Source organism: Telmatherina bonti, assembly GCF_933228915.1.
Source record: "Telmatherina bonti genome assembly, chromosome: 14".
In the NCBI taxonomy this organism is placed as follows: Eukaryota; Metazoa; Chordata; class Actinopteri; order Atheriniformes; family Telmatherinidae; genus Telmatherina; species Telmatherina bonti.
The window spans coordinates 27,813,389-27,874,336 of NC_136612.1; the positions used below are offsets into that span (position 1 = coordinate 27,813,389).

General features: G+C 38.6%; 4 protein-coding genes across 4 annotated transcripts; 2 read left to right on the forward strand and 2 right to left on the reverse strand.

Annotated features, from left to right (window-relative positions):
- Positions 1-6,572: 6,572 nt before the first annotated feature.
- mylk5 (myosin, light chain kinase 5) lies at positions 6,573-18,118 on the forward strand (the record flags this gene model as incomplete). Its single annotated transcript, XM_079253110.1, has 16 exons — positions 6,573-6,708; positions 10,124-10,261; positions 10,844-10,996; positions 11,246-11,416; positions 12,763-12,890; positions 12,978-13,131; positions 13,215-13,526; positions 13,624-13,726; positions 15,095-15,298; positions 15,378-15,595; positions 15,674-15,797; positions 16,658-16,810; positions 16,894-17,023; positions 17,097-17,184; positions 17,272-17,412; positions 17,916-18,118. 16 exons carry the CDS (start codon positions 6,573-6,575, stop codon positions 18,116-18,118), a joined length of 2,556 nt encoding a protein of 851 aa, XP_079109236.1.
- Positions 18,119-23,519: 5,401 nt separating this feature from the next.
- On the reverse strand, positions 23,520-26,345 carry LOC306765109 (coenzyme Q-binding protein COQ10 homolog, mitochondrial). The gene is made up of 5 exons (XM_079252467.1): positions 26,189-26,345; positions 25,454-25,606; positions 24,964-25,156; positions 24,540-24,641; positions 23,520-23,884 (listed from the first exon to the last, which is right to left on the reverse strand). The coding sequence occupies exons 1-5, from the start codon at positions 26,290-26,292 to the stop codon at positions 23,717-23,719; spliced, it is 720 nt and encodes a 239-aa protein (XP_079108593.1). The 5' UTR covers positions 26,293-26,345; the 3' UTR covers positions 23,520-23,716.
- Positions 26,346-28,587: 2,242 nt separating this feature from the next.
- On the reverse strand, positions 28,588-30,454 carry hsd17b1 (hydroxysteroid (17-beta) dehydrogenase 1; the record flags this gene model as incomplete). The annotated part of the gene is made up of 6 exons (XM_079253329.1): positions 28,588-28,743; positions 29,182-29,365; positions 29,468-29,561; positions 29,632-29,811; positions 29,893-30,054; positions 30,358-30,454. The coding sequence occupies 6 exons, from the start codon at positions 30,452-30,454 to the stop codon at positions 28,588-28,590; spliced, it is 873 nt and encodes a 290-aa protein (XP_079109455.1).
- Positions 30,455-48,291: 17,837 nt separating this feature from the next.
- Positions 48,292-59,233, forward strand: stk17al (serine/threonine kinase 17a like). The gene is made up of 7 exons (XM_079252503.1): positions 48,292-48,546; positions 51,771-51,983; positions 55,301-55,445; positions 56,279-56,405; positions 56,508-56,556; positions 56,835-57,014; positions 57,748-59,233. Exons 1-7 carry the CDS (start codon positions 48,434-48,436, stop codon positions 58,031-58,033), a joined length of 1,113 nt encoding a protein of 370 aa, XP_079108629.1. The 5' UTR covers positions 48,292-48,433; the 3' UTR covers positions 58,034-59,233.
- Positions 59,234-60,948: the final 1,715 nt, after the last annotated feature.

Here is a 60,948-nt window from a genome sequence, read left to right on the forward strand (position 1 = left end):
TGATTTGTGCATTTTTTGTATTTTGAGAGGACATGATCTGCTTCTATAGATAATTGGAGCGCTTTTTGGGGAAAGCCTGGTCTTATTAGGAGAGATGGCATCCATCCCACGTTGGATGGAGCCACTCTCTTATCTAGCAATATGGACTCTTTTATTAGTCCGCTAAATTGACAACTCAGGGTTGGGACCAGGAGGCAGAATTGTAGTCCTACACACTTTTCTGCAGCTTCCCACCTGCCGCTGCCCACCCAAAACCCCATTCCGACCTTATACAACTTCCCAGCAGTAAGAATTAAACAACACAAAAACACTTCTGGGGTTAATCGTGAAAACCTCATAAAAATAAAAACAATGGATCTAATAAAATCTGAAAATAAGACAATAAAGTGTGGCCTACTGAATATTAGATCCCTCCCAAATAAGTCTTTATTAGTCAATGACTTGATAGGTGATCACCACATTGATTTATTCTGTCTTACGGAAACCTGGTTACAGCAAGAGGATTATGTTAGTATTAATGAAGCTACACCAGCTAACTATTTAAACTTTCACATTCCTAGAACTACAGGCAGAGGAGGAGGTGTTGCAGCTATCTTTAAGTCAGAATTTTTAATTAATCCTAAGCACAAAACTAACTATAAATCCTTTGAATTCCTGACATTAAATTTATCTCATCCAAAATGGAATTCAGAGATACCGCTCCTTTTAGCATTAGTGTATCGCCCACCTGGACCTTACTCCGAGTTTCTGACCGAATTCTCTGATCTCTTGTCTGAGTTAGTGCTGACTACTGATAAGGTCATTGTACTAGGTGATTTTAATATTCATGTTGACGATGAAAATGATAGTTTTCACAAAATGTCAATGGAGCCACTCACTCTCATGGCCATACTCTTGATCTTGTTCTAACATATGGTATTGAGACTGATAAGCTCAAAGTATTTCCTCAAAACCCTGTCTTGTCCGATCACTTCTTATTAACCTTTGAATTCACTTTATTTGATTACTCACTGACCAAAAATAAATCCTACTATAGTAGATGTTTATCAGACAATAATATTACAAAATTTAAACAATCAATTGAATCAATTTTTTCCACATCTACCATGTGTTAGCATGACTGAGAGTCCCCCTTTAAGCCTTACTCCTGCTCAGATTGATCAACATGCTGATACTATAACAGCTTCAATGCGTACAACCTTGGATAATGTTGCTCCCCTAAAGAAGAAGAAATTAGGGAAGATTATGAAGGCTCCCTGGTTTAATTCCCAGCTTCGAGCTCTAAAACAGGCATCAAGGCGTTTGGAAAACAGATGGCGTTCATCAGGACTAGAGGAGTCTCACTTAACCTGGAAAGAAAGTTTAAGCGTATACAAAAAAGCCTTACGTACGGCAAGAACAGCTTATTATTCATCATTGATAGAGGAAAACAAAAACAACCCTCGGTTTCTTTTCAGCACTGTAGCTAGGCTTACTAGGAGCCGGAGCGCTGTGGAGCCATGTATTCCTTTCTCACTTAGCTGTGATGATTTCATGTATTTTTTCAGGAATAAAACTGACACTATTAGAGATCAAATTCACAATACTCTTCCTTCTACCTATAATGTTGAGCCTGTTGTGGTCTCCGAAGCATCCTTAGAACCAGGATCTGACTTGTGTCTAAATAGTTTCTGTCCTGTCCAACCCTCTGAATTAACTAAAATAATAGCTTCATCTAAACCATCCACCTGTATCTTAGACCCTCTCCCAACGAGCCTCTTTAAGGACATTTTCCCTTTAATTAATACATCACTACTAAGTCTTATCAATATGTCTTTAGTGACAGGATATGTACCACAATCATTTAAAACTGCTGTAATCAAGCCTTTACTTAAAAAGCAATCTCTGGATCCAGAGGTGATAGCAAATTATAGACCTATATCTAACCTCCCGTTTATGTCCAAAATTCTGGAGAAAATAGTTTCCGCTCAGCTACATGCCCACCTGAGCAGAAATAATTTATGCGAGGAGTTTCAGTCAGGATTTAGAGCTCATCATAGCACTTAGACAGCATTGGTGAAAGTTACTAATGACCTTCTTATGGCCTCAGACAAAGGACTTGTGTCCGTACTTATCTTGCTTGATCTTAGTGCTGCATTTGATACAGTCGATCATAACATTCTGTTACAAAGACTAGAACAGGTGATTGGAATTACAGGTACAGCGTTAAGCTGATTTAAATCATATTTATCTGATAGACTTCAGTTTGTTCATGTAAATGACAAGTCCTCCTCCCAAACTACAGTAAGTCATGGAGTTCCTCAAGGTTCTGTACTTGGACCAATACTCTTCACGCTATATATGCTCCCTTTAGGCAAAATTATTAGACAGCATGGAATAAACTTTCATTGTTATGCAGATGATACTCAACTATACTTATCCTTTAAACCAGATGAAACAAATCAGCCCAATAGGCTACAAAATTGTCTCATAGACATAAAGACTTGGATGTCTAGAAATTTTCTCCTCTTAAACTCAGATAAGACTGAAGTAATTCTCGTTGGATCTGAAAAACTCAGAGCTAAATTTTCCGGTTTTGTAATGAACCTGGATGGCATTACTTTAGCTTCCAGTGCTACAGTGAGAAACCTTGGAGTAATATTTGACCCTGACCTGTCCTTTGGCCCACATATTAAGCAGGTTACTAAAACAGCCTTCTTTCATTTACGTAATATAGCCAAAATTAGGGACATTCTGTCTCGGAGTGATGCAGAAAAACTGGTTCACGCTTTTGTTACTTTGAGACTAGATTACTGTAACTCTCTATTACTGGGCTGTCCTAAATATGCCCTGAAAAGCCTTCAGCTGATCCAGAATTCTGCAGCCAGAGTCCTGACCAGAACCAGCATGAGAGATCATATTTCTCCTCCAGTTTTAGCCTCTCTTCATTGGCTGCCTGTTGAATCTAGAATAGAATTTAAAATCCTTCTCCTTACATATAAAGCCCTCCACAACCAGGCACCACTATATATCAAAGACCTCATTGTTCCTTATATACCAAGCAGAGTACTTCGTTCGCAGACTGCAGGCTTACTTGTGGTTCCTAGAGTCTCAAAGAGCCGAGCAGGAGGCAGAGCCTTTGGTTATCAGGCCCCTCTCTTATGGAATAAGCTCCCAGTTAGTGTTAGGGAAGCAGACACCCTCCCCACCTTTAAGACTAGGCTGAAGACTTATCTTTTTGATAAGTCCTATAGCTAGGGATGGTTAGCATCCCTTAGTTATGCTGCTATAGGTTTAGACTGCTGAGGGACATTTCCTGATACACTGAGCTTCTTTCTTTTTCTCTTTATCTCTTTCTTTTACCCCCCCATAACAGTGTTGCATCATTAACATGTATGTCTCCTGTCTCAGCAGGCCTCCCTGGCCGGGAGTAGCAGTTCCTGTTGTCTGTTGTCTTTCTGTCCTCTTCCCCCCACACAGCAGAGGCAGATGGCTGCCTGTCCTGAGCCGGGTTCTGCCGGAGGTTTCCTTCCTGTTAAAAGGGAGTTTTTTTCCTTCCCACTGTTGCCAGTGTGCTTGCTCAGGATGGGAGATTGAGTTGGACTCAACTCAATCTGTTGGTTTCCTTATATAGGCTATTATGAATTGGCCTTCATTATGTCTTCCCCTCTGTCTGTAAAGCGTCTTGAGATGGCATTGCCGTGATTTGACGCTATATAAATAAAGTTGAATTGAAATTGAATTGAATTGAATTGAATTCTATCTGCCTCTGACTGAATGGTGGGGCTTTAATCTGAATGGTAAGCCATCATTTAGAGTTTGTACAAGGCAGTCAAATACAGAGAAAGGCAGCCTGCGTCCTGGTTGAGTCCTCTACCTGTAAAAATATCACCATAAATCAGTGTTTCTCAGTTCTGGTCCTCAGACCCTCCTGTCCTGCATGTTTTATGGCAACCCTACTTTAACACACCAGAATGAAATAAAGAGCTAGTTAGCATGCTGCAAAGAGCTTGATGAGGAAGTTCAATAATCTGACTCAGTTTGGAGGAGGAACATGTCTAAAACATGCAAGGCAGGGGGGCCTGAGGACCGGAATTGAGAAACACTGCCATAAATGAATTAATAATTGGATGAATGAATGAAGGATGGAAAATAGTTTTCATCCTGCTGGGTGAGTGGACAGCAAAAGAAACAGGAATTACATCACTAAAATTATGATCATGATCATGCTGACATTAAGCAGCAGAAATTTAATGATAAACCAAATTCATGTTGTGAGGGTAAAGTATAACAGAGCAGTCTGACAGTTTATTCTCTGCCAGACAGGGTGCCACGACAATGTTGGGGTCATCCACAATGTTCAGCCCTGACCTGTTGTCGCATGTATACAGAACGTCTGTGGGTGTCCTATGATGGTGAGCATTCCTATTTAAATTGTAGGTCAGTGTATCAGTGGATCTGGCTTGTTGCAGCACATCGTCCAGATTGGCATCTGAAGAATCGCTGCTTTGAGATCTCTGTGAATTCCCTCAAAACAGCCCCAAGCAGTGTGGTGGAGCCAACCTGCTGAGAGAATAACTTAGCCATGAAGGGGTGTATTTTATCTTTAATATTGATTGTGTGGTTGACTTATACATATAATATAAACTGAATTGCAATAAAATAATAAATGTTTTTTTTCACTTTCTGCAAACATAATTTTCCTCTTCATTTTCTCTTTTCACTTAATCTTCATTGACCTCTGTCTTGTCATGAAAAGCCATAACTGTCTCCCCCTTGTATCTGTCTCATCATATTTGGGTGGTGGGACTAGCCAACCTTATCACAGAATTCTTTCTCGGAAAGAAGGTGGACCATCTATCTACCTGGAGGCATGCAAAAGCCCATGGAAGTGGGGGAGGTATATGCAGTGAGGCATGAATACCTCAGTTAGTTAGGCCTCCCTCTTCTCTGGACTCTAATTTGCAGCCCTGAGCTCAAACAACATTAATTATCGGGCTGCAGGGCAAAAGCCGAGTGGAAAATACACAACATTATCATAGTTTTTTCATTATTAAAAAAAAAAAAAAAAAAAAAAAAAAAAAAAAAAGCAGCTCTGCAGCTTTAGAGTTTTAACCAACTTCCTCTAAATTTGTCTTTTACCCAGCAAGCTGTTGTGGTTTATTTAAAGCTGTGAGTCAAGCCCTATTAGAAACTGTGTCCATTATAATGTATAACACTGTACAACAGTGGTTACTTGTTTTTGTGCTGTGACATTCCCCCTAATGTTACAACAATCAGCTTCACAAAAAGAGTCCACCAAGGCCTGTCACAGAATGTTAGCATCATTCAGTCTTATGTGCACTTTTCTTTCTGGTTTGTACATGACTATCTTTCATTTTCAAAGCAAGGAGCTATTTTTAAGCAATATTTCATGAAGCAAAGAGGAAGTTGCGCACAGGCCTCACTCTCAAACTCATCTTTACTAAGCTAGAACAAGGTTGTCTGTGTGTGCAGCCTTTGGGTAAATGTTTGATTTGGGAATTCTGCTCACACAAAAACTAAAACAAGCCCCTCGTGGTGCTATTCTGTGTGATCACTGATGTGGAATCTAGGAAGCTGGGATGGGAGTGGAGTGGAAAGAGTTGTTGTAATCACTTCAGCGAGCTTTGACGTTCAGCGCTTGAAATGCAAATAACTTTCCTCATTAATACATAACAATAGACATGTTGAAGGCAGTCAGGCTGAACATTTATTATTTAATAATTGCAACTCATAACTCATGATGCAGATGTGTGATTTTATTTCACCCACTGGAGCTCTGCTGCACTCTCTTGAGTTGACTGTCTAACAAAAGCAAGGCCCTCAAGAGACATCTCCTGGTTACTGTAGCGGTGGTTGCCTTGGAATTGGCCACTTTGTGTGTGTAAGAATATACTGTACCAGTACAGATTGTCATACTAACAAGCAACAGGTGCTTCACAGGCTCCTTGAGCACAAAGCTTTACAATCCACAGATATGTAATGAGCCTGTGCAAAGCTGATGTTGATGGCATTACAAAGTTCAATTCAAGCATTGATAAGTACCAAAGCAAACAGAGAAATCACTGAGCAGCAGTGCATTCAACAAACACCACACAGTATGACCTTTGGCTGGGTGGGTAGATAAGTCCCTCCTCTCCCTCCCTTTTCCCACCTTTCCTTGTTTATGCATCGAGTGTGTGTTATTCATGACAATAAAGACCAGAGGTTTGGGTTTAGGGGGCAGGTTCAGGCATCAGAGTGAAGAGATAAGCAGCTGCCCGGTATGCTTGAAATGAAATAAGTAAAACAGAAAGCTTTGTCACGTAGGTGGAGTTAGTGTAGATTAAGGGGAGGGTTAGAAGAGAGGGCTTGAACATGTGCAGAAAAGAGGAGTGACAGCAGAGCCTCACAGGCTTAGTGGGGGGAAAGTGACACAGAAGCTTGTTGGTTTTACAGAAGAGAGGCAACACTGCCGGGGCCCACATCACAGGGACAGAGGAAGGAAGTGTGACAACCAGGCCGGGAAATGACTTTGTGAATTATCGGTTGTTTTTCTTTTGTAAACACCGGCGCGTTCTTTTAAAAACACCATGACTAGTGACAGCAGCAGCCCGCGTTACGTTTCAACCTTGAAGATGCACATCAAACCATCCTGTGCATCATCTGCGCAAAGGAATGGGATGGGAGTGATAAACACCAGAACCTTAGTCAAATGTTCTGATACAGGTAAGACCTGCATGATACAGATAGCCTGGTCCATGTATATTTAGATGCTGACACAAGTTTAGTTACTTTAGCTGTTTACCAGAACATGTTCAAGATACAGTTTTTATAAACAATACAAACTTATAGTGTAGACTCCATTTTAATTTTGGGGTATTCACATGCAAATTTGAGGAAAGATTTAGGAATTACAACTCTTTAATATGTAGCTGCTTCTTTTTCAAGAGAGTACATGTAATTGGACAGTTAACTCTAAAGCTATTTCATGAGCTTCATGGATTATTTCATCATTGATCCAGCATCTGGGAGGTAAAAAGTCTGGAGTTGATTCCAGGCATGGCATTTGTATTTGTTCAATCTGTTGCTGTGAACCCACAACAAGCGGTCAAAAGAGCTTCCAATGGATGTGAAACAGTCCATCTTTTGATTGAAAAAAAAAAAACAATAACAGCTTTTGAACAGAAAAGACATATATGTCCATGGAAGAGAACAGAGGTGAATGTTCGCAGGGTCCTTTCCATAGAAATAAAAAACCTCTTCTAAACACCCAAGTGAAGAACACTCTCCAGAAAGTAGGTGTATCAGTATGTAAGTCGACTATAAAGAGAAGGCTTAATGAGGGCAAATACAGAGGGTTCACCACAAGGTACAAACCATTAATCAGCCTTAAAAATAAAAAGTCCAAACTAGACTTTGTTGTTTGGACAGATGAAACTAACTAGTCCCAGAATGATGAGAAGAAAGTGTGGAAATGCATGGAATAGTTCATGATCCAAAGTACAGCATATCTTCTGTAAAACATGGTGGATGCAGTTGGAAGGCGAAAAAAATGTATGGCTTTCTATGACTCTGGGTCCTTGGTGTTTATTGATGACAGCAAACAGAACCGGCCACGTAAAACTTTTGCCATGGCTGAGTCAGTTGTCAGATCTCAATCAACGAATGTCAGAGAGGGAGGGGGCAGAAAGACCCACAAAAAACCAGTGCTTAGTAATCTTTATGGGTTCCATACTTCACTGGTTGTATCCAAACATCAATACTATTCCCCACAAAGTGCCCTTTATAGTGGTCATGGAAAATTTTAGGGGTGTCAGAATGTCCAGAGAGAAAAGAAGTAGCCCACCCAAAACTCCCCACAAAGTAGCCTGAAAAGTAGTGCATATCAATGGTCACTAAAGGGTCACTATAAACCAAGATGCATTGCAGGCAGGAGCTCAAAATGGGTTAAAAAAAAGAACAAACTACAGACCATTCCGTTTTTAATCATTTTGTCATCGAATTGATATGCAAATAAAAAAGAATAAAATACAACATTAGGAAATATAATATTTTTTTTACAGAAAAGTTTGGATTGGATTTGATATGACATCTTCACACACGTGGTTGCCATGGTGCCAGATGATAGTCACATGATCTGCAGCAAGGAGAGAATAACCAGCTTGGTCTGAATTGCCAACAGAAGTAATGTAGTCTGCTACATATTGCAGTCCCATGTAATAAATGGGAGGTGAGGGACTGGTGTGAGGCTTCAGACAAAGTCATTGTCTTCAAGTTGTTCTTAAAAAGAATTAAAAATAAAAAGTGAATTTATAGTAGTTTTGATCATAGGATGTTTTTTTTTTCCAACTCCTTGAATTAAATGTGAAAGTTTGCACTTTGACAACATCTCACCTGTTTAGTTTCAAATCCATCATGGTGGCATGCAGATCCCAAATCAATAAAAATTATATCATTGTCCAAATATTTGTGGGCATAACTGTTTTAGGAGTAAATTAACAGTTTAAGATGACATGTTTAACTTTAGAGGAACTAAAATGGACGCCTCCCCCATGTTAATACTGTCAGTAATCGAGCTGGCAAGTTTAAACATGATCATTTTGACAGTTAAGCAACATGGAAAAAACAGACTTTTAAAAATGTTTTAATTTGGTCCAGCTATAAAAAAAAGACGATTAACCGAAAATTGTTATCACACACACCAGAGTTTATTATTATTACAGTAAATATCCGGTGTTGTGTTTGCTTATTTTGATCACCCAGCTAATGATAGTTTATTTGTTCTGGGGATCTTTCACTTTCATTACAGCCATCAGTGAAAGCCTCATTTCCTTGATAGTATTTGTTCCCACTCTTCGCTAAGTAATTCTCATGCACATCTTAAAGGTGCAACATTTCATGTTGTTTAACTGTTTAAAGGTTGATAATGTAAGCACTATCTGCTCAAATTTAAATGATCTTGATTAAATGCCAAACTAAAACTATGGTCAGGCTGTGTGTGTGTGCAGGGCAGCTCTGTATGCTGACTAATTAATGGGAAAAAAACAAAGTAGGCTATATGTAATTTTTGAAATGTTGCTTTTCAGCAGTCACACAGCTTTTAGGACAACCAGTTCAGCTGAATTATGTCCAGAAATACTGGGTAGGTTCATTTGTATAGCACATTTCAGGTACAAGACAATTACTGTGGGGTGCAGAAGAAGCATTAGAATCCAGTAAAAACTATCTTTAAAAGATACAGACGAATTAAACTTAAGGGGGAAAAAAAAGCTATGATAAATTGCAAGTGATAAAAGTTCTTGTGTGAGGAAAGAAACATTTAAGTAGTTTCAGCAGAGCTACAATGGTGTAAGAGAGGAGGTGTGAAGACCCACACCTCTCAGTATGTCTGTATGTACTTGCAGCTCAAAACAGCTGGTTTAACAAGAACACGAGGTCTTCAAACATCAGGGTTTACAGAGAATGTGGTAAACACTGGCTAAAGGTTGATGGTAAAACAGCAGATGCGTCAACTTTATGCAGGTACATGGCGTGACACGGATATAAAAAGAAAGAAAACAGATTGGGCTTTCTTGAGTCAATGTTTTCTGAAAGTTTCTGACCTTACAGATAGCTGCAGTTTCATTAAACTTGCTAATGAGTATCATCATTGGACATATAATATAATGCTTTGTTTTTCTGAAAACTTACTGGAATAGGGAGAACAAAGTTCTTGGGAATACTACAGAACTCACCCCCAGCTGGGCAAGGATCCAAACCCCGAGAAAGAATTCAGCTTCACTCTAGTATAACTGGATTAATACTAATGTAGTACGACACACAAAAGGAGGAGAAGGAGAAAAAGTTGTGTAAACTGTTTAAGCAACTTAGAAAATAGGCTGTCATTCTTGAATACAGAACTCACTTATATACTGTGTGTTTCTGTAGCAGTTTGTTTTGCTTCTTGTGTGAAAAATAGTCAGAGAATATCTTTGTTTCATGTAAACTTTTACTTGTAGTTAAAAGCAATTGTTAGAATAAAGAAAGTTTAAAGTGAGACCTTCAGATGAAGTTGATGCAGTTTAGTAAAGTTATATTGTCGTTACCCCATGACTCCATCATTAAACATGACCTCTTTTCCACATTGCTCCTGCACATCTAGGGTCCCTTTGTAAAAATCTGGATCCGCCTAACTTTATAGAGCCCATAGAAGACTGTTGTGTCGACGAAGGACGTGACCTTGTGCTACGAGGGGTTCTCACAGGAAGTCAGCCTGTCAAAGTGACATGGCTGCACAATGGTGAGAAGGCACAATTCACACTGTTCTCTGTGTGCTTGCTGAAGGTCATATATTTCTTTATGTATAACAAACAATAACAACGGGTTGCAATTTGCTAGAAAAAGTCAACCAGTGATATCTATTAAGACAAGTTGCAACTAGCTAAAGATGCAGTACTGTAACATTTCCAGTGCCGCACATAAAAATATTCTCCCAACCAATGCTCGTTACACTTCCATCAACTCAGTTTGACATATTTGATATTTTTGGAGACTTTAATTCAAACTAAAGTTTGTTATAAACAATAGGCAATACATTTGTTTTGGACTGTCACAGTGAGTCGTTGGTAGAGCCACATGTAGAAATGCAAGGATGCAGGTTACGTCTGGTGCATTTAAACACGACAGAATTTAGAAAAACATAGTATGAAATAGAAGACTAAAAAGCATCTATGTAAACATTTAAACAGTATGAACCCCAAAAAGTAAGAGACAATGTCTAGATAACTAAATAAAAGACAGCCTAAGACATCCATATAAAAGACTGAAGGAGTTAATATCAGACAAATGGGAGATGGTGCTTCTAGCTTGTTTCTTTGTGCAGGTGAAGTTGCACGTTTTGGGAAGCCTTCATTCAATGGCAGGGAGGCCCGATTTGCGGTGAAGGAATGCTTACCAGAAGATGCTGGAGCCTACACATGCTTGGCTGAAAACAGTGCAGGGAAAACGCCTTGCAGCGCTGCAGTGTTTGTAAGAGGTGAGAAAAACACTGGAACAGATCGAGGAATCTTTCTTAATGGTTATCAGAAAATATGTCTGTAATTCCTCTAAGTTCACTGCTCAGGAAACAAGTATGTGAAACAATTTGTTATTATATACAAACTGTACTGCTGACAAGTTATCTCTGTCAGCATTTATTCCTGTACAAAAATGATCTGAGCTACAAAATTTGTTTCTGATAGTGGTCTCTTTTCTTTCATTTTCCTCTTGCTTGCAACAAATTCAGACTTCGAAACCATGTGTGGTGTTTCAAAGTCTCCCACTTCTGCTTCTAAGAGCATCACGGAAAACGGAAAGTCACTTCAAACTCCAAAAGCTGAGCTTCAGAAATGCAAAGGATCGATTCTTTCCTCGCCTACGAGTTCTGATATGCCGAGTCCAGTGTCATCGCCGAGAGGTAATCATATAGTTATTTGTTACATGTATGAAAACGAATTATGTCTAAGCTTGTGGCTGTTTTCAGGTTACATTAGTCTTAACGTAGTGAAAACATAATGCAGGACACTTTTCTCTTTGACTGTTAAGCAGTAATTTTTACATTTTGAACTTCACCAGGATTTTGGCACTGAATCTCTAAAAGGAAACAAACTTTGAGTCCTTCTGTGGTTGGCTGTCAGACAACATGTATACCAATCATAAAGCATCCACAGCGAAGTGGCTCCTTGATACACCCACTAGTTCTCGGATCCAAATAAACGCCTTGTAGGGATGTGAACATTGCACTGTACAGTCAGACTTCCTGAGTGTGTTAAACTGATAGCCATAGAAAGAGCAGAGCCACACCTTTGACCTCAGCTGCTAAAACCTACCTGCACTGTACCTGTCTTTGCAGAAGTCATACCAAAGAAGAGAGCTAACTCAGGGAAGGGTAAGAAAACCACATTTATTTTCAAACTATCACTCTCCTCTTTCAATTGCCCAAGCATTGCATTTGTTTTTGTTCTCTTTTTCTTAGTATTATTCACTATATTATCAGTTTTGGCTGCTGATGCTGATGATGTACTTAACCATTAGCAGAGGTGGTGTGACTGCTTTTGCAAGAAACTCCAGTGTTTATAGGCTTTTGTTCACTGGCTTTGACTCTTTTGTTTCAATACACCAGGAAACTTTACCTTAGGGTGTAAACGTAACAATAACAAAAGCATGAAAAGTTGCATTATAGTTTGGGTATTTGTATTGGGTGTTTGTTTTAAGTGAACATACTAGGCACATGCATTATGTGTTGTTGTTTTTTTTCTTCTTCCTGTTTCTGTTGCATAAATTAAAAATGAAGAATAGAAAAAAAAAATTAGAAGAGAACCATTTGCCTCTAAAGAGCATTTTATCAGATTGACCTCAGTCAAATTCACCACCCTGCTGCCACATAATTTGAATACTGACATTGTATGAGAATACTTTGACTTCAGGTCATATATGGAATTATTTTCCATTAGTCTGGTGTTACAGTGTACTATATGGCAAAAAAAAGGTGATTAATTTTACAGAAGGGCATTTCATAAGGACTGGCTTTACCTGTGTGCATAGGTCAACTATGTTTTCCACTTGTTGTAACTTGAGGGAATTGGTCTGTACATAGAAATAGCATAATAATGGTATCAGCACGAGCCTAGTTTTACAGTACAACGCAAACCACCAGACATTTCATTGTCTTTATCTCAAACCCACACAACACATTTAGCTTCCTTCCAGTGTGTTAACACTTGGAGCTTTGAGACAAGTGATTCAAGTGTTTTGTCTTTGCAGGCCCAGTATTACGTTTTGAAAATCCACCTCAGCACCTGGAGGTGAAAGCAGGACATTTTGCGAAGCTGACGTGTTGTTTCTCTGGAAGCCCCCCTGTAGTATCATGTTGGATCAGAAACAAAGAGCAGGTACCCTAAGTTAAAAGATAAATAACAAAACATCAGCTTCTGTCACCAAGGTAATCATCTCTACTTTCATCTGTCTTTTGCATGTAGATACTGGATGATTCAGAGCTGTGGACGGAAAATACAGACCAAAGCAGCACGCTGGTTATAGCAGAAGCCAAACCCCAGCACACAGGTCGCTACACTGTTGTAGTGAAAGATCGCAAAAACTCAGCACAACACACTGTTACCCTTTCTGTCATAGGTAAGATGATTCTGATTCACACCAAGTGGAGGGACCAAATAAAACAGTTTCCTGGAAATTTTTCAAAATAATCCCCTCAACAGATAGACCAGAGCCGCCTGCCTCGTGCCCTGTGATCTCCCTAATTTCTGCGTCCAACCTCGTGCTGTCCTGGTCTGGCCCCTGCTACGACGGCGGCAGTGTCATCCTGGGTTATGTGGTTGAGGTGAAAAACAAAGGACCTGCTCAGCCTGGGGATTGGCGCGAGCTCACTGCCCAGTGTAAGAACACCTCATATAGAGTGTGTTCAGGGCTGCAGCCTCAAGAGGAATACTGTTTCAGAGTGAGAGCTTTTAATTCTGTTGGAGTAAGTGAACCCAGCCCAGTTTCACCAGTTGTTACGATGGCGCAAGAAGGTGAGGTCACATGGACTTTTTTACACCACATTTGAAAATGTGAACTATAGGGAAATATGATAAGCTTTACATTAAACTCTTGTGTTTGTGAACATAGGGTCTGGGAAAACACAAGAAGCTCCTCATGTGTATACCTGTGTCACAATCGACCAAACCAACAAAGTTACAGATCACTACAATTTGCAGGAAAAACTGGGCATGTAAGTTTCTGAAATTTTCTTTCAAAGGTTGAGGCAAAGAGCACTTTCAGCTGGAACTGGAAAATAATGACTTTGAGACCTTGAGATTTTAAAAGACAGCAAGGATATGGGAGGACTTGAAATGCTGCCAAGTGTGTCATTGCAAAGATTAGAATATAAACGTGCAGAGACATGATTCTATGTACAACCCCGGTTCCAAAGAAGTTTGGATGTTGTTAAATATATTAATAGAAATATAGTATAATGTTTTACATGTTTAAAGTTATAACGTTTGTTTTGTTTGTGTGTTTGTTTTCAAATATTCACACATTTTGAATTTGATGCCTGTAATACGAACTGTGGCCCTTTTACTGCTGTGTTAGATCACCTATCGTTTGAACAACACTCAAAACAGAGAACGGATGACACCAATTGTTGAAGCTTTGTAGGTGGAATTCTTTCCCATTCTAGCTTGATGTAGAATTTCAGCTGTTTAAGTCTGGGATCTTCATTACACTTCATAATGTGATATGCAGCTGCAGAATGTGGCTTGGCAGTGTCTTGCTGAAATAAGTAAAGTTTAAAATAACTATAAAATACATATAAATTAAATTAGTAAGTCCCTAAAACAGATTGGAGGTAGTATAAGTTACGCGCCAAATCGTGTGTGTATCTTTCAGCACCAATGTACAAGTTACCCACACCCCCCCATACCATCACAGATGCTGGCTTTTCAACTTTGTGCTGGCAACAATCCAGATAATCCTTTTAATGGTTTTCCTTGAAAACACCATGTCCATGATTTCCAGAAACAAGTTGAAATGTAAACTTGTCCGACCACAGCACACGTCACATCAGTCCATCTGAGATGAGCTCGAGCCCAGAGAAACTTCTGGTGTTTCTGGGTGTTGCTGGTAGTATGGCTTTGGCTATGCACGGTAGAGTTCCATCTTGCATGTGTTGCATCAAACTGTGTTAACTGACAATAGTTTTCATCTTTACACGATGATGTCAGCTTATAATGAAGTATTTCCAGAGGGATCGAAGGTCGCACATTCAATGTTAGTTTTCAGCCAAGTGAATATTTGAAAAAAAAAAAAAAAAATAGGTTTGTCAGTTTAAACATTAAAAATTTCATCTTTGTAATGTATTAAACATATTATAGGTTTAAAAGGATTTACAAATGGTTGCATTCTGTTTTATTTACGTCCCAACTTCAACGTAAGTGTGGTGTTACAATTATGGCTTTTACTACTTTCAGGGTTGCAGTTAGTAAATTTGAGAAATGACAAAAGTAAGTTTTAAGGACTTGCACTATGTATTGAAGTATTAATGGATCCTGATCTGTAAAGGTCACATTTCATCTTTAATGACTTGTGTCTTCATTAGGGGGAAGTTTGGTTTGGTGTTCAAGTTGACGCATAAAGAGACAGGACTTGTGTGTGCTGGGAAATTCTACAAAGGTCGCCGTACCAAAGAAAGAGAGGCTGCTCGTAGAGAGATAGAATTAATGAACTACCTTCATCACCCCAAACTGGTTCAGTGTCTGGCAGCATATGATCACAAGCCTGAGATGGTCATGATAATGGAGTTGTAAGTATCTTTGTGTTAAATAGTCATAGGTACTGCAAATATTGAGTGCATGCCAACTGTCAGCTTTCCTTTTTTGCAGTATTGCAGGTGGGGAACTGTTTGAGCGTATTGTTGATGACAACTTTGAGCATACAGAGCCTACCAGTGTGTCCTACATGCAGCAGATCCTGGAGGGGATTGCTTACATGCATCAGCAGGGAATTGTCCACCTGGACCTCAAACCTGAAAACATTGTATGTGTTGACACCACTGGCACCTCCATAAAGATTATTGACTTTGGATTGGCCAGCAAGCTTGGTATGTCAAATCTAATTTCATGATGTGTGTAACTTCAGTGCGTTTGTGTACTTAATTTTAACAATTTCTGTTTAACAGATGACAACACACCTCTGAAAGTGATGCATGGGACTCCTGAGTTTGTAGCACCTGAAGTTATCAACTATGAACCTGTGTCTTTGGCTACCGACATGTGGAGCATTGGGGTCATTTGCTACATCTTGTAAGTGACTCTTATTTTCCCTTCCCACTTCAAATGAATTATATAATATTTCTGTAAACACATAAATGATTTTCTTGCTCAAAGGCAAAACAAAAAGATTATTATCACTTTCTAGTGTGTACAAATAATAAAAAGACTGACTCCATCTCCCTTGGTTGGCAGCCGTTCCAGGAAGTTTCTCAAGAAATAATCCCTCAAATAACTGCTAGATAAATTAGCATGCTTTGCCACATACTCACAAGCAACAGCATGTCAAATGTCTGTTTAAACTAAAGAAAAACAAAACAGAACGATACAGTGAAAGTGGACACGTCTAGATATCATCACCTGGAACTGCAGCTCCCCTCAACTTTACCTGCTTATATAACAGTTTAAGCTCCTTGTTAAAACATGTTTTAGTCAGTTTTTACTTCAAAACTTTTATGTAACATCTTTTTAAGCCAAAGGTGGCTGCTGTTGGGAGCGAATAACGAGAAAAAAAGGAAAGAAAAAGACAAAAGAGATTGAAATGTAGGGCCAAGTAAACAATTAGATGACATTTTAAGACTTCTGTTATGGGAAGTTAACATATTAAATTGGACTACTTCTTGTGGAGGCTTCAATAAACATCTATGGGGAATTATTTTTGTGTACATGGATTTTATACATAGTTATCTACTCCATATCTTTTCATGTAAGAGTAGTAGATGTTTACTGTTTTACATTAAACTAGTACAGGTTTCACATACACTGTGCTGTCCTAACTATCCATGTTTGACATTTAGAAGATGCATCAAGAAGATGAGCCTTCTGATTTTTAGACTTTTAATGCCACCTAGTGGAAGGAATAGACTTGGATCCTCTTTGATCTGTTTTTGTAGGCTGAGTGGTGAATCTCCATTCCAGGGTAACAGTGAATCAGAGACCTTGGCCTTGGTCACCGCAGCTCAGTGGGAGTTTGATGAAGAAAGCTTTGAAGAAATAACAGAGGAGGCCAAAAATTTTATCAGCTCCCTACTCAATAAGGACTGCAGGTGATTTCATGAACATATAGCCACAGCACTGAACCAGCAATTCGGTCTTTAGTCAGCCAGTCACAACTCTCTGCATTTAACAGACAGCGGATGTCCTGTCAAGAGGCCCTTGCCCATCCATGGATGGCAGCATTTGACTCTGGAGACCACGCCACCACAAAGTGTCTGTCCAAAGAGAAGATGAAGAGGTTTCTTGCCAGACAAAAGTGGAAGGTACCACTAACATTGTACTTGCACATTTTTACCTCCTAAACTGAGTTTCTTCACAGAGAAATTTGTCTTACAGAAAGCTGGTAAGGCCATGCTGGCCCTAAAGAGGATGGCTCTACTTTCCAAAAGTGACAGCTCCGTATCTCCCGCAAGCGTAGGAGAGGGTGAGACACCTATGGTCTATCATCAAGTTTTCAGGACCATTTTACAATAAGATTTAATTGTTATTTATTTATTGTTGTCACCTATAGTTTCACCCCTGAGTCCAGAAGCAGAGCAAGCCCTGGAGTCTCTGGAGCGCAAGATGCAGGGACCCCCCCTGTTCACCCAGAGTTTGGAAGACCAGACTGTGACTCAGGGATCCTGTGCTCATCTATCATGTCATCTCACAGGTACACGCCAACATGTTGCACCAACATAAGCACAAGAAAGGAAGTTAACTCCAGTCTCCCTTTACTTGTAAGAATATAATCTACAATAATTATCAGGTAAAATGTTCATACAAGACAAATGTTACCTTGTTGTTGCACATCCTATAAATTAACCCACTGATCAAGAAGGAAGTAATACAATTTTGCCTCTATGAGATAACAATTTCCAACATTTTTAAACATTTAATACAGTCACAGCCTCAGAAGAGTTGCCCTCTAACGTACACATATCATTTGGTAATTTATATTCTTTACCTAATTGTGTTCATGTGTATGACATTAACTTCCTTTTACATGCTACAGTTTACAAGAGGTGATCATATTTTTTGTCACGTGTGCATGCTTATAATAACATATGGCTATTATTCAGGGTTAAAAGACTTGCAGCTTGACTTGCTTCTATAGCAATAAAAATAGCTCTGTTTAGTAATGTTTGACTTCTCTATTCCTTTTTATATTGGCAGGATATCCTGACCCTGAGGTGGTGTGGCTGTGTGGTGATGAACCTGTGGAGGAGACATCCACAGTGCAGTTAGAGTATGAGGAAGATGGCCGCTGTACTCTGGTTATATCAAAAGTTGGCCCAGAAAATGCCAACATTTACACCTGCAGGGCCACAAATGACCATGGGGAGGCATACTGCTCGGCCAAACTAGTTGTTGAATAGATATAGCTTCTATAGCTATTAACGCAGAGACAGACTGTATGAATTTTATGCTTTTGAGTGCTTGAAAATGTACATTTATGTTTTGAACAGAGGAATGCAAATAAGGGCAAAGTTGTAAAACCTGTAGCAGAACTTTATAACACATGTATTTTTGTACACATTCTAGATGATTCAGATTAATCTAGTTATGGGGCAGCATGCTAAGAGTGGGATGTTTCATTATGGAAGATGTAGAGATGAACTGACTAAAATATGGTTTCAGATGCAACTGTGAAGATGTGAGTGGCTGCAGCAGACAATAAATTGGTATAAAAATTTTAAGAAGACCTGAAATGTTGTTGTTTTGACGATGAATTGTGATTTCTGACTGACCTGTTGGTGGTTTAAATAAAAGAATAAATATTACTAAAAACCCCAATTTATGATCAGAGAAAAGCTTAATCAGTTCTAGACTAAAGTGATAACTAAAGTGAATAATTGCTCTTTTTGGGGTTTTTTTTTTTTTGTTTTTTTTTTTTAAGTTGAATGTGCATCTAATTGTAGGATCACGTTTTCTCATTTTTTTGTATTTTTCTATAACAATAGTACCTGCAACTGTACTTAGTTTATATATATATATATATATATATATATATATATATATATATATATATATATATATATATATATATATATATATATATATATATATATAAACTAAGTACAGTTGCAGGTATATATATATGTATGTATAGTTGAAACCATGCTCCATTTGTCATTTTGATTTAACACATGTTGTAACATAGATTGAATTTTTTAACATCTCATTAAAAAAGACAAAGAGTGAGAGAAAAAAGCATTATTATGCAGCAGTTTAACCTATGAGGGACTTCAGTACAAGTGGGTGCTTTTTACAGACTTTTTTCCTTTTATTTGCCCTGTTTTTCATACTTATAAATGAACATTAAAGATAAATAAATTAATATCAAACTAAAACAAATCAGGAAAACAAGTTAATTAAATCTCAGAGATTGTTTTAGTTTTAACTGGCTGAGACACACTATTGATCACCATTACATAAGCTACATTATTCAGTCCACTTCATTTTAAAGACAAAGCTTATTTTATGTCTGAGAGTTTGTATAAACCATTATTATATACTTGGACTTACACTAATTGGTCAGTAGGTGGCAGTGTGTGTGAATGAATTCCTTGTTGGTGAGGCAAGCCAGTGGGTTTGGTATGACGCACTTAAGTTCACTAAAGTAGCTAATGTGGAATTATACCATCCAAAATACTGCCAGCACTTAAAAATGACTCTTGAACATGTGTCCACTGACCACTACTAATCAAAAAGATAACTCCAAAAGGCTGTCTAATGCTAATCATTCTTTTGCAATTGGAGGTCACTGTGCATGGCCTGTCTCATCAGTTTTGTAAATATTTAAATCTATTTGAAGAAAATTGAATGTCACTATACAAACAAAGAAATCAAATAAATGGTCCCAGGCTAGAATTCAGACTTGATCGTGGCGCAGCCGTCCTTTAACCAGTTGTATAATTGCAATTTGTCATTCAAAAAAACTAAGCCTGTTCAAGTACTGTTGGATCTTCTGTCATACTTTACATATTGTTTGGAAGAAGTAATTTATCTCCAGAACATAAAAAAAAAAAAAAAAACATAATAATGGTTTATACAAACTCTCAGACATAAGTGATAGTACATTTTATTCATTTTATTAAAACATTTTGTTCATATTTGATCAATTTTAAACTGAACTCTTCCACATTTGAGGCTTAATTAGCCAGCATTGTGAATAAAGAGACATTTAAAAGACATTTTGAATTACTCTGTAAAAAGCAGAAAACCGCTGAAGGTGTTGTAGTTCATTGCATCATCATACACCTTCCTGTTTGCCGCCAGCTCCACATACACGCTGTCTCCCACCTTCAGATGAATGACCACAGCGTTGCTTCCCATGTCATTACTGTCAGTCCCACTGGTGTCCCATACAGACGTTAACCTTTCATCATTCTTTTTAAGACTCACAACAGAGCTGGGAGTCGGACTGAGGTTGTTGAACATTGAGAATCGAAAGAAGTATGTTCCCTCAACCATGGCTGTGAAAATGCCTGCAAAAAAATCAGCAAAAGGATTACATTTGATGAGTTGCTGGTCTTTCTTTTTCTTTAGCTTTGTACCTTGTTTCTGGACACACCTGTTGACGGATTGTAGCTGCTGCCGGTGTTGGAGAAAACCTTTTCATACTGAAGTGGGGTGGCAGTGGAAAAAGGTCCTATGTCTCCATTGCCAGAATCCCTGAGAGCTGCAGAAAAAGCCACCTTAGGAATGCCTGAAAACAGGAAATGACCATGAACAAATCAGAAGAATTCATCCAAGAACTGTATTACATTCATATAATCCATTTAAAAAAAGATCTTACCGCCAATGAGGCTCTGTAGCTGTAAGACTTCTTTGTCGGTGTTTTGCTGCTTAGTTTCCAAAAATGTTATTTTTTCTGCCATGTTTGCAACTTTTTCTTTTAGTGCACCCACTTGTTGACTCATAGATGTGAGGGAGCAGGTGTCACAACAACTGGTTGATCCTGAACACTGACTAATTTTATCAGTATTCTCATCCATACCTGGTCCACAGAGACAGCAGGTAAATGTTAGAATAAAGACGGCAATTTTCTTCATTTTTGTCATTGTTGAATCCCTGCTTCTCTGCATGAAAATCTCCTGCCTTTTATAGTTTCTGGGAGATTGCGCAAGACAAGAAACAACAGTGTTTACGCAACATCCCAGTCTCCATTGATATCTTAGTTAATTATTTGGGAAAACCCACAAAAGTTCCAAGAGGTAAGTAAAGGTATTGTGCTTCACATACAAAAGGCCCAGTTTAAATTACTTTACCACATGTCTAGAGTAACAAAACGTTGCACAACTCAAGTCCAATAACGTGACTAGCAACTTGCTAAAGGCAACTATAAAAAAAGCAAAATTTTGTACTTACTCAATGCCCATTCATAAAGACATATATGGTTGTTTATTTACAAACAATGATGTTATGCTGGTTATCAGCTTATAATGGACATGCTGCATTTGAGAAAACTTGAGTGATATTTTTTATTTTCTAAGAACATTATTTTTGGAAAACCAACTACAGTAAAATTAAAACTATATAACTACGTTGAAAGATGAAATTAGAATTAGTCGATTGAAACAATTTGATTTGGAAAAGGGATTTGAAAGTAATTATCCCCCTTTTTTATTTTAATTCTTCAAATAATTTCCCCAGAGTTGAGAAAACATCAAAAAGATCCATGAAGCAAGAAACACAGTGAGGACATGTTCTTGTTTGTTTGTTTTGCTTTGTTTTTGTTTTTATTAAGCTGGTCATTTACAAAATTTTATTATGTTTATTACAGAAAAAAATGTGGAAAGTTTAAACACACCCCAAGGCAGCATAAAGTTGAAGTTTATGTCTATAAAAAAAAAAAAAAAAAAACAGAAAAGAACTTGACACCTGCTAAGAAATGGCCATCACAACATATGGAGCAGCTAACGGGGCTTGCTGCTCCAATTTACCTCCATTGTGTTACTTCACAAACTAATGAAGAAACTGCAACGCTACAGTTGGCAGAAACTGGCTGGAGCATCCGTCTATGTTTAGTTTAAGATGCACTTACAGGAAAAAAGACTCAACTTCTGGAACTGTTAATATCCTGGGCATTCTGCAAATGCAACACAGTGATTTAGGGAGAAATATTAACTTTCCTTTGCATTGTTGAGTCAAAGCCCTTCCTCAGTTTGACCTGTTATTTCTTGAAATGTCTATAAGCTACATAAACAACCAGACCTGGACCAGTTCAGCCTCGATGAACTGAGCACAAGGTTCCGTCGCACAGACGTACCGAACTAACTTTGTTACAACAGATCACAGCTGTAAATTACTGCTTCTTTTCAGATAGGATTAAATGTATTTCAGACTTGATAGAGGGGAATGGTAGCAATGTTGTCTCATAGGTGGGTTTGGGTCTAGAGAACATCGGTTCAAGTCAACAGATGATCCACTGTGGGTCCTGCAGAGCAAAGCTCATATCCCACCACCTGCTCAATGGGGGCTCCAACATGGCAGTAAGTTTAGAGAAGGGTGAAATGCACAGCCCAACTTCCCAACTGGGATTAATAAAGTGAAAACTATTATTACTGTTAATGCTTATAATTGTAGTAATGACTGTAATAAATGCAACTGATGACATTGTGGTCTATACATTATGCTCCTAAAATTATGAAAAGCCTTTTACAAAGTAAAATGAGCACCACATGTTTTGACAACAACACACACATACAAAGGACACCTTGGTGCTCTGAGAATAACTGGGTGGGTCGCTGGAATGGTACTTGCATAACCATTCTTGTAAGTTTTTCCCCTCCAAACTGATGCTTGCCTAAACCAAACAATAAGTAACCAGTTATCGATTAAACGTAAATGTAATCCACAATTATTTAAATAATTGCTTGTATTAGGTCTTGCTTAGTTATTAAGAGCAAAAACACAAACGCTTCAATCACACAAAGAAAATGCCAGGCAAAAGAATAAAGTATGAACCTGTTGGGTAATATCTTTAAGATTTTATGTTTTCGAGTCTCCCAAGCCCAAGTGTGTGTCTGTCTGTTAATAAATTCATGAAAAAACTACTTGGTATATTTCCTCCTTTTCTGGGAAAAAAAAAGAGGGCAAAAAGTCATGGTTGACCTTTGTTTGCTTGAAATTTGAGGAGTGAGCTGTACACACCCTTTTTTTCTAAAGATTCTTTCCCACTGCTAAGTAGTAAAAGAACTTCTGGTTAGGTTGTTTTGTTTTCAATAAATATGTCAATTACTTATGTCATCAATTCAAATGCTAAACATTTTGATCATCAGTGGTGTATAAAAAATGAATGTAGAACTATAACAGGATGGAAATTACAGTTGGGTGGAAATGACCTGCTTGGTCAATGTCTGTCCTCTGAATCCTTTTCTAGTTGAGTGGTTTTTTTTTGTTTGTTTTTTTTCATATTTAATATTGATTGATAAGTGCTTTTCTCATCTTTTTTCTCCCCTTTTTGTTCCAGGAAGTTGTAAGATCTGGCCAGGAACAACAGATGAAATTTAGCCCTTTGGCTAAGTCTGGCCTATTTAGGGGTCTTTATTTTTTATTCCTTTATTTATTTATTTATTCCTTTATTTATAGTGTGCTCTGTCCCTGTTAAATAATATTTCAAATAAGAAATAAAATGCATTTTTTTCCAATCGGGAGCGGGAGTTACAGTCTCACAAATTTTGAAGGAAATAATTTCAGTCAAACATGCTAATTTGAAACCATGCATTTATTCTTCCATAAAATCCATAAAAATAAATACAAATATACAGCACAGCAATAAATTAGCTTAATTCATATTAAATAAATAAAATTAGGAGTACATTCTATGTACATGTCAAGTCAATAATAAAATAAAAATCAGTGCAAAGGGAAGATCGAGTTTCCCAAGCCCAACAAGGAAGAATTGTACGTAAATCAGCAGGATGAGAGGGAATGTTTCCAAATCTGAGGGTTTAGGAATCAAAAGGAGGTCAGAGGGTGTTGCTTAGTGCTGACCGTCTCCTCAGCAATGCTTCTGGCCGGCTTCTGTAAAGTGTTGCTGCTCGTGACTCGAAGGCACTGACCATTTGCTTCACCACTTCATCAAAGAACATTGTAGCAAGCTGAGAGTGCAGAAGAGACTTGAACTCAAACGACACCTACAGAAGAAACAAGAAGCAAAAAAATATAAGCAAATGCTTTGTGGTTTCTTACCTAAATGCATATTCTTAAGGTTGAAAATTTCATTTAAAAAGTCACATAAATAAATACCAAAAATATCTTTCACAAAATAACCGACTACATTTGATAGTCAGACTTCACTTCCTTCAAATATTTTAAAAGATTGGGTCCACAGCATCTCTTATGTCATAAATTTAACTAAAAAACCAACCACTTCTTGGCTCATACCAAAGTAATCTGTGCCAAAATTAAGGTCAGACTCTTGTCAGCAGCACCTTGATATGTTCCTTATCCTTACAGCTATTTCCAGCCTGAAAGGACATGGGCATGGTGCTCAGGACTAAATTTAGAAGGTAAGGAGATTTTACTCAGCACTTCCTCTCACCTGGTAATCCATTCATAAAAGTACATGAGCAAGGGTTTGTAATTAGTCTGTCTTTAAGCATGCAATTTGATCTCTAGAGGCCTTAAGGTAAGTTACTGCTCGGTGATCAGTGAGATGAATTATTTCCTAATTAATTTGATATCATATTCAATTTTCACCCTGGTTTTTTAATGTTATTGCTGCAGAAACTCAATGACTCTCCATCTCAGACAGTAATTTCACTTTAAAAAAGATGAAAAAACACTTACAGAGAAATTCACTTTACAAGAGTCTGGTAGGTCTTTGGCACCAGGTGCAAACCTCCATGTAGTTTCAAGATGGCTGAAGAGGGATCCATCAGTGCACACAGCCTGTTTCACAACAAAACAATCCATTATCACCGATTGCCAAAAGGTGACAAAGTCAAACAATGAGAGTCTAATCACTGATTTCTGGAAGATCACAGAATAAACCATTATGATGATGAAAAACTGATTGATTTTAATGACTAAAATGTATCATCTGTAAACCTGAAATTAGAAGCCGCATTGACTGAAAAGAAGATAATTAAAATTTGGAGTTCCTCTGAAGCCTTGTCAGGCTGCTTCTGGCTAGCTTTCACTGAACTGAAAAGGTGACACACCACTCAAAATACTTTTGTGCTTTTATGCATCAACCGGAATAATGACCTACTTTGACTTGGTGGTTTGGAACAAAGGTGACCTCAGATGTGTAACGCTCAATGATGGGAGGAAAGCCTATTTCAAGCTCCGCCTGAATGTCCCCATTTGATCCTTTCCTCGTCCGAGACTTCTTGCACCAAGGAACAAAATACTGATATTTTTCTACATCAGCCACCACATTGTACATCTGCTCTGGAGTGTACCTGAACACAATCACATGAAGACAAAGATAAAACAAATCAAATTATATAGATTTCAGTCATCTTATTTCTTTCTTTAAGCGTAACTTTTACCCTCTTCAGCTTTACACTTACGCTCATTGATTACAATTTAATGACCACAACAGGGCAATTTATTTATTCAATTTAATCTGAAAGTTATCTTTACTGTTCTTCCACACTTTAGGTAAACTAAGTCAGGGTATTTCCCCATTCATCCACTAGGGCTTATGCTTTTCATATTGTGTTTTTAACCATTAAACATCATATTAAAGCACTCACTCCAGTATCCGGCACTCGGAGTACTCCATCCTGCGAGTGCTGATAGGAGCTGCCAGATTGATGAAGCTGCGGCTGGGTGTGTTAATGGGGGTGACAGGGCAGAGTTGAAGGCTGCTCCTCCTCGCAGCTGCAGTCCCACAAGAACCCAAATGTCTAAGAAAATGAAATGTACATTTGTAAGCACATTAATGAAGTATGGAGAAAATAGGCTCTTGTTATAACTCTGTCAGAATAAACATGCTGATGACTGCACATATTTGCACTTTCTGTAGATTTTAACATAACAACTTGCCTACAATGTGTGAAGTGTTCATGAGCTAGAATTTGTGAGCATCCATTCACTTTTATGTGCAATTTTGTCTGGGAAAAGCTAATCCACACTATTTTTGTGAAATCTTTCCTGCTTAAATTACCTTAACCATTTTGTTTCTCTCATGAAACTATCGCAACAACTTGTGGAAAAAGACAATTTCTCCTTATTCTTGAGTCCCGTGGCGTGACTGTGGGTCTGCTATGCGTTGCAACACTTTAAAGTGCGTCTCGAAAGGTCTGGGAAATAAATATGTGACAGGTGCCATTCTGAATAACTACCCTGCTTTTATGTCACAAAAAACAGCAAGAACTCTATTATACATGTTAATAATGGTCGTGTCACTAACGAAACCCAACTTTGACAGGAGAAAATGCAGCATTGAGTACTCCGCCTACCTGTCTCTGGTGGAAAGTAAAACTCACCTGAAATGTGTTCCTCTTGTGTTTCCCCGAAAATGCTTTAGAAAATACGTGTCATTCATATCCAACAGGGCTTTGAAGAGGAGAGACTTCGTCTTTTGGCTCATTGTTAAGATGTTATAAAAGAATTTTCAATATTTTAACTATATAAAAAACTTGTAGTTCCTGACAAATACGTAGTTGGTTGCGTACCGGCTCTTTACTGGGAGCCGCGCAGTCGCCCTTCTTCCATAAATGGAAAGTATCTTACGTAACAGCAGCTATGGCCAATCAAAAAGCTTGTGGGTGGGTTTTAAATGATACGCTCAACGAGGTGGGATATTAAGTTCTGATATTAAATTGGTGTGATATTAAACATGTTTTGATTCGTAAAATTTGTTTCTAGATTTGTACTTAATTTTGTTGGTCAAATTACGGTGTTTTTTTTTTTTTTTCTTTTCGTGGTGCTGCCTGAAAGCGACTGTCTGCGTCATCTGTGAAGCTTTGCCCCAGACGCCAATACCAGCACTACTCAGCTCTGGAATGTCTTTCTTTGTCTCCAAATATGTGACTGCTTTTGGGGCCTCAGGGTATTTGGTGGGGATGTGTGCGTGTGTGTGTGCGCGTGATGGTGTCTCTGGGAGGGAGAGAGGGGATGGCAATTAAGCAAATAGTAGAAAAAAACGTAACAAAAAAAAAAAAATAAAAAAAATCGATGAATATAGATAGTCATTTTTTTTATGAACTATTGTGACATGTATACATTATACTAGTTCATTCATTTAATTTTGACCCTAAACATAACTAGTGTCATTGCAGTGCTGTTTGTATGTAAACAGTCCTTTTCGTCATTCCGGCCACATTCTGACATCATGAAACCCAAATAACACCAAACAAGTGACAACCTATTGACTCAAGGACATTTTATTTTGGTACCCACCACTGTTGTTGGCTTTTCTTTTAATAAACAGTTTGAAATTAAGGGATAACAGTTGCACAATACTGCTTAAATGTTGTGTCTGACTCACTGGAAGTTTCCACCTATAAGGTTCGTGGCATTTCAAGAATTTTCCATGTGCTGGACAAAGAGTGGCAGTGCATGATGTGCACATGATGAACCTGGACTTTGGTTCTACAGAGGATTAAAGGTCATTGAATTGACGTTCACAATGATTAAAGTAGAAGTATAAAAAAAAAAAATCTAATGAATTTCTATTGTCTTTACCCAGCCTCTGAGAGGCTAACTTACCTCCAAGAGCTGCTGTGTGGTAACAGCACTAGGATCCAATTCGGGACCTTCAGTAAGGAATTAGGGCACCTTATCAGGGAAGGATTTAAGAGCCAGAGTCAATCCTGTCATAGATTGGTCAGAAACGCAATACGTAGATTTACAGACAGGATAACCTGTCCCATGGTAAAAGAGAACACACTCTTGCTTAACAGTCTGAGCCAAGTATCACAAAGGTGAAGGATGCTGTTCCATCTGACTTTCCTTTCCGTTATTCTTTGATCCCTGAACTTCATACCGAAATTGAAAAGTCCAACTACAGTGAGTTGATGTTGTCGTTGTAATCTGCACTGATTCAGATTACACAAGATGACTGTTAACTTTCTCTGCTGACAAACATTATTAGCTTTCATTTGAAAGAGAAAGCTCGAGGTCATCCTTTGTTTCTGTTATCTTCAATCACATTATTTATTGATTTTCTTTTTAATGCATTTGTTTGTGCTGATATGTTGAGACAGTAGTTTCACAAATCTCGCTACACATTAGTAAATGACATAGACACACACACACACACACACACACACACACACACATATATATATATATATATATATATATATATATATATATATATATATATATATATATATATATATATACATATATATATATATATATATATATATATATATATATATACATATATATATATATATATATGTATACATATATATATGCAGCATTATTAGCGGGTTTGGATCTTTGTTAGCAAGCAATTAAAAATTTAAAAAAAAACTTTGCTTTCACAGTAGAAAGTTGTTGCTTAAAATAGCCTATCAAAGATTACATAAGTACATTTTTAGAAGATTTCTACGTAATAGTAAGGTAAGAATGCATCGAGTAGCACATACCAGTAAGGATATGTAAACTGAGACAGACCACTGTCAAACAAGAGGAATGCAAACTCTGTGCCAACACATGTAGCAAAAAATAGAATCCTTATCAAATATTTTTCCACCAGCGATAACCGAGACACAATAATAGAACCTGGAGAGACTCCTGTGAACTGCACTTACAAAATTCAATGGGTATTCTCTGTTCCAAGAGCTTTAGCTTTAGAGGAGCTACATCTCAACGTCTGCAATTAAGTACAACACCGAAGTAGTAAAAGCTGTGATGAAAATGATGCATGCAACTATTGTTCCTCAGCTGAAAAAATGAGCTTGCTCATAGAGCTGATGAATTGTGTTCCATCTGGTTCTGTGAGCCTCAGTTTGGTGACGGGTGGCATGACGCTGTTGGTGAAGTATCTGAATGCAGGGTTGGGTGACTGGATGGCAGTTAGAAACACCTGGAGAATAAACAACACAATAGCAGACAAACGTTTATTTTAATCTAATTTGACTTAAATTATAAACAATGCCTGATCAGCTCTCTTTCACATCTTTCTGTGTAAGATTAATTTATGATGTTGTGTTATGTTTGTCTGATAATTATGAGTGTACAGTACTTTTCAAGCTCAAGACAAAGATGTAATTCTCATAACTTCGTTTTAAACTTTGTCCGACTGAACAATATATTTAATTTATCTCCATAAACTGAAAATGTTCAGTTTTTGCTTGAAATATAAAGAATGTTATTATGTTAAAGCAACAATGCATTGTAAAAAATATTCACAATGAGTTCATTCTATCTATCCTTCCACCTGTATTGATATTGTAGATATTATAGATCTTAATGATAAATGCACAGATCAATGAAATCATCATGGTTTAAATATTCCACTTGCCTTTACGATGTCTTCAGTATCTTGTGCAGCATTTTGGAAAACAGAGCTGCAGTGCTGCAGGTATTTTTCATACAGACTCAAAGTTTTGGTATCAACCTCTCGGAGAGATGGATCCCCAACCTCTGCCTTCTGCAGGTTCACCAGGAAGTCAGTGTTGACCGGACCACACTCAATGAGACTCACACTACAGGTTGAAAGAGTTTGACAGCAGTTTGTCCTCAATAACATTTGCACTCAATAGAATTACATGAAACATAAAGAGGCATATTTTTGAACAAAAACTCACTGGATATTAAAGTGTTGCAAGAGTACTGCCAAACTCTCACATGCCCCTTCAATTGCAAATTTGCTGGCACAGTACACCTCGTTGAATGGGAGACCTGTGAGAAAGTTAAAAGTTCACTGGCATTGTTAGCAGTCACTGATCCATCACTTATTTGTTTATCTCACCATGAAGTCCTCCAGTGCTGCCAGTGACCAGAATGTGGCCCTGGCCCTGACTCTTCATCTCTGACAGAAAGGCCTGTATGGTCTGGATAGTACCAAGGAGGTTGACCTCCAGAATATGCCTCATTGAGTCTAAAGACTGCACCTCCAGAGGTCCGACCAAACCAACACCAGCGTTGCACACTGCCAATAATGAGAGCAGACCCATTAATACGTGCAAATTACATTTTAAAAAATCCAGAACACACTGCCTCTCGAGCATACCCAGAATGTCCACATGTTTCTCCACAACCTTGTCCTTTGCATCCAGGATAGATTGTCGATCCGTCACATCCATTTGTAATATTTCCAAGGTGTCCCTGTGAAGACTTTTCACACACTCCAAAAGACGTTCCTTCTTTGCCAGGTTCCTCATTGTGGCATAGACTGAACACAAAGCACTTAATATTTTATTGAAAGCAAAATAATCATTTGCTCATTAAATATAAGCAGAAATTCAAATATGGAAATACATATGTTGAAGCAATATGTGTATGATTTATCCGTGGCGCAATATGTATAGATGGTGTATGTCTGACTGATAAGTCACTTATTTAGTTCAGTTTTAGAATGATCCGTACATTGTAACATTGGTTTTGGAAGCTCTTAATCACAGAGCTCCCGATTTAATTTAAGATTACCAAAAAGAAGAGTAAGCCAAAGAGAAACATCCCAAAGAACTGCAACTACCTTTAAATGCTTTGTTGGGGTCAGATGCCAACCGGACAGCCAGGCTGAGGCCAATGCCAGAGGAGCATCCTGTGATCAATACGACCTTCTTATCCATGGAGCTTCTTTCAAAAGAGACCAATGTCCGCAAAGTGCATGCACCACGAAATGAGCCAGACAGTGGATGAAGTCTTGTAAAAACTCATGTGAGACTAATGCAAGGTCAGTTTATCCTGAACATCTGCCTGCTATCAACCACCTGGAGTCCTTCCATTTTTCCCATGTCCTTGTTAGGATAGTCTGTTTTGTTTTTCTTTCATATGTGTGGGAATCAGTTATTTGTTTATGGGTGACTTGATAAAAGCTGAGGAAAAATAATTGGAGCTGGTAGTGAATGTATTATTTTAACTGTACTTTAAACTGGTCATACTTTCTCTGAAGTACAAAAAAAAAAGCTTTTTTCTAATAAATCTGTCCTCATTCATTATTTAAGCGACAATGGAGTGTTTATAAAAATGCTGATTCCTAGCTTTGTGACACTGACTTTGTTACAGATTTTCAACAAGCACCAGATGGCAGCACAAGATCAAAATGTCCTTTTTACCACACAACAAATAGTCACGCTGCCCCCTACGGCTTGCAAGGTGCTTCAGTGGGTTTCAGGTTTAGACATTTAGGCATTAAGTGTTATACATCTAATGTCTCTAAACTGGGAATTTTGCTAAAAGTTTGATTAGTGGATTCCATCTCAACTGGTTGTGATTCAGTTTTCTACATATTTTTTTTTTTTATTATTAAATGTCTCAAAGGTGTGTAGTTTAAGTGAGCATGTACATATCTAAATATTCAAAAGTTCTGACTTTGAAAATTAGGTTGAGACCTGAAATGAATAAACATGAGACAGAGTTATAAAAGGAAAAGGTAGTTTTTCGTGTTTACCCAAAAAACTTTTTCAAAAGCAAATTGAATTGAACATTTTGTCATTTGTTAACGTCTTCACAATATTTGGAAAAAAGACTAAATTAAATTATTAAGTTTTTTTTCCTGCACGTACAGTTTAAATAAGTTGTCACTCAGCAGTAGCAAAGTTGCAGGTACTGATGCTTCATCTCTGCAGCTCCTCCTAAACCTCTTTAATGGACGGATATTTACACAAAAGTTAGAGCAATTTCTGTTGGGAACTTACATTTTGCTTATTTACTGTGTAAAATGCAAATTAATCCTAATCTGTAAATGGCTAGGGAAAGCTATATGAAATTTACATATAGTGAAGTGCAACATGCAATGGAAGCCAGTAGTTTTGCTGATATTGTGAGCAAGATCCATAGCATTACATTGTGAAAGCATCTGATATGTCTTCTTTTTTCTTTTCCTTTTTCTTTTGTAATATTCCCTTTTATGTAAAATAGTTATTTTCACACCTGCATTTTCATTGAGATTAAATATTTAGGTTTTTTGTTTGGTCAGAAAAATGGGCATCCTTATGTAACACGCAAATAACCTGATTTCAAAAGAATTTCTTCTACTGATGGGGGCAAACCAAGTAGGAATTTCCTGCTATTTTGCTGCGTTCCTCCCCTTGAGATGGCATCAGTTTGGCTGCTGTCCCAGTGTCTGGAAGACAGATAACAGCACGCCTTGAGCCTCTCACAAATATCAGCTCCCGAGCATTGTTCAAGTCCTTGAACTGAATGACCTGAATCCTTACTGGGTTTTAGCTGTTTTATAGTACTGAATGGATCCAGTAGTTTTTACTTTCCAGTGGACCTAAATGCTTATTTTGAAAAAAATCCCGCTTGACTATGGCAAACATTTTGTTTTCCATGTTTGCATATTGCATTGTTGGTTTAAGATCTTCCTTTTTTTAAAAGAGTGGACAATGAATCTGAAAGGCTTCACCTTCTGCAAAAAAGTCAAAAGCAAATTCAAATGGATTGTGTGCTAAGTCTCAAACTTAACACACGATCCTTGGCTCTCTTCTGTTGTTCATAGTCAACCAGCCCACAAAATGATGGACTGCTCTTCATCTATTTGTTGTCTCTGCATCTATTCTGGCAGCATGGTAAAAATATGTCTATTTCAACTGGGAAGATTCCAGCCACACGTGACCTACAGTCTTTTTGTGGCCTGGCAATTATCAAGAGGTCTACAGGAAGTGCACTGTGGCCTGGAAAAGGCTTTAAAATGGCTCTTTGGTGAGACTGGCCCGCATCACAAGAGTAAACTCGCATTTTAAGACTTTACAGCTGTATAGACAAAATGGAAAGAAATCCCACATGCACAGCAACATGTCCTTGAGACATTTCTTTGGGGAAAAGTAAAAGACCTGTTAGAGACAGCTGATGCATCCCATTCTGCACCAAAGCCACAGAGCAAACAGTGACAGTAGTATTTTCTGCTGTTTCAGAAAGAAAAGCTTAACAGCTTCCTGGTGTCAGTTCATTCATGTGCTCACCCTGTGGAGGACTGGGAGTCCAGAGCAGACATGTGATGAGTGCACGTTGTAGACACAGCACAGGATCTGTACTCAGTAACACTGAGTGGCTACAGAGGCAGATGTACATGACAGGATATCCCATGTGAGAGTAATGAGCAGAAGCGAAACAGCTGAAGATGAGCTGTGGTGGATGTGGTAAAGCTAAAATGTCATGCTATACCTGCCAACAAACATAGCTTAGAATTTTTTTTCTTTAATCTCCAGTGGATGTTTCTTTTAAAGTACATTATCTCACCATAGTTTTACTAAATGATTCAATGGAATTTTGAAGCAGATAAGATCATGTTTTCCTTTCAGGAAAGAAATAAAACTTTGACTTCCTTCATTGTTGTGATGATTCCTGTGAAAGTGGTATGAGGAAAAAGAAATAACCGTAGCATTATTCGTGGAAAAACGTCAGTTGTGAACGTCAATTCAATTACCTTTCTGCTCTTTAGAAGAGAAAGTATCATCTTGATATGCATGCTAGCAAGAAATTAAATGCATTTGATGTGGTAATGTAACTGTATGTACATCAAGATTTCAGTATAGTAACATCCTTTACTTCAGCTCTGGTTTTAATTAATTATCTATTACTTAAAGTTGCTACGTTGTCAGTGTTTAAGGAAAAAGTGCTGTGTTTGCATGTGCTGCAGTTGAGCATAACACTGTGGTGAAAATGGCAAGAATCTCCTGTTCTGGGAAACCCATTCAGCCCTACAGGATGACTGCTAGAGTAATAGCTCAAAAAAATTTCCCACCTCTGAGAATTTCATCCTGCATGCTAAAATCCAAACCAAAAGGCTGACACTATATTATTGCTTGTACTGTGCCAACTGATGAGACATGAGACTTTGACAAATTATACTGTACTGAAAACCATGGAGCTCATCGCAGTTATACGCCATGATGGGTAAAAAGAAGAGCTTGAGAACTGCACAATGTGTTTTTCACAAAGTGATAAAAATGCAGCAGGGCTTACTGTGTCCTGGTAAAATCATCATGGCTGTAACAGGAGACAATGTGTGGAAAGTATGAATGGTGGTGAACATGCATGTACAGTACCAAAGCAGAAAAAAAAAATACTTATAACTTAAACTTTGAATTCAGATGAAGCAGAACTTTAATAGTTTATTTATCTTTTTAACCTAGCCTAAATAAATGTTAAATTGCTCAGAGAAAAGCTCCAAGTGAGTTATTCAAGGTTCAAGTTCATTAGAGAAATTGATGGTCATTAATATATCAAGTAGAGAGCATTACATTTTCACCCTGAATCAAATCTAGAGTTCACTAAGGGACACAATGTATCTTACTTTTATATTTTCCCAGAGTTTTATTGAGATGACTGAGGGTGCATTGCAGCCTGCTGAGCATGAAGCTTTACGTCAGCTGTAACCCTCAGGGTCACTGTTCAACGTGCTGGTTCCACAAAACTCACTTGAATTCAACCTCAGCACTTCAGGAAATGGCATGGATTGTGTCATGGGAAATGTTTCCTCAGTTTTGAATCAACTATTTGAGACATTCTTCTGCCATTTTACTGGGGACATCCTGTTCCCTTGCTTCTTTGAGTCTTCGTGCACATAGTCTGGGACTAGACCTGACCTGCATGCAGCTGCACGATCATGGGGAATTTTGTTTGGTCGACTGGCACAAATGTATCTGAACTATGAAACGAAAGCCTGTTCTGTTATGAGATCCAACCAGTTAGATAAAATACAAAGGAAAATTGTGGCAATTCAAGTGTAGATATGATCAGTTAGGCTTGCAGAGTCCTATCCCTCGTGCAGCATTGAAACTTGCATCTAGAATGCATTTGCCAGCCTGAATGAGTTCATGGATGAATTTAAAATGAACAAGCAAAGGACATGTTAAATCAAATCTTTAAAATGATGCATTACTGTCTAAATACTTAGTCACTGTATTAAAATGCAGCAGAGCTTCCAGCGTTTTATGTTTTTGTTCTTACCAGGTGCAGCAGGATATGAATTTAACGCACTCCATGCCTCAGTACCTCACCTGTGTTTTGGTAAAAGCGAGTCACGGATGATGTGCCAACACATTGGTGACTCAGTCCTCCAGGTATCTAATCGATGCCGCACTAAGAGTTCTCCACAATGAAAACAAGAAGGTTTTTAGCATTACCGCACTTACTTTCTGTCTATCTTGCCTCTTTCGTCTTTCTTCTCATAGTGACCTATAGTATGTTTTTTTGAGTGACACGTGTCCTTTTAATCCTTTTCTTTATGAACTCTTCCCTTCATACAAAGACTAATGAACACAGTGTCAGGCTGCACCCTCCACCTAGTAACAGGAACACCCTGTGTTTGCAGCTTAGTCTGAAAACACTGACCCAAGTATGCAGACAAAACATCACTCATTGTTTCCAAGCATGCCAGTAAGTGGAAAGGTTTCCCTCGAAGACAAAACCCAAGTGACACAGCACACATTGCATACATTACACACCTTTTCTATCAGGCTGTAAACATTCTCACTTGCATTGGACAGTCACACGTGCCTCTGCCTCTCGTTTTAGAAACCTCTTTCCTGTGTTCTCATCTGTTTTTCTAACTCACTTCCTCTGACTCGCCAGTGCATGTTGTCTACACAGAGGTGTTCTGCACATTTACAGTCCTTACAGTTGATTAATGAAGACTTTTTCTTGTCATACTGCCTGTCTCACTATTATATTGGTTTTTGTTTGTAATAGTAAAGGATAGCCCACATATTTCAACAAATTGCACAAAACCGCAGTGAAAACTTGGCTCATGCGCCAAATGATTGTGGCCTCAGAGAATTATGAGAACATATCACACCCGCAGTGCAGCTACACAATCCGTGCCTCATGTATTAATGCACAGGAGCCAAGTTTTGTACACCTGTGGCAAGCAAGCCTGGTAAACATCTGTCACCTTAAACGATTTTCTCCTCTGTTCTCTAATTGAAGTGTTTGAAAGATCATATTTCTGCAGCATCCTTTGTAATGCTCTTGGCATGGACCAGGTACGCCCTGCTCTTCCACAGCTGAGGACAAATCCTTGTGATTGTCTCAACAAATCCTTCTCAAACACAACCAGACAGAAATGTCGTCCATCTTCATTTCTAACATACATGTTCCAGTTTGTTACTGTTTTTCCGGCACTGCTGTGTTCTCATTGGTTGGGTTTGTCAGTGTGGCCTTTTTAAATAAAGATTTAGCGAAACAAAAATAGATGCATCTCTACTCCAGCTGTCCACGTGCACTTTGGTAACATCACTGCTCTAAGCTCAGTTGGTTTTTCTGTTCCTGCTGTGGTTTCCAGCAGTCTGAGTTTACAGCTACAGGTTTAAAGGCTAAAAGCCATTTTGTTTAAATAGGTTGAAGTTAAATTTAATGTTTATGGGTCATAAAACCAGAAAACATTTTGTCATGAAAAAAGGAAACAATATTTCTTTCAAAACTGGAAACACTTTCTGGTTCCTAAAAATCTTTCTTTTTCACTTGAAGTCAGCTAATTATATAAATAAGGTCTCCTAGCCTAAAATAAAGACTCATTTGCAAAACATTCCCAAAGAACATCTGACTCTTATCACTTCCCAGCATCATTTCCTTCACTAAAATGACCAGGACCAGCAGCCAAGTCCCTAAAGTGTGCTCAAGTGTACTGTAAATGGTACTACGTGCTTATCATACATCACGCCCTATTATGTCATGTGGGTAGCCCAGATTTTATTGCAAACATGGACAAATTCTCATGTCCTCCTCTTACACCCACAGACCTTTCTAATGTAAATTATTTAAGTGATATTAGGCAGAGTTAAAGGTTGAAGTAGACTTTGACAGTGATAGAATTGGTCACTCTGACATGCTGGTGAATTCATCATGCTTCCTTGTGGTGGATGGTAATTGAATCTGTCCTCTGGTAATTTGATGGCAGAGCAAAGGTCAAAATGAATATTTGGGAAACGTGCATTGCCACATGATTCTCAGTGAACTGCCTGAAGTCTTCCACCATGAGCAAATGATGGCTTTATCTGAGGGAAAATATTTAGCAGGCCATTTATCATAGTTGGTAGTTATTATATAAGCATTTATCTGCCTATAATTAAGGTTTAGAGAGCTGACTTCTGTGGAGGCAGCACATAATGTAGCATAAGCAGGAGGGTTTGCTTTGGCTAGAATAATCTGAAAAAATCAAGTTCAGCAGTGACAAGCAAGAACATCCTCATGCAAGCAAGGCCAGCGATCCCTTTATATGGCTATCACTTCAACCAGATGGGCCAGTTTAACTCTGGGAACATTCCAGCTCTTCTTAGTTTCTGTTGTTTGAGTTGTTATAAAGTCACTTTCAGATTCCCTCCTTGTTTACGCCTTGTTGCTGGACGGTGACAGGATTAGATTGTCTGACTTCATGGGTGGTGTCCATGCCTTTCACGCCCTTACAGTAAACTGAAACTGCTCTGTCAGTTACCACTGGCATTTGATACTGACTTGAGTTTTCTGTTTGTCATTATGTAAGATGGTCTATCCTGTACAATTTGTCTGATGTATGACTTTTTCAATACAACCAGAAAATTTCGAAACCTTGTACCAGCATTGTGTAATGGTACATAACAGCTCAAACACAATTAGTCTTACCCTTCAATTTTAAAGCAGTAATGAGACTCTTTTAATGGAAATCAATGATTGATATTTGATTTGTGTGGCCATTTTGATAGATGACCACTGTATCTCAAACTCTAAAAGAAAAGGAGTAACTTCACTTTGAGCCAAGCAATAGGGTTGAGAAAATGAAGAATTTGGATTGAGACTGATTTTAACTTGTGCAACTATGTAAATGTTCTACATTAACAGAAAGTTCCTGAAAAAAATTAAACTTTTTTTTTTAGAACTGTGGGATATTTAATAATAATATAATCGTACAGTGGCAGCAGTTTAGTGATGTTGGTTCAAAATGTGTTTTGCAATAAATGACAAATGTAGGTCAATGTAACTTAGGTTAGATAACTGAAAAGTCCCAAGTTTATATTTGAATGATCTTTGAGTGAGTTCATCACATTATGAGATTATGAGAGATAAACGTAATAAACACAGTATGAAATGACACTTGTAGGCCTCATTGGAAGCTTTGAATGAATGTAAACATTGGTTGCCTTGGTGATCTGAGTCTCAAACAGATTCTGCCAGATCATATGACTGATCAGTATTCAGGGTGTTTGGTTCCTTCTGGTTATATCACATAAGCAGGAGACACTGTATGCCATTCTGTTCCTAAAAGAAATATTCTAAGGGTAAAATTGTACAAACTGTGCCTGCATTCATGAGACTGTTTTTGGGAAGGTCATACTCTTGAATCAGCTTTTTATTATCATTAAATTGCTTGAAACTATCAAATTGTCCTTAGAAAACCCACCATTCTAGGAGCTCATTGAATATTTTAATCAAAAAATCATATTCAGATCTTTGAAACACAATAATCCTCATTTAACTTTGATTTAGTACATTAAGTTTTAATTTACTTGACATTGTTTCATCATTAATTAATTTACTTGTTTTGGCCTTTAACCAGCTGATCTGTCTGTGCTGTGGCTGGTTTAATGGGGAAGTGGCAGCAGATTCCTCTGTCCTGGGCTTGCGTCAGTAGGGAGATTCCTTGAGATCCAACATGTGTGTGTTGCATTCTTGCTGTCCCTTCACATTTCCATCACAACACTCACAAGACACAACAATTTGATACCCGCAGTCACAGACATAGATGTTTCCTGTCTCCCAGCTGGAGTGAGGGGTGTGAGAAACATGCTCACTGAGATCAGAGTTATGGCAGGAGAGGCGACTGGAAGCATAGAACCAAATATCCCCATCCCACAGTGACAATGGTCCCCTCTCCAACAGACACTTTACTCTATAGAAAGGGGAAAGAGACAAAGGGGCAATTCAATATCTGTTAACACAAGAGGCTCTGTCTATGGCAAATAGTAAGCTATAAATGAAGATAAAGATGTGTGGGGGCGGTTTGATAAAACATGCAACTACTGTTCAAATCGGATGAGACAAAACAGGTGGAAAGACTATAAACCCCAAACTACACATAAACCTTTGGAATTGATTAGGAAGATTATGCTAAAACCCCAACAGATGGTAGTAATCCTGGTCTTTATTCCTGGAGTTTCAGCCTTTTCAATTAGAAGTGGGTCTGTTAGAGATGGGTGTCCTATCAAAGTACTGGCACACCCTTTGTGTGGATGTTGGGCTAGAGGGCGGCTAAATCACTGCCAGAATATTTCAGTCTGCGGAAAGAGCTGTAGACCAGTGGGTGCTAGATTCTTGCCAAAACATTATTGATTGAGGAAATGATTTAAAAAATTTAAATTTATTGTCAAGTGTATATTATCAAATGTACCTTTAATCGTTGACATAGTTTTAATACAACAGGGCCAAATATTTATCTGAGATGAATTGCACTCAAAACAAGAAACCGCTTGTAGAAAATTAGTCTCTCAATGAAATATTTAATAGGAAAAATATTTAACTTTCTTTGCATCGGTTCACTTGATCAGATATGTGATGAGCTAAAAATCTGAAACCTAAAGCGATGTATAAAAAGTGGATTTTAACATGAGCACTAAGATATAAGGGTGGGATCTTTGAGCGCTACAAACACTCGCAAAAATTCTGTCTTTTAGGAGTAAATAATGAGAGTAGGCAGCAAAAAAAGAGACAAGGTCTTTAGCCAAACTGCAGTGTGACAAAGGAAGTATTTGCTTTGTCAAAATGAATAAAACAGGAAAACAGTGGCTGCTTACTGGGTCACAGCCAGTACAACAAAATGGGAGGAATTGTTCTAGATGAGAAAGGATATGATCTTTTCATTTTGTTATTTCATCTCTCGGAAGACCTCTAATAAGTTTCATGTTCTGATGTCTGTCATATTGTCTCTTGGGAAGTAGGTCCAAACTTTCTCTAGTTGTTATTCACACATGCAGTTCAAAAAGCAGATGCAGAAGACACAGATGCTGTCTTGCAAGAAGAAAGAGTCCAGAGTGACAACTGGGTAACAAAGGCTGAAAAAGTGAGTGTACGGTTTATAGCATACTGAAGTGAAAATGTTGGATAATGCTTCATAATGTTTTTCTTTAGTTAGATATAAATGTTCCTGAGTTTCACAAACATGATGTACTTAATCATTTTCCTAAATTATTGCTAGGTAGCTGGCTTGTTAACATAGACAAGAAATCCACAGCAAACACATAGTTTTCATGTGCTGCCTCTATGAAGCAAGTCTGGAAAGTTTCAAAGCTGAAGTGCACAAGTTAAAAATGACTTTTGTGTGAATGTAAACGACAAAGTAAAAAGCTTTTGCGTACAGAGCATTTAACTGGCCAGATGTATGTTTTTCTAGAGCTTTATTTGGCTTTTTGGAGATCCCAAAGGTTTGCTTCTTATGAATTGATGGATGGAGTTCAGCACAATCAACTAGAGCTCATTATAAAAGCTATCTGAAATGTAAAAGGCAAACAGTAAAAGAGTTAAAGAAAAACTTGGACCTTCTGGGTGATGGACATACATTTGGTGGATAAATAAATAAGAACTGATTGATTTTTGTATTGTTTTTGTTGCACATATAGATCCATCACATGGCAGTAACCAGTCATTTAGCTTAATTTAAAAACTTGTCCCTTTAATTTGATGTCAACAAAAACATGATATGACATATTTTACACATACATGCAGCCAGTGGAGACTCCAGGAAGTCAGTATTTATTTAGTCTCCTTCCAACAAAGCCTGTTTTTGAATACTTGTACTAAGCGTAACTGACTGCTGGCTGTGATGGATAGATAGGAACATGGCATCAATCTGAATACTGGATTGTTTATAAAGCAAAACAATTTTTTTAACCATCTGTCAAGCGCACAGCGATGGACAGGCAACCTGTCCAGGATGTATCCTGCCTCTCGTCCAAAGACTGCTGGGATAGGCTCCTGCTTCCTCGCGACCCTTAATTGGACAAGCGGTTAAGAAAATGACTGACTGGCATCTGTCAAGCTTAAAACAAAGCGTGCTTTGTGCATTTCCATGCAAATGCTGACAGTGTGAATGAAAAAGTGACCATGAAGTGCGACATCTGCAACTAAAAAAAAAGGGTTAGCCACAATGCCTGACCTTTGACCCACTCCTCCTCCCCTCAACTCATTCTTAATGCATGTTCCAAAAGCACAACACAGCTGGCTGCATCTGATTTTAAAAGAAAAAAAAACTTGCAAAAGAGCACTTGAGAAAAATACACATAGAAACAATCAAGGTGCATGTAGTGCAGTTTAAACTGGCATGATGAGCAGCGATAACACCTGCGAGATCAACGCAAGCAGATCAACTTTAATATCTTTTTCTCTGTTTTATGCCTCATTTGTAGTTAAATGTCAATTGGACCAAACTAAAAAGCTCTTCCCAGTGGAATGAAAATGAGTCAGAGAAGCTCTTCAAATATTTTCTTGGCAGTGGATTAAAGCAGAATCCTCCTCCTACACACACACTCTCCACACTTAAGGAAAACAAGGTTATGTACTCATTTGATTCAAAGTCTTTAAACTATTTAAAGCTTGTTGTGCATGTTGATAGCCTTGACAATTTTACTTTTTTTTTTTTCTTTGGTGAGCTCATGTCAAGGAGACGATATGCATGATGGTAGAAAGAGTGTGTGCGTGTTTAAATCTAAAGTTTAAATGGATCACACTTGAGTGTGTATCTTAACGATTCTTCCAGCTTTGGTTCTGTTTTCATGAGATGGTGTCACAACCATTTGTGATTATTACTGCTAAGCCTTTAAAGACGTTTTCATTTTAGTTACATTATCAAACGGTTAATTAAAGAAGCAGTTTGTTGCTTTGTCACCATGGCTACCAAAGCAAACACTGATGACTGAGGCAGCACGCTTCACCAGGTAATCATTAGTACCAAACTGACCTTTGACCTCTGCCATGGTTCAAATGACATATGGTCACGTCTACCTGCTGTCTCAAGAGTCACTGAGCTGTATCACTCAGCGTGGTGTTAAAGCAAAACTTACATTTGCTTTTTCTAAAGTCTAGACACCAAACAAAACCTGGTTTTAGGAAAAAAAGAAACTCAATATATCAGCAATATTTTCCCTGTGGCTCTGTGCGTTTATCTGTCATCTCCAATAGCTGCATGGGGGGGATATTTCTTCTCATGAAACAAACGCACCAAGAAATAATCAGGAAATTCCCTCAGCAAGAGTCGGCCACAACAAACACAGAAATGTCAGCAAATGACTGTTTCTGATTTCCTTGCAGACAATCGTCTTGTGTTTGTATACTGCAGTATTTGTTAGCAGTTCCTAATGCAGATGTGTTTGAGTTCACAAAGGAGGATTGCTGGTGTGATCACTTTCTCATTTAGTATGCCTTTGTTTCATAATCTTTATTTTATGTTGGGTTTTTTTCTGCATGGAAAACAAGCATAACCCTATTGTTTTACTCCTCCTCTGTCTATTTTTCCTTTTTTCTCCGGAGTCGGACATTCCAAATGCGCTTTTTTCTTCTCCACTTCCTGTTCCCTAGTGTCTTTTCTTGAATTAGACTGTCCAGATTTGTGCCATTTCTACTCTCGACTGCTTTTATCTGACATCTCAGAAAGAAGTGAAAATCTAAATTTCCGCCACCATGTTTATATTGTGCTGCTGGGAAATTATGTTTATTGCTATGAAACTGCAACTACTGTTTTTTTTTTTTTTGCTTTATTATTACATGTCATTAAGGCCCAAATGAGACAACTGTAATTTGGTTTTGCAATCAACCCCATCAGATAAGCTTGTGATGGATGACCACGGGTGCAAGATACTGCTGGCCAAAGAACAGTGACTGAAGACAGAGGCAACAGCTGAGAGAGCCCTTTCAGTTTCTGAACTGGCCTGTCTGTGTTATGTGTTTGTCCTTGGTTAAGCCTGACTGCATCTGTTAATATGCATACACCCACGTGCTCGCTACAACCTTAAGGGTGGTGCAACATCTAAAGCTGCAAGTAGCTTTTTTCCACAAACTACACATGCATTTCTAGCTCTTGCATGCAGTGTCACCTCAAAACCACATAGATGCAATTCAAACATTTGTGAAGAAAAGAAGAAGATGTGCTGTAATGGGTTTTTTATACGTTGTGAGTTTAATGCAAATTTTACTTTCTGGTAAAGTACTTATTTGAATAATTTATCTGCCCATTTCAAAAAGGCAACTGTTTACCAGAAAGCTGTGTGAGAAGATGTGTAAAAAAGCTCAAGTTGTGATTTCCTCCTGTCTGAGAGATCATATAATCAGGAAGAGAGGCAGGATGTGGCAAACATCTCTCTTCTGCTTTTACCTGACTGCATCTTGTCTTTCCCATCCATTTCTTTCTGTGCAACTGTTTTGCACCAACCCACACACTGCACACATCGTGCACATGAAAAAAAAAAGGAGAAAAAAAAGTGGTTGATGCAAGTGGTGGAAAAACATAAAGCCAAGTTCATACTTGTGACAGAAAAAGTTACAATTTATACTTAAGCCATTTAACACTAAACGTAGGTGTGAAGACTTAAAAAAAGACCAAACCTATGTCTTGTTTTCACCCTGTGTTGCAGCATTTAAAGAGGCAAATTAAGTTGTTTTTGGTTGAGAAATGTTCACCAGGCATGTGCATGTGTAAACCAGGAGAGAAGCATTTGACAAATGAGACTCCAGAGAACAAGAGTTGAAAAAAGATTTACTAAACAGTAATTTTCTTTGTTGAGACATCAGGTTAATGGAACAAAAGCTTAAGTTTAAGACAAACACAGTGCTCTATAAATTTACTGAGAATCCTGAAAAAAAAAAAGTTGAACTCTCTATTTACCTACAGCAACCAAACAATGTGACTTTAAAGACTTTAGAGTGGGGTTCTCAAAGAGGCCACACGCTGCCTCCTCTCCAGTCTTCTTTGCTTAATGTTGTCCTTAGATTACAAACAAGGCAATGGGCTCTGAAGCTATTCTGATCCTTTATATTTATTCTTCCTGCAGAGTTTTTCCTCTCTGCCAAAAGGATTAGGTGCTTATCTTGTTTAATACTGCTCGAGTGTCCTCTGCACGTCATCCTGCAGTCCTGTGGTGAATGACGTCCTGCGCCAGTGTTTGGGTAACCATTGATTCTTCCCTGCCAAGCCGCATAATTGATATTTTTTCTTTTAATTAGCCACAATAGTTGATGCGACAAAAAAAACTAACAGTGGTAGAAGCAGAAGGAGCAAGGACACCGAGTGTTATGTTAAGCATCTAAATCAACCAGAGCTTTTTGACCATTTGGTTTTAGCTACAGGACCTTTGCTGCTGCATTCAGAGTCCTTTACAATGCAGTCACCACAAACAGATTAGAAATCCCACTAGTGTGTGACTGAGGCTCAACATTATTGCATTACTGCACAAATGATTTGTTGAGATAATGAATGCATGACATCATGTGCTTAAGCAGATTGCTTTATAGGCTGTTCTAACCTTCTAAGTACTCAAATGGAAGCAGTTTACCGAGAAAATTAGCAACTACCATTGCAGAGACATGCAAAGTTAGTTATGGACATTAGTTGATTTCTTAATTACAAATTGCACAACACATAACTGCTGAAACATTGTATTAGCAGCCATGCAAGACTGGAAACACCTATAGATCGAGTTGGGATTACAAAAGTAGCCCTCTCGAGTATGAAGTCTTTCATTAGATGGGATCTTCTTTCTGCATAAACAATGGTTTACCACCAAGAACCATAAACAGGGAATTTGGGTAGCTAGCAATCATTCTTGAAATGGATTCAGCATCTTTCAGTGTTTTGAGATGTAGTACAAACTAGATACATTTCCTATAAGAGAGGTTTCTTCTTGCTCAACTGGAGTATTGTGTGTGGGGAAATTATAAACAGAATCAATCAGGCTTTCTTTTTCAGAAATGGAGACAAATGTGAGGATGACTGAGTGCATTTATATTACACAAGAAAAAAAGAATATTTTGTTACTCAGATCCAAACTCAAAAAAAAATCCTGTTTAAAAAAAAAACCCAAAACAAAAACATGCTATATTACACAAAAATGAAGCAGCTGGGGGTAAAATCACTCCTTTGTGTATATGCTCAACGCATCTTAAATTATCTTAAAAGTGCACTTTCACAGAAACCAAAGTTGCATCATTTTATAAAAACTGTAAGTCTAAGTTTGAATAAAGCCAAATTTCCAGAAAATCTGCTGTTACTCACGAGTTTTGCTGTTTTATTTGTCTGATGACCACATTACATTAATAACTGACTGACAGTGGCCCATTAGGATTATGTGATAGTGCCAAAAAAATCCTTATTTATCTGACAAGATCTTCCTTCAGGTTACTTAAAAATAACATCTCTGCATTCAAGCTCTCCTTGAATATGTGATGGTCTCCCACAGAGAAAGTTAGAAGTGGCAGAATGCCTTTAAAAGATTTCAGAGGAGTGGCGGCGTTGCATATTTATCAGTCAAGATCTCAGTTAACCTCATATGCATGAATAGGACTGCAGTTCAACTGAATGACCAAGCTGAACTTCGACTTGGTTCAGCTGTGTAAGTGAACTGAATAGTGAAGCATCAATCTATTAATCATATAAAAGTGTTGGGATTTTTATTAACAAAAATCTTCATTTCCCTGGTGGAAGACAAAGCACAAAGACTTCTTACCCCCTTCATGTTTTCAGCCAGGGGTAGAAATAGGTCAAACAGAGAAATCAAGCAAGTCATGTTTTCATGCAGCACATCTTGATAAAACTGCACTCCTTCTAGCAATCTCATAATGAAACAGGAGCAAACACTTCACTTATTGGTGTCACGAGAAAAAAAAGGCTTACATAACGAGAACCACCCTCTTTAGACACGAATGACCAAAAGAACAAGAAAAGGACATCTTTGAAATCGTGGACAAAAGACTGTCTGTGTACCAGAGGGAGTCTTAACAGTGTGCATTTACCCTAATGCTTTAATGGTCACTGTTGAAAAAACACTAGATTGCCTCCTCCCTTCAGTCCTCAGCCTTTTACCTCATCTTCAGATGTTCTTAGACATGCAGCTCCCATCTTGCATGTGACTTGTATAAAAGTCATTTTATGTGATTAATGTGACAACAGCTAAAAAGTATTGTCAATAGGTCAGCAGAGACATTGATAGAAATGAATCAAAATGCTGCTCTGTGAACTGTGAGAAATGTCTGATCAAGGTCTGATCAAGCAAAAAGATGATCAGTCGCTATTCTGTGAGATTTTCTTTCTGTTGCTGTGCAAGTAGCAAATGGAAATCTGTTTCATCATGTTTAAACATCTCTGCACCACAGAAAATAAAAATTCTGCCACTGACTGGAGAATGAATAACATACCCGTCTAACATGTACCCATTTAAAAGTCATCAAACCCCCCTTTTTTATCCACCAGACACATCTTATTGGACCACGTCCAAATATTAATTTACGGTTCAGGGCTTGTAAAAAGCAAGAGCTGTTTTTCTGACCCTCGTCATAACAAGGCCTGTTTGTTCCATTGCCTTGCAAAGTCTTTTTTTGTCCCCCTGATCACGGCTGAACTTCTCATATTTATGTTAGCTCAGCTACAGGCTGGCAGGCTAATTCACTGGTATGTGTTTTCATTAGGTCTCAGGGGCCAGGTAGAGCTCCTTCACCAGCATGGTTCCTCTGAACCCTGACCTGGGCTTTAATGGGAAGCCTGGCAGAGATGTTGGGTCAAGGCTTTGGAGTGGGCTCACTTAAACTTAAGGTAACAGTCTGGCAAGGCGTAACACATTATGTAACCTAGCCGCTGGTTACTAATGATTTTGTAAGGCCTAAGGAATGTCCGCTCTCAATAGGTTGCTTTAACATCAGTTGCTGCTTGCGGCAACAAAATTAGCTTCGGTATGATAACACTGGACAAATCCTGCTCTGTCTGCTAGATAATAGCCACATAGGGCATGTGACCAACCACGTGTGCTATAAGAGCGATTAAAAAAAAGTATTGTCAAGCTGTAAGCTTCTCTTTGTCTTCTTATGTATCCAATAAGAACAAGTATCCATCTCATTTTGAAAATAAAAGCATGGAGTCTAGGCTCCTATGTCTACTTTGAAAATGAAAAAGAAGCTACGTTTGTAATGGCGACCATGATGACATTGGAGAAAAACATTTTGCCATTTATAGATTTGTTTTAATGTTTTTCATCTTTAGTTTCTAACTTTGCATTTAAATTTTCCTTCTCTTTAACTGTTTGGATAAAACATGAACATTCATAATTAATTTTAAGATGATGAAATATTCTGCAGTATTTAATGCCATCAGTTCTACTGTACACTAACCCAGCCTCTCTCCTTGGTTATTTTAGTCTCGGACTGTCACCCAGATGGGGAAGACTTCTTCTGTGTGGGTCTGTGGGAGCTTTACTATTTCCTTTGTGACAATCCAGACTTCTGTCTTGCAGCTTCTCAGTTTCACAAGTCGTTTTTCAAAAGATTGTTACCACTAATGGTGACACATTTCCCCTTAAAAACCTTGGCTTCATTGCAATGTGTCATGATGTTTTTTTGTCTTTATGTAAGATATGACAGAACTTGCAGAGCATGATGCATCAGCATTACAGGACTTTCCCCTTCGCACAGATGAGATGTCTGATGGCATGCTTTGAATTCCTTTTGATATACCAGCTCATAGGGCAAACAATTCTCCCACAGATATGATAAAAAAAAAAAAATTTTAAATAAAAAAAAAAAAAAAAAAAAGCTGTGCAGGAAACCGTCATACCCGCAGGGCAGCTTCAAATTCACGACTGAGCTTTGTATGAGAAAAATTAGAAGTCTTACCTGTAGCACAGCCAGTCCTAACACTGGCAGCCAAGGATCACATACCAGCAACAATGCCAAACATGCCAAAAATGTCTCATATGAGCTCATGCTTGTGTTTTAGAAAGAATATGAACGTCAGTGTTTTGTTGGGTTGAATTTGTAAAAAGGTGTTTGGCAGATTTCATTTGAGGCTAGAAGTAAAAGTGGAAAAGAGTAAATAAACTGGAATGCACATTTAAACAATGACTTGGTTTAGCTACTCTTTGAGCTAAATTAAGAGCGTCTATTTGTTTATTTGGCTTTTCGATTTTACAACTACAAAAATAATAATTTAAAAAAAAAAAAAAAAAACTATAAAAAAAAACAAATAAAAGACAGCAGTGTTGGTTTTGTGTTTGCATCAGCTTTTGTCACTTGCCACCACTTGTCATCTGGCTCACACTCTCGGTCCGTCCTGTTCAGCAAATTCATTGGTTTCCACAGCTGAGCGTCAGGCGCAGGGGGGTTGGCTCTGACGAGGAGTTTATTGTCAGGAATGTGTAGTAGCAGAACTCAAACTAATTCACCGCACCGACTGCGAAGCGCATCGTCCTCTCGATCGGGACGCGTTTCACCTGGATTGGCGCAGGTGGTTTCATACACCTTTGGTGCCTCAAATAGACTTTTCCCCGCTTTTCTTTTTCTTTATCATGCTAACTTTTACTTGAGCCGACCAAAAAAAAAAAAAAAAAAAATCGACTCCGTTGTATTTATTGTGCGGAAAATATTTTCAAGGCACGACTTAAATGCCAAACTGTGCAACAATGAACAAAAACGGAATGATGACTGAAGTCCACACGAGGATAAGGAAAGACCCATTCACAGCCAGTTATGAGCTGGTGGGGAAAGAACTGGGCAGGTGAGTGTTTTTTCTGTAGATTTTACGCATTGTTTGCTTAATTTTAAAGACTGCAGATTTTTTTTTCTTGCGCTATCCCAGCTAATGGTATTTGCTACAATAGCTTGATAATCCTTAACAAATCGGATAATTATAATAGATTTCCTGTCTGCACGTGTTTACAAAGCGTGTTAATTCAATATTTACAATCCTAAACTCCATGTTGAGAAGGCGCTTGGCACACGGAGTGCGCAATGGTAATGCGCATTCAGAGACTTGGGATAGACGTTGGCAAATATTTCCTTCTGAAATTTCATGCAACAAATGATTATGGCTATTATGGTATTGAAGGGCCGAACGCTCCACTTCCAAACCCAGCTCTTATCGCATCTGCTGTCGACATTTCACAGTTTAGGTTAGCTGCTGTCTTAAGAGAAAACTGTTTTCAGGGATTTGAAACTTCACATACTTTGTCATCGTTTGAAGCCCACGTGTGTGGTCTAGCAGACCCTGATGTACTGTAGTAGTAAAACCCTCAAATGCAATGAGTTGAATTTCAGAATTTGCTTGGAGGTTGTAACTGTAATGTAAAACACATTGAGACTGGGGGGGGCGGGCAAGAAAATAAAATGCAAAGTAGCTACTAACCAGTTGTTTTGTTTTTCCATGTCATTATTAAGGTTAATGCAGTTTGTAGAAATTTTTAAAGGCCATACAGTGACATCCAGATAAGCAGATAATTCCCAGTTTGTAAGACTAGATTACTTGTCTCAGAAAAAAGTTGAATTAAACCACTGCATTGCCTGTAGCTGTTACATTTTGGTTCTGTTGGTTCTGCATCTTTAACACTTCGACTCTGTTCCCCATTTAGGGCAAGCCACAGAAAGGGTTTGTTGATAGCAGCCAGTTTTTCTTTCACATGCAAGACTTCAGCCAGGGGTCAGCTTTAGGCTGCCTGTGTGGTGCTGGCTGCAGCATCTAAGAACTCCTTCTCCTTCCCTTTCCTGTGGTTTCAACCCAACAACATCCTGAGACCAGGCTTTGTAATCGCATTAAGGGGAGGAATGTATGCAGTACTGCATGACAGGAAATCAGGTGTATAGTCTGTACATAAGGATGTTGAGCATATTAGAGCCTGTTTGTGCCCGTTTTATAGTTCCCATAGTTCACATAGCCACATAACTTTCTGCAGGTCATAAGAAACAATAAGACTCATTGGTATTGCTGTTAAAGCTTCCTTATCGTTTAGCCTTTATTATGAGCTGCAGTCCCCTTTAGAGAGGAGCGCAAAAAATGTTGGGTTGTGCTGACTTGAAAGCAGGAAGAGGAACCCATGTTGCTTGTCAATCTGTATGTAAAGCAGGCCAGTAAGAGCTGTGAGAGCTGTCATGTCTCATTGCACATCAGACATGACTCAGTGCCCTGCTGAGGGAGACAAAATGCAGACTCCACAGGAAACCAATTTCTCAATCAAATTATCACCAGGTCAACTTCTGGAGGGGAATTGGTTTTGTCTCACAGTAATGTCCATTTACAACAGACTGGTTTCAGACAGATTTAGAACCAGAAGCGAGCAGTAAAACCTGCATTATGCCGTCAGTTAGAATTTAATTCTACCAAAGCAAATGCAATGTTTTTGTCACACTAAAAGAATAATGATAAGATAACTTAATGTTTAAAATATAATTGAATTGTTTTGTGCATCAAAAGCTTGGAAGAGTGTGAACAGGCCAGCTGGAAGATGGCCTTGTTAGCAACCTCTGACCTGTTGTCAACCTTAGAAAGGCCTCCTGTTGCTCTTTTCCACAGCCACTGGTAATTTCTTTTCACTCCATATGTAGTTCCCAGCCCACAGATCTGAACTTGGCTAATTAAGGATGAAAAGCCTCTGACGGCTTTTGCCTTTTCCCCCTGAACAATGACTCATCACCATTCTGTAAGACTGGAGACTGCACAGCAAAAAAAAAGCAGTCCTTCTAGCAACCAGGACAGGAGCCAAAACAGAAACTCAACTTGAGCCAGAACTTTTGCTGTTTTTGGTCAGAAGCACAGTGGCCTTGGAGTAACGCTGTGTGGGAAACTGACTGGCACCATGCTGACTGGACTTTTCTAACTCGGCCTCTTCATTTTGACTCTGCCCTGTTCAGTCATTTCTTCTCAGTTTGTGTTCCCTTTCCCAAGACTTCTGCTGTGTGGATTGTGAGGCTCACTGAGCTGTTAGTTGGATGTAGATGTTAAGGTTACAGGATGCACATTTTGCCTGCTATTTAGGCTCTAAAACAACAGTGGCCCCCTGCATGGCACAACCAGCCTTGGTCAGGTGGGTGGTCTTGGTGTCGAGGCCGCTGTGTTTAGCTGACTGGTCAGCTTTTGTATGGCTGTCAAAGGAGACTCAGTCTCTGGCTAAGGGTCTGGGTGTAGGCGTCAACATAATTCCATTTGTCCATGCTGCTGTCAGCTGTGAAGAAAGGGAAGTGGACAAGGCCTCATTATCAGTGTGGGAGGGACAGCTAGTGATTGTGCCGGTTTGACACAGAGTGGCAATTTTGCACACATCGGACATCCTGCCCACACCCACGGATGACCCTTAACGCCTCCCTTGAATCCATCAATATATACTAGTAAAAATGAATGGAAGTGATGGCGCTGGATAAAGTAAATGCTCTTTTCTCTAATGCATTTCACAAGGGACATTTGTCACCAAGATGCTGCATCTCTTTGGTACGGCTTGACCTATAAAGTGGTCGTCTCCTTATCAGGTCCTTACCCACTTTCAGCAGTTCTTGCCAAAAGTGTCAAGCTTATCTGACTTCTGTCAGACCCTCCTCATGGCTAAAGGAAGAGGAGAGGAAGGAGGGAACTTTTAACTGAGCCTCTAACAACGCCTCTTTTGCAGAGCATATCAACAGTCAATAACGGTCTGTATTTTCAAATGATGCCATTTAACCGTCTTATCTCTGCACTGTCCCATAATCTCTGCTCTGATGTTGCACCCATCACTGTTTGGCAAGCTTTTCATGGTCAACTCCATTGTAAATTATATTTCACCCCCTGTTAGTTTAACTATCATGAGCACAGTCCAGTGGTTTTAGCCTTTAATTTGCAGCCGTTTAACTCATAGATTTATTCCAGTGGCTTGTTGGATTTGGAGCAGGAAAAAGAAATATGGTTGCAATTTTCTGCCTCCTTGCTAATAACTCTTTCAGTCTCTTTCATTTTTTTTTTTTTTTTTTTTTGGTTCCCAGGGGAAAGTTTGCAGTTGTGAAGAAGTGCATTGAGAAGGCTTCGGGGAATCACTATGCTGCCAAGTTCCTGCGAAAGCGGCGGAAGGGAGAGGACTGCCGCATGGACATCTTGAATGAGATTGCTGTGTTGGAGTCAGCCAAGGCGAACCCCTATGTGGTGGCACTGCATGAGGTCTATGAAACCAACTCTGAAATCATCCTCGTTTTGGAGTGGTACGTCAACACTGTATGAGACAGACCTCAATGTTTTTCATTTAAATAAAAGAAAAATGGATCTCCTTCACCATACACTGTGTCTAATGTGGAAACTGAAATGACATTTATCAACTTTACTCGCTTATTAAAATCTGAACCTTGGAGGGAAAAATGCGATGACATTCTGTTAAATATAAAAATCTTTAGTGAACTCATCACTCCAAAAGTTTTCACTGGGGGGCTTTTTGGTAGTTTAAGTGTAACTTAGTCATTCAGTTCCTGTTTTATGAGTAATAACTCTTTTATTTGGGGAAGGCCTTACGCAAAATCTCATTAATACGTAATGCCATAGCTTGCCATTTCCACAAGCAACGCACTGGTGTTTCTGTGTGAATATGCACACGTGTGAAATGCACCGCCTTGCATTATTGTAACACGAAGTCTACCTTATATGGAATTTCTCTCTTTGTGGTTATTTGCTTTTCTCTGTATTGCCTCAGCATCTAGTTTCTTGTTACAGTCAATGACAGGAAATGTCTCTTTAAATGCTCGTGTGGCAAACTGCTTGCTGTAAAGGAAATGACAATACTGAGCAACAAATCAGTCAAGCTTTGTGCCACTGTAAGAACTTATGATCAATATTTAAGTCATGGTGTTTGGCTCAAATATACAGGTAAACAAATGTTTGGCTCAAAAAGTTGTTAGACACGGCAAGGTCATACTAGCCGTCTGGGTCGGGCCAAATGATTTGACGTAACAACAAGCGAGTGTCCCATGATGGCTCTGATGACAAATTTTAATTAGAATTTGTAGCGGTCACTAAGCATTTAAATTACTTCAGTCGCCTCATTAGAAGCAGATAACACTGTGCAATTACGCTTGCACCATGTTGCTCTGACCCTGTTCCAGTACTGCTCAGTGACCCCGCAGAGGGCCTTTTCCTCCTCAGTCCTTGCTAGTGATTCCCATCCCAGACGTGGAATTCTTGTGCAGAACAAAAGCCTCTATATGGGGAGGGTTGCATTTGACCCTTGAGTGAAGTGTGAAGAGGGAAGTAGCACCACAGTTCACCCCTGCATGCCTGCAGAGAAAACATAGCAGGAGGTCAGCCGGCACAGGTCCACACTTCCTTTTTTTTTTTTTTTTTTTTTGCACATGAACAATATTCCAGTGCTGATTAGCATGGCTTTTAACTGTCATTTATTATTGACTTCATTATACTTGTGTCCTCAAAGCTGCAGAGGCATTCACAATGAAAAGCTGCATCTCTAAGCCGGCTTCAGCATCATGTTCAAGAACTGCAAACTATTTTCCATTTCCTGTGGGTTTAAATGTAAGCATCGAGCAAGGTTCCCAAAAGTAGCATGCTGCCGTGCTGGTATGAAGAATCGTGTGCGCACATTTGTCTTGTAGCCACAACCACATCCTTGTCAAAGTCAGAGAAACGACAGAAGCTGAGTTTTCCTTGTCATTCAAAGCGCAGCCCCATTTGACTCAGTACCACCGAAACCTCCAGCATAACGACGGTCACTGATGAATCACTTCTGATATGTGAAAAGTGCTTTTTGTACAAAATATGTTACAGTTATAGCTGTGAATTCCCATGAAGAATACGTTTTTATTTCCTCTGAGTGATGATCAGCCAACAGTCAGGTTAGGCTTGACAGATGAAGTATAACACCAGTTTACAGGGTCCTGATGGAGACTTGAAAGAACACCCAGCCTGGTTATTAATCAAGTCTTTCATCAAATAGTTTCTCCTGTAGGTCTACGATTACTTGTTTTCCTGCTTTTGCTTCTTTTTCTGCTTCTTTAATCCTTCTTCAGGGTTTGATGTCTGTACTTGCTCCTGACTCATGTCCTCAAATGATTTGGCCTCAGTGTGCCCTTACACATTTTGGACATTTTGGCTGGAGTCTGTTTATTTTTGCTACAGGGAAAGATGTGTGCACACACGCTGGGGTAGGGAGCACATGTACTTTCTTGGAAAGATGGAAATCACAACATTTAGACTTCAAGGAAGTAAGAAATCATGCTAGGTGAAAATGTGTTTTCTATTGAAAATGAACAAAATGTCAATATCAAGATTTAAGTCCCTGAAGGGCTCTCTGTGTTAATGTTTCCCACTGTTTTTAAGACTAAAATCCAGTCAATGTGTTTAATAGACATCGGTGTAAATGAACGGTAGTTTTGCGTGACGTAAAACTTTTTCATTATAAACAGGTGGCTTTCAGACATGCTTGCTGCAACAGAAGCAGGTGGCATGGATTTGCTGTGCAGAGCAATAGAAAAATAAGAGTTATAAAAAATAAAAACTATTTCTTGAAACTACACGTTTTTATATTTTTATTTTTTCAGCTGAAGTTGGTTTAAAAAAAAAAAAAAAATGCAGGGCTCAGATTCTAACAGGAGATTAGAAGTTGCTAGTTATGTAACAGTCATGCCAGGGCCTGGTCACAAAGTATTCCTCTGAGGATAAGAAGCATGTGTGCCTTCTAAATCCCTCACACATGGTTGTAGTTGTGTAGTTTTTGGGGTGAACTGTCAGCTTCAGGCATTGATCTGACTGATGTAGCTTCTAACATAAATCCACCTTACTTAACTGTGTTGCACAACTGTGAAAAGATCAGACTGGAATATGGCAGGTCCTTCCTTAAAAATCAGAAGTCAAAAAAGAATCCAAAGAAATGGATAATCCTTTAGCTTTGATCATATGCGTGGTAGATTTTGCAGACTTAGGCTCACACAGTATTTGGTTACCATTCTGACACTGTCCACATCATACTTGTAATTAGTTGTGTGCAGTTTAATGTCACTTCTCTTCTATTTCTAAATGTTCTAAGCTCTGATGAACTGGACTTGGTTGGTTTTGACTTCCCTCTCCTGTTTTTGGAGCCCAGATGCAATATATCAGGCCATAATAGGTCTTATCAACTGTTGGCTGATAAAAACCACTCTTATCTGAGTAATATTCCCTGAACAGACAGTGGAACATTCACAGGTGGGGTACCTAAAATTATATTGATTTATGTCAGACTTGCATGTGGTGTGTAGATGTGGATGGACCTTGTTCCTTCCAGCAGGCAAGCTGTTATGCAATCTTTAAGAAAGTGGAAATTACTTTGGGTTAGCTCACCAAAATTGTATAAATGGGACGGGCTGATATTTCCCTTGTGAGTATTTGTGATTCCAACTTGGAGGAAAGGGATATTTGTTCATTTTAAGACACAATTTATTATGACAAGTTAATATGAACAATGAAAACTGAAAATAAGCCAAACTAAACTCCTCTGGAGGGCTATTCATTCAGTGGTCTTCCTGTGCTTTTCTTGCAGTGCTGCTGGTGGTGAAATCTTCAATCAATGCGTGGCCGATAACGACGACGCTTTCACAGAGAAAGATGTGATACGACTGGCTAAGCAGATCCTGAATGGAGTAGCCTTCCTGCACCGAAACAATGTGGTCCATCTGGATCTGAAAGTAAGGACAGTGAAAAGTTGTGTGACAATAGAGGACAGTTTCCCTTGAGGGTTAGACTGCAAAAGATATTATTGGCGTTATGCAACCAGAGCTCGTTCAGTGTGTCACGACCCTGTTCCCACAAGGACTTGGTTGGTAAGGGAACCTTGCAGAACTATCATGTTTTCTTTAAGAGGTCATGAGGTAAAAAGGCAGTTGTTTCTGAGATTTTCCTTACCTTTCTTTTAAATTGACAAAGTGTCTGGTTTCTTCTTACACGTTACACAACTTCTTTTAGAATGAATGATTGATTCCAACACACAAAATTTTTGCTTTTAGTAGAAATTAGGTTTTAAAATTACATACTGTATATTGACATTTGGGTATTTTAAGAGATGAATGTCATTTGGAGTTTTTTGTCATCAGTGCTGTTTGTCAGAAATTACTGACACAGGCCGGCTAGTTGGCCTCCATTTCCCTCTTTTTGCTTATCTTGTATGTTCCAACCAACTCTGGCATTAGGCCAGCCTGGGTCAAAAGTAAGCCTGCTTGTACGTACACTGCAGTATTCACACACACAAACCAAAAGGGCCATCCAAGTGTTTGACAGATATATCCTACCTGTTTCCAGTGTTGCCTGATAAGCTTAGTGGATGATCTGAGCTCAGGGCTGTAACTCATACACTGAATGACGAGCTTACACCCCTTATCCTGTCAGGGCTAGTTACCTTAAAAGCCATTATTTTCTCACACAGATGATTAATGACATAAAGTGTAAGATTTCAGGCTGCTTGGTTTCTAAGTAGTTATTATGTAGCATACTTTTTGCCCAATCTTTGCATGTACCTTTCCAGCCCCAGAACATCTTGCTGACCAGTGTCAGGCCACTTGGAGACATTCGAATTGTGGACTTTGGCTTGTCCAGACATATGGACAACATCACAGAAGTCAGGGAGATCCTGGGTACTCCAGAATATGTTGGTGAGTTCTGCTTTTGGTCTTTAAACTCACAGATCCACCTGTGCCTCTTCACTTTGAGTGTTATATATCATGACTAATTGGGTCCTTGTGTGTCTCTTGCAGCACCAGAGATACTGAATTATGAACCCATTAGCACGGCTACAGACATGTGGTAAGTGTGCTGCTTTTATCAGACTGTTTCCACTCATTTTAGGGCATGCGAACTCAATCAGCCTGCACTTTTCCTGGAGAAAATAGAGCCAGACAGCACAGTGACATCAACTCCCAAACATGCAAAAAATGTCTAGACCTTTGACCACAAGATAGTTCTTGCTTCTTACTAGCGTCTGATTAATGAGCTGGAACATCATGAAAGTCAGACAAATCAGTTGTTAAATTGTGTCTCGAAACAGTCTGTAACTGTAACCTTTGTCTCCTGCTTCCTTTCAGGAGCATTGGGGTCCTGACCTACGTCATGCTGACCGGAGAGTCTCCATTTCTGGGTGACGACAAACAGGAGACATTCCTGAACATCTCCCAGGTCAATGTGGACTACTCACAAGACACATTTGAAGGAATCTCCTCCCTGGCTGTTGACTTTATCAAGTCCTTGTTGGTAAAAAACCCAAGGTGAGGCCAATCTACGGTGAACATAAAGATGCTGATAACAAGTAAATGTAAAAAAAATTTCCATCAGCATTGTCTTGATGTGATTTAAACACCCAGGATGTGAGTCAGATTAATGGCAGAAGTGCATTTGCACATAAAGTACAAGTGTGTGTGTGTGTGGTAATAAGATTTGCGTCATTAGTCAAGAAATCATTTCCTTTACTGCCACTGGTAACCGCGAGCCTCTCATTTAAAAAGCAGAGAATTTACTCTACTATCTTGATTTTAACATCAGCTCAAATACTAATGCGCATGTAGCCATTAGAAAATTTATACCTAAAAATCTATAATTATCTTCTTTCTTAATGTATTTCTCATGGACTACTGCAGCTCTGAGACTTTCATTTTCCACTGCAATTTGTATGAATAAATTGCTGCAGCTTCTGTCACAAATCCATAGCCACCATCTCCTGTCAGTATCATTCAGCTTCAGCAGATTTATGGTAGTATTGGCAAAAAAAAAGAAAAGTTCTACTACAGTTTTTGTTGTAATCGAGACATAAAGGGAGGGTTAAAAAAAAAAAAAAAAAAAAAAGCTCCTTTTGTGGTTTTTCTGAACCCAGTGCTGAAAAGGAATATGGCCAACCTGAGGAGAATGGACGGAGTGAATCGGAAGATCCAAGCAATGCATCGGTTATATAAACTCTTTGGGAATTTCCACTCATCCACAGTGTTATTGTGTTTGTGTGTACAGGAAGAGAGCCACAGCGGAGGAATGCCTCAATCACCCCTGGCTGAACTCCCATCCACACTCCCAACCGCACCTCCACATGAGGTCGGCCTCCTCTTTGGACGAACCAGAGATGAGCCAGTCGGAGTCGGAGCCTGAGAGCCCAGCTCCGTCCCCCGATCTGGACTTGATTGGGTCGTACCTCATGTGCCCGGGGCAGGGTGAGCTGAAGGCGGGTCGTGATGCTTTTTCTTTCAGCGAGCCCCCATTCCCCACGCGAACTGAAATACAGCAGGAGCTGATCTGCTGATCGATGTTTCTTAAGCGGTGAGAGACTTGACGAGTTCGTACTCCACGGAGCAGACGCTGGAAGCCAGTGACTCTTCAGCTTCTTGGTCTCGTTCTGAACTAGGACCATGCTCTATGGCTGCTGTATGCTTGGCTGCCTCTACTGCTGTGATGGCTGTGAGTTGAGATGTGACAGGTTTAATACCTCTGGGTGTTTGTGTGTGGCTGTCTTTAAGTCATCCTCTGCTGATCGTAGTCATTGCTCAGAAGAAATATGGGAGGGACAGCGGAGAAGAATGGGAGAAGACATGCAAGGACTTTGTCACACAACTGCACTGCTGCCTTTAAAAGTGACAGAACTGAACTGGACTCAGCTTTACATTGTGGCTTGTTCAACCCTGCACTGGCTTTTTTTTTTTTTTTTTTTACCCAGTTAGCCTTTTGGACTGGGAAACAGAGGAGAGGTTTCCTCTTCTTTCCTTGATGAATGACATCACTCATCCAAAGCTGAGTTAAAACTTGCCTCTATGTACTTCCTGTGACAAGTGTCATTCAAGATGTCTTTTTAACGCAGGAATCGTAACGGAGAGGAGCACCTATGCAGAAGCCAGATGTTAAATGTTTCACTTTTTTTTGTTTATTTATGTGTGTACTATCACCTCAACCCCTTAAGAATAAAAAGCCACAAAAATGCCTGAGTTTAAGATTAATATTGTAGCATTTTAATTTTAAAGAACAATCTTGAGCACTTTTTTTTTAATTGTTTTTGGACTTTGGTGTAATAAACCAGAGGCTCATTTAGCGTAGTCAGCTGGCACACAATGTACTGTATATAATAACTATTTTACGTCACGCAATGTTTTCGTCGTCTGACCTTTGTATTATAAAGTGCCGCTTTTTTGACCTCACCTCTGTGTTCAAATACAATTAAACTGTTCATTTGTTCACCTTGTCTGTTTTTGTTTTGTTGTTATTGATATTTTTTGGCTATTGCACAAGTTGCACAAGATGTTTTGTACTTAATTGCAACGTTGCCTCCAGATTTCATGCTCCTCGTGTATGTAAGAGGAAACTGTGAGGGTTGAAACAGAATATCATGGTTGACTGATGGCCCAGAAATGTGGAAATGTGACTTGCCTTCAGATTTTCGGGAGCAGAGAAATTGGAAAGAATTTCTCATAAATACTGAAATGTGTATTGTGAGTTGGTTTAATCTGTAAAATATGACTTTTGTTTCTTGTTTTTTTTTGTGTGTGTTTTTTATAAACCAGTGTATGAATGTTAAATTCTTACATTAAGTCTTACTTATTTTCTATGTTAACTTTTACTTATCCCTGTTGTATTCTGCTTCTGAATTTCAGGAAGGTTTGCACTTGCCCAAGTGGACGTTATTAAAATAAAGAAATCTTGATGGCATGCATTGCAAAATGTAAAGCAAAAATACATTTGCTTTTTGTATCAAACTCAGTGTGGTTATTTTTTTTAATAGAATTAACTGTAAAACGAAGAAGAAAAAGTACATATAATAATTAGTAATTGCACTATAAATTCAGCTATTCAGATTAAGCTTTGCTTTATTTATCTGGGTGATCTTTCGAAACAGTTTTTGACAATGAATTCTAGGCAATAAATCTTGGTTTTGATGATGCTGTGACTTAACCTGAGATAATCATGCATGCATAGATAATTTAAGTGTTTTGGAAGGAAATTAGTGAAGAATAAGTAACCCAGCGTCCACCACAGGAGCATTTTTGTATAGAGTGCAGCTTTTATCCATAAAATTTACCTAGTGCGTCATCAGATTTTACTTTTATGTGTAGTGTTGAATTAATAAGGGTGCATTTAGTTATTTTTAGCACCAAAAGTTGGATATTTAATATCAAAGAGACACTGGCTGCTGACTTGATTTCAATTATGCCATCGTGCTGCTAAACTTGATTTCATCTTCTATGCTGGTGGTACAAACTCCTTGACCCCCATCAGCCTCACTATATAAACAGTAAGATAAATGCTTAAGCCAGTGCATACAGGTTTTACAATATTTATAACTAATTAAATGATATGAGATTCCAGTGACAAAATGTTATGAATATTATCAATAAGTTGTAACCGAGCCCACTTAAAATCCCAAAATGGATTACTTCCATTCCTTCTCTTAAATTCATCGTACTAAAATCAGTTTTTAAAGTGTGACACTACAGCTACACAAAACAATGAATCAGAGGAATTGCAAAGTGTTTACGTTCTGGAGCACAGAAAAAAAAACTTTCACACATCCACCAAACTTCATGGCATCATAATTTATAGGAAAACCCTTGCAAAGCCTGAATGTGTTTGGGGGCACAGATGGCTTCACAGAGAAGAGAAAAGCGGGAAGAGATGAGCAGCTGAGTTAATCTATACTTATGTAGTTCTCACACCTGTCATTGGTTGCTGTCACTTTGCCCAAAGACTGCAGCTCATCAAGTTTCTGGAAACAGCAAAATAGGAAAATACAATAACAGAAGGGTGTTTCATCTGTGTACCATCAGGAAAAAAGAAGATTTTGACCCTAAAGCTGCCTGTTTTGCTTGCAGTGCATCTGCTTTTCATATTAGCTTGTCAATTTACAGAAACTGTGCATCATAAAGAAAAAAAAGTCCTCTCTTGGGCCAGTATTCCATAAATATCCAGCCGCTTCTCTGAACAGGAAATGCCAGCATCTTGTTAGGAGGAACTCAGAGAAATACTTTCCAGAGTAGTAAGGTTTCTTTCTCTTTCTTTCTCTCTCATGCACATACTCTTGTGCTTGTTTACTTGTGTCAGGTTAAACAATATCCCTGCCTGCCAATGTCCTGAATTCTTGCTTTAATGTGTTCTTCCTCTTGTCTTCGGCACTGAGCCATTTCAACGATGCTGCAGCCAATAAGGAGAAAGCAGGGCTTCCTGCAGGGTCCT

Coding starts and splice junctions, on each gene's coding strand:
- LOC306765109 (XM_079252467.1), bottom strand. CDS start 26,292: ATGAGCCAAAAGACGAAGTCTCTCCTCTTCAAAGCCCTGTTGGATATG. Junction 25,607..26,188: donor ACAAGAGGAACACATTTCAG/GTGAGTTTTACT, acceptor TCATTTTCTTAG/ACATTTGGGTTCTTGTGGGA. Junction 25,157..25,453: donor TCCGAGTGCCGGATACTGGA/GTGAGTGCTTTA, acceptor GATTGTGTTCAG/GTACACTCCAGAGCAGATGT.
- stk17al (XM_079252503.1), top strand. CDS start 48,434: ATGCCAAACTGTGCAACAATGAACAAAAACGGAATGATGACTGAAGTC. Junction 51,984..55,300: donor ATCATCCTCGTTTTGGAGTG/GTACGTCAACAC, acceptor CTTTTCTTGCAG/TGCTGCTGGTGGTGAAATCT. Junction 56,406..56,507: donor GGGTACTCCAGAATATGTTG/GTGAGTTCTGCT, acceptor TGTCTCTTGCAG/CACCAGAGATACTGAATTAT.